General features: G+C 40.2%; 2 protein-coding genes across 2 annotated transcripts; both read left to right on the top strand.

Annotated features, from left to right (window-relative positions):
- Nucleotides 1-13,111: 13,111 nt before the first annotated feature.
- klhdc3 (kelch domain containing 3) lies at nucleotides 13,112-37,443 on the top strand. The gene is made up of 11 exons (XM_058651775.1): nucleotides 13,112-13,231; nucleotides 15,346-15,587; nucleotides 16,429-16,605; nucleotides 16,832-16,947; nucleotides 17,033-17,104; nucleotides 18,480-18,693; nucleotides 19,953-20,039; nucleotides 21,353-21,461; nucleotides 31,678-31,751; nucleotides 32,407-32,485; nucleotides 33,842-37,443. Exons 2-11 carry the CDS (start codon nucleotides 15,434-15,436, stop codon nucleotides 33,906-33,908), a joined length of 1,149 nt encoding a protein of 382 aa, XP_058507758.1. The 5' UTR covers nucleotides 13,112-13,231; nucleotides 15,346-15,433; the 3' UTR covers nucleotides 33,909-37,443.
- Nucleotides 37,444-42,581: 5,138 nt separating this feature from the next.
- npas4l (neuronal PAS domain protein 4 like) lies at nucleotides 42,582-46,670 on the top strand. Its single transcript, XM_058651981.1, has 8 exons — nucleotides 42,582-43,005; nucleotides 43,172-43,317; nucleotides 43,417-43,516; nucleotides 43,714-43,978; nucleotides 44,067-44,176; nucleotides 44,420-44,549; nucleotides 44,642-45,834; nucleotides 45,942-46,670. Exons 1-8 carry the CDS (start codon nucleotides 42,828-42,830, stop codon nucleotides 45,968-45,970), a joined length of 2,151 nt encoding a protein of 716 aa, XP_058507964.1. The 5' UTR covers nucleotides 42,582-42,827; the 3' UTR covers nucleotides 45,971-46,670.
- Nucleotides 46,671-60,414: the final 13,744 nt, after the last annotated feature.

Genomic DNA, 60,414 nt, shown 5'->3' with positions numbered 1-60,414 from the left:
TCTGCCCCTTTAACCTCAGAGAACTGCTGTTATGGCAATTGTGGGAGGGAGGGGGGGGGGGGGACAAGTAACAGTCAGACAGATGATGACCCCATCACTCTTTAATGGTGGCTACAGTTCAGGAGCACATGTTGGGGCTGATGGATTGAAATGGCAGGGGTGGCGTGTGTTTGTGAGGGGGAGTGGGGGATTACGGAAGGGACAGACAGCAGAGCAAATATTTGCCGACAGCCAAGGGGAGAGTTTGCTTCCAGTGGTGAAAGTTTTTCTCAAAAATGCAACTCTCCTTCTTCTCTTTGCCCTCTGACCTGACCTCTGAACCTGGTCCAATGGCTCCCACAACAAAATCCTAAAGGTAATAATGACACTGAGGTTATTAAACAGGCTTATTCGACAGTACAGTATGGATGAGCCAATACAATACTCAGTATTGGTGCTGATAAAATTCAATACGACTGGTAAGAGCATGAAAAGAAATTAAAGCGATATTATTATTATTATTATTATTGTATAGTAATTTTATATATATATATATATTTATTTAATATATACAATATTATTATTGTATATATATACTTTATTTCATAATAAAAAATGAAATAAAAAAACCCAAATATCTATTAAAAGTAAGAGCCTATAAAAAAAACACATACTCAGAAGAATACACATATACATATAGATATATGTATATATACCACAAGCCTGAGCCTTCCTTGTAACACAGTCCTTTTGAAACTGGTGTTTGTAAAGTTTTAACCCCTGCTGTGAAATGACATAACATTTATAAATAGTAACTTAAAGGGTATAATGCCTTAATTCATGTGCTTGTATGTCTCCGTTGTGACTGTTGCTTGAACCAAGAGTGGGACAGCTCAGCAGGACTCCATATGGCAGAGGTATAGTCCCGGAGTCGACACAGTTAATGATGCTTTTAAAAGAGCTCTGGTTTCATGATGAAGTCATCTGAGGAAGAGTTTTAATGTGTTGCAGCTTGAAATCAGAGATACATTTTGCCCAGACTGGGTGGTGTTCACGGAAGGCCAGATGGGTGGAGTTCAAGGGGTTTTGGCTAACTTTAAAATGCCATTTCCTCATATTGCTGGGTGAGTGGCTCTAAAAGCCTGTGATTTATGTGTGACTACGACACCAGCGTGTGCTTAAGGTTGTGTTAAGTTGGAACATGTGGAAATGTGGGAGATTATTTTTAGTAATTTTGGAATGTTTTTTTGTTTGGAAAGAAACGCACAGTGTGGAGAGAAAAATTACTTACCACATCACTTACAAAAACATACACGGCACTTCTGCACTGTTTTGCAATCATGATGAATAGTGAGTATTGTGCTGAGAAATATAACACTTTTTGTACGTATAACCTTTATACATTCATAAACAAATGATTTTCTGACACTATTGTGCATTTAACAGAGACACATATTTCTCAGTGACTTTCAGCAGCATGTACAAAATTTGAATTATTCTTGGCTGTGAAGAATCTCCTCACCCTGACGATCTGTTTGTGTATATCCTGTTTGAGCATGTAAACATTTATAAAGGATGGAGCTATTTGCTCACATAGTCACTGTCAGATTAGATTTGAACCAGGTGTCCCACCTCTGCCAACCAAGTCAGATTAGGCTACTGTAACACCTTCCTCATGTTGTTTACCCTGGAAGTCCTCCCTCCCTCCTCACAGCTCTCATCCACATTGTGTGTGCAATGTTTAGCTGTGTTGACCACATCCCTTTAAAACAATTAAAACCCCGACCTTGATCTATAAATGCTTTATTTGTGCCATCTTTCTTTATTTGCATCTTTAAAGAGAGATGTTAAAGACACGACTCTGGCGTGATCGCTGATATCACTGCCTCCCAAGTTGATAATAAAAACCTGATGCTTTCCCTCTCCACAGGCCGTGGTTGGTGATGTGCCCTTGTTTGATATCTTCTGTTTTATTAGAGTCGGTAAATATGACTTCAAGGGGTGATGTCACTAAGGCTGCCCGCATGAAAAGAGCATGAGTGCTGTGGCAGAGGAGAGAATAAGCATGGAAGTTAGAGGGGGTCTGTACTTTTCCACTCCGAGTATGTCATCACAAAGGCATGATCGGCCTGCTGGTCAAGTTTCACTACAGATAAGATTATGTTTTTGCTCTGGATCATGATCAGAAAAGAAGACAATTTAAATATGGTTGATATGGGAGAAAACTAAAGAGAAATCTAACTTAACACCTGTGTTATGTCAGACGAGCTTGGCCTGGTGTTTTAAGGTCTCATCACAAATATCACAAATATCATTGACGAGCTGAACATATAGCTTTTAAGCTTTTATGTAACGAGAGTCAAGCAATTGATTGTTAGTTTGCTGTATTGGCTTATGTTGGATACCCGGACAGGGTCACCGCCAAAATGTTATAATTTCTATTTTGACCAAAGCGAAAATTAAAAACAATAACGAACCCAATATTTCCGTCTTTACAAGCAGGACAGACAAAGCAAAACAGTCTTTGGCAAAGTTCTAATGCAACAAAGGCTTTTTTTTCCTCTTCTTCCTCACTTTGTACTTCGTTCAAATGGAATGAACAAAAGACTATAAACCTGCGAATGACAATGAAACATATGATCTGGCAGACGTGGTGCCAGTGAAACTGTGAAGTCATACATTTGTACAAATGCTTATCTGTGAATTTATGTGGCTTTTAAATTCCTTTCTTTTGAGCTCACAAGTCTGAACCCACATCTTGACAATGACCTAGCCTCATTCAGATGGGTCGCCTGTGGGCTTTTGTACTTCAGCCACTGAAGCCAACACACTGTTGTAACACTGAACTGATTTGTGGATGAAGGGAACAGTGTGGCAGCTGCAGTTCATGGACAAGGGAAAATATAAACATATTAGAAGAGCCATATTTTCAGCGTTTGATGTCCACATGTGTTTTTCTTTCATCCCAGTGCTGAATCTCTTCAAACTGAGCACCAAATGGGTCACAGCGTAGATCATGACAAATTTCGATCCTCTTAATCCTCTTTTAAAAAGGTGCATTTTAAAATCTGTCTGCCAAATAACAGTAACGCAACTGCGACAGCCGGTTTTGACGTTCACCTGAGGCTGCATGTGCTCCAGCAGCGAGCCTGCATGCTTATCAGCTGACGACACACATTCCTTTACATCACTCTTAGTGGGGAGTGAGGACATTCATAGATGTAATACATTCCTTAGCCCCTTCCTCTAACCTTAACCATCACAACCAAATTGTCTAACCTTGACGCAGTTCTAAACCTTACCCTAAAACCAGGAAAACCCCTTTATTTTATGCCAGAAAAGGTCCTAAAGAGGTAACAGATACAAGCACGCACACACGCACACCTGTGGTTCATGAGAGTCCTGTTTCACAAATTTCTCCTGAACATGTCCACTCTTATCACTACCACGAAGAAGAGCTGAGCGTTGCATGACATCACCTGCAAGGAACTGCCATCTTAGTCAGTCAGCACTCATTGTTTTGGAGTGAGGAGACCGAGAGAAGTGCCAGGTTTTTCCACACAGCAGGAGGCAAGCAGAGACAATGAAACTCAACCGTCTGCCATGACGCATTTATTATTTATAACTTATAACTGCAGCGCGATTGTTCTTATGTAAAACATATTCCCCTTGATTAAATATCATGTCATGTTTAGCTCATTAGCTCAAGTAGCTCATTTAACTGATATTAATAGGGTACGTGATCTCCTCGCTGCATTTCTCCGTGCAAAAAAATGCAACCCATAATATTTGCTCGATTCGGCCTCCGACTTTGGCAGCAAGGTGGTATCGTGAGTAGAAAGTGTCAGAGGCCAATGTTAGTAATTATGTTAAAATAAAAAGGCAGGAGTGGGAGCTGGCTTTGGGACAAGCAAATCTTTGTTTTGACTCAGACCCCCTAAATGGATTTCTTATCCTACCATAACAATTGGCCTTGACGTTAGACAAATACATCAGGCAGTGCAGCCGGGAAACAGCTATAAAAGCTGAAGAGCAAAAGAGGTTTTTAAAAATAGCTGATGATTCAGAGTCAAGATTCAAGTTTGTCCATGAAGTCGATGAACTGGTCGGTATAAGGAAACAAATATCCTCCGCCTCACAGCTAGTTTGTTCCTGATGACAATTAGAATCCATGGGATCATTTGTTCTCGAGTACAAGAATAATTGATGTAATGATCTGCTTTTGCTTGGCTGTATGTTTAGCAAAATGTTTTGAAATTCAAATCCATATTCTTATTTGTAATGTGTTATTTTAGATTTGTGACTGAAATGCTTCATGAGAAGCAGTTCAACCTTTTACATTCTGCTCTCAGCAAACAGGGACTTACTGTGTCATACATACATCGGGTGCAACTCGAAGCCACCCTGAGGTGGCAGTGAGGCTGAATGACGGGATGAGGTCACTCCATCATGTGACATCATAGTTTCACATGGCAACCGTGCTCCGGCAGCAGGAAGCAATTTCCCCATATCAAAGGTTGAATAACAGAAAAGGCCTGTACCTTATTTTTGCCTGCTCCACAAGTATCAATCACCTTGAGAGGTGAGGTTAATGTTTGACCTTTGATGTCATTCCAGCAGCAGCTTGGGCGCCTTCGAGCATTTATTTAGAAGCTCTGTTGACCTGGCGTTGTGATAAATTAATCACATACAGGAGCTTTAATCATATGCTGCTGCCTGGAGTGTGTTGCTTGCTTGTATGTTTAACATGTGAGTCATCCAGCGTTGCCAAGTAAAAAGGCTTGCTGAGTATTTTGAATGCAGAAACAGAAAATCAAGAAGGAGGTGAAACTACATATTAACATTTAAACATTCACACGTCCAGACACTTGATGGATCTGCTCTGTAATCACGACGTACTTCATGGGAGAAACAGCAGAAGAAAATGAAAACGGTTTCATCTGAGTGCTTCAGGCAAATGGAAAAAATGTAGGCAAGCCAAAGTACAACTTGAGTCATTTTTGAACACCACTATTGTGTTGCAGATTAGTTGAATGTTTTGGCTGAGGTCATGCTTCTCTGTCATTTTATAATTTTAGGTAAATAAGAAAACACTGATGAGTACACAGAAAACCTGTAAAACCTTTCACAGATGTTCTTCTAACCTCCGTGAAAAGCAGAGGGGTCAACGCTCCTTTTATCTCACGGCAAACACGTCATTACATCTCACCTCAGAAAGTCTGGTTTTGATACAAGATGGACGAATGTAATTTTTTCTTTTTTGTCCCACTTTGACATACACGGTGGCCTTGTGGGCTTTAAACACGCTGGACCCACCTGAAAGCTCTGCGTTATTGTTTGTCTCACTCATGTCACCTCCTGTTAGTGGAATGAATGAGCTCATCGCTGACACCAGTCTGAGCTATGCATGGCTTGTTCATGCTAGGAGTCGTCTAATGAGCCCTCTGACACATGGGGCTGTTTTTTCTTTTTTTCGTCTGCTAAATTAAAACTGTAGCGTGTAATGTTTGAATATAAACAAATGTCTGTTACAATTAAACTTGTGTTTAAGCCACACAGAGTGGGATTTCAAATGTCATATAATGTTAATAAATTTGATGCTACGTCAACAGTGAGAATGTCTCCTCTGTCGAAGCGTGAGCAGGTCTGATCGCCTGTGTTGGCTTTGTGTAACGTCTGGTTTTGTGTCCATGCCACAAGAAGAACTACAACATTGTACTTTACAGCAAACGTCACAGTGGAAAGATACTCGCCCCGCGGGTGATCTGATCCTGTTACTGTTGGACTAGTAAGTGTAAATGGTTTGCTTGTCACCTAGAGCGTTTGAGCTTGCTGTGTGTGTCAGGTCGTGTTAGTGAAGTCATCTCATTCATAAATCAAGAGATTCAAACAATGTTCATACAATGAGCGATAGGTTATAAGCTGGGTTGAAAATGCAAGATACGCAAACTAAGCACGATCGCTCTTCTAGTCTCTTTTAGTTTCTATATGTTGAAAAATAAAAGAATGTAATCATATTTGTATAAAATGCTATAACATAGAGAACTGTCCAGGATGTACACCGCCTATCGCCATATGTCAGCTGAGATTGGCACAGCACACCCGCAACCCTCCTGTGGAGGATAAAGAAAATGGATGGATGGATGAATGGCTATAAGATAGACTAGAAGTCCTGCTTCAGAGTTCACCGGTATCATTGGCTTGTCAACAAATGTACATGTTACTGCGACAAATATTTTACGAAAATTGTAGCCTTCACCACCTGTGGGGGGACCCCGAGAACAAATCCTACATTCTGTTACTTTAAATGAGTTTACACAAGGCAAATTACACTTATCAGCTCCATGCAACACTTCCCAATGGAAACAAAATCAACACTACCGCACACAGGTTGGAGTATGACTTAAAAAAACAAAAAGACGTGGCCACGAAACGTTTCAGAAGTGAATTCCAGTAAGATACGATTACTCTTCAGTATATTCCTCTTTGGTGCTATCAAAACACAAAGTTCTGAGGCTCAACCAATGACGAAGCAGAATGTGTTCACATTGCTCTGCATCAGACTGTGTAAGAGTAGAAAAAGGCAGACTGCTGTCTCTGTCTCTTTAAACTATTGCATTGAAATGACTTTATAAGATTTACTAATGCTTCTTATATTCCGAGATCAATTTTATTTCCATCGATGCCCAAAAAGGAACACTTCAAATTTGCTCAAGTTGAGCATCTTAAGAGGATGGTAGGAGCAGGTGTCTCCACATAAGGGTGTGGGTTAACAATTGGGCTCAAAACAGGTGCTGTTTGAGACAACTGTCCTGAGTGTGTGGGGTGAGGTTGGGGCAAAAATAGAAAGTGAGCCACATAATTGAAGTGGCTTACATGAAAATGCTTCCCACTGCCAGTTGTCTCTTCTGTTCCAGTCAGTCTGAAACAACCCCTTGGCAGGGTAATCATTTTACCCCAAATGTTGATGACAGGGATGTTTCAGAATCACAATCATGCATACACACACAATAAAACTGTGTCACTAATACAACATCATAAAAATTCAGATACTAAAAACTGTTGTAGGCGAAACAGTCGGGTGACGATGTAGAACACAAATATAAAGCTAAATAAATGTTTAGCCTCAAAGTGAAATTACATCATTTTAAATGATGTAATTTCACTGACGTTTCCCCATAATTTTATTGCAGGTGGTGTGATAGAGCAACAAAAAACAAACAAACATACACACACAGCCTCTATAATGGAAGTCATAGACAAACCACAGAGATGCCGTTTTAATGAACACATCAGTTTCATTTGTCATACTTCACTAAACCCAATCAAATTTTATGTCATGCTCGGAAATCTATGCATTTTTCACAATTTCCATTTAATGAGTAATGCATTTTAAGGTCAAATGTTTATTTACTCAAGCTGTACTTGAGTGTTAGGTCAGAGCATTGACTATTTTAGATCATATTGGGAGGACAGGCCAGTGTTTATGTAAGGGAGGGGCCCTTGATACAAGACAAATGGACAAGGACAGTGTTTAAGTGTTGGAAAAGTTTACATGCTATGTTTACATACATGCTAAGCTGTCAATCTAGAAATGCAAGGGACACCTGTCTGTCTGTCTGTTTGTCTGTCTCTTAATCACATCACTGTCCAATGGTGACTTTTTCAAGGCACCAGTGTGTGTGTGTGTGTGTGTGTGTGTGTGTGTGTGTGTGTGTATATATATATATATATATATACACATATACTATATATATATATATATATATATATATATATATATATATATATATATACACATATAAAAGTGCCACATATACCCCCTCAAAATATAGGCACATATTGAACAGGTGCATGTCCATGTAACAATTGTGATAGTTGCTCAGAGGGGGGCCAGGATTTACAGGTGCACCCCCCCCCCCCAAACTGCCCCTGGTCAGAGGTTAAATATAGCACCTGACCTGCTCTCACTCATATTAACAGCTGTTTTTTGTATGTTTTAATGATCAAAGTACAAACGGTAATACTCTATAAACTCACTCATTTGTAAGGATTTTAAGCTTCATCCAATAACAAGTTGCCTTTACAGCCAAGTGTCTTTGCTCATAAACTACAGCTTGTTGGTTCGTTGTTAATTGAAAACATAGCCAGGCCACTAAAGATCTGTTACTTAGTACTATTTTCACTCATCTTTCAGAGAAATTCAAATGAACCATAAGCGAGAAAGTGACCTACGGCGCATACCAATCGTCTTCTTTAGAAATTCATAGAGAGGAGCTCTGTTCATTTAATAACCCCCAAATTAAAGGAAAATTTATGATTTAATCATCTGGCCCCAGAGTTAGATCATACTCTGTGACATCATTCTGGACTGCCTAATGCTGTTGACCTAATCCAGTTATAGCGGAAGTCGAATCAGAGCGGTAAACATGTATGGAATATTTCTCTGCACATTATGCAACACTTTAGCTGGTAGATGCATGTGTTTGAAACAGGAATGGATAGTTAAGATTTTAAAAAAAGGCAGTTTTACTATTCTGAGTCCAACAGCACCATAACTGTGGTGTGCTGCAAAAATGTGACTTATTTTGGGCCTATGCAATGGAAATATATAGTGGCAACTCCAAAGGAACCTCAATAGGTCTATTAGTGTAAAACATGATCATTACAACATAGGCTATTTATATTTGGTAACATAATATAATAGAGAGCAAGCAGTAACAATCATGCAACATTTTATTTAACTATCATAGCACTTTTTTTTAATGTCAACATCAACAAACTCCATTTTGCTTTTCTGTCATTTAATGGTTTATTTTACATGGAGCTGGTTTTTACAACAGCACACTTAGGACTTTTATGTGCCATGCTAAAGAAGAAGGTTAACCAAATGGGTAGAGGCTGTATTTTTCTCTGCCACAGAGCATTGCAGAGCTCTTCCATCATGCCTTTCTGAGAATACCAAACACCAGTTGGTTTTAGCAGTTGTTGTTGACTTGCAGAGCTATGCTGCAGTTGGGCAACTCCTGTTCAGTCTGTCAAGGCATAACAACAGACAGACACAGCATGTGTTGGCCATAAAGCGTGTAAAACACACCACCGAGCAAATGTGTCAGAGAGTGGCACAGCAGGGCAAATGCGTGATGCAATGTGTGCAAACGCTGACAGGTGGGATAACAGGCTTGACTTTTAAGGTAAACTGGGTGTAGCTGCAAAAGATCACAAAGAATTTGCCTGGGTTGGGCTCTGTGATGAGGGAATCCTTTTTTGAAACTACTACTCACACATTTCACCTATCTAAACAAAAGGCATACATTCTGTAATTTCATAGAATACACGGTAAATGGAATTTAAGGGATAAAAAAAGCCATCTTTACTCTTTGTTGTTGAACAGAAAGTATACTGTAATTGCAATATTTTAGACTGAAAGACTAGTATATCATATAGTAGCTGGAAAGGTGCTTTCATTTCTTTTGTATAATACTAGTGTATTATATTCCATTATGCAACATGAGGTTTTAATGTACTAGCTCAAAACAAAACAATTACCCAAAATAACATCCTGTGTCCCAGACATGTGATCATGTAGATAAATGTATCGAAGACATTTCCAAAAGTTTCTGGGTCCGCGTCCAGAGAATAACATCATTTGACAACAAGTGCATGATTTCACTGGAGTATGAGGAAGAACTGCCGAGTAGACAGCTGTTGGGGTGTACAGTAGTGTTCAGAAGTGATTCTATCTGCATCCAAGAATGGGATTTTAATGGCAGTAACGTTACATCTGAATGTATTTTTACTCAAGCGATTTACTGCAGAAATCTAGACGTGTTGAGTGATAATCATTTTAGAATCTTCACTACACTTTTTGATTGGCTCGTCGTCTGGGTTCTGCAATCACCTATCAGAGCTCCAAGGGACAGCCATGTGCAGCTGTCGTTTTGGCCACAATCTCTCCATTGTGCATGATATACAGCTGGCATGGGGTTGGAATGCCTGCACACAATGAATCAATCAAAGTCCCTCCTAAGTGGACCAGACTCAGTCAGTGATACGAGGAGATCCACAGCAGCTGTAACGTGGCTCCTCCTACATGGATCTACTTTCACTCCAGCCTGAACATTTGGTATCACACTGATTAGACTACAGCCCTCCCTTTGTAATTCAATGCATTTAAGTATAGATAGCAAAATTATATATACAGTATTCCAGTTTTTTTTGCAGTGGGCTTGTATGAGGTATTGACACTTTGTCAACAGTGAGTTCACTGAGAGCCACTGAGTACCACTGTCATCTCCAATAACCAGCTGGGACATGGATGCTCGCTCTAACTTAGCCACTTATTTGCCACAGTATTTCCCCACTCCCAGCCCCAAATCCATGAAGAAAATCAGTTTGTAAATCAGTTTACATCATGGCACACAACTGTTGTGTGCCATGTGTTGGCATGTGTTCTTCAACTGCTGCTTCCATTAGTATCTTTAACTGTTCAGTGTTATTTTATGACTATGGTGTTTGAAATCCTGTACTCAATTCACCTGAGTAACACAAATTTTAAAACATTTTAACCCTTAAAAAAAGACAATAAACCAGCAGCTCCTGTGTCCCCATGAGATAAAAACACATTTCTCAATGGACTAATTTCAGTTTCAAGCTGGAAAAGACAATCGGTATGGAAGAAATGGCATGTTTATTGTTAAAATATTGTAGATGTAAGCAGGTGTAGATTTTGTTATGAAATATGGTTGTTAAATTGCTAAAATGTGTTGTGTCCCTGCTCCTTGTGTCCCTCTCAGGCTCAGGCTTGTTCAGTGAAGTAGTAGCTGAGAAGGTGTCGATACCTCACACCACACTTAAAAACCAGAATTTTCAGTTTCATGTTGTCATACAGTACTGTGAAAAAGACTGTTTATTGAAGTCGACTAATGTTTGGGATGGACTCCTTGCTGTTTGTTTTGGAACTCAGTTACAACAAGATTACAACTGTCTAGGAAACTTTCTTTTATATCAGACTCAATTAAATTCCTAATAATGTCCCAATTTTACATCAGTTTTAATGATACTGGAAGTAACTGTTAACAGTTTTGTTTGGCTTGTACCGGCATACCCATTTTTAGTACAATGATTGTGTACTTTTAAATTCACAGTGGAACACAGAGCTCCTCAGGGATGCTGTTTGATAACTCACCATGTCCTCATGAATTGCTGTTGTGCAAGGAGCCAGCAGCAGAGTATCAGATTAAAGTGCATTGGCCGTGTGACCATTAATCCACTGGTACATGCTCTTTGAAGCGGTTTAGGCAGGAGTCGCATGGGCAATCTAAAACATGTGGAACAGCGCCGTCTACTGTTGAAGTCATGTTACTGCGTGTGACAGAAATAGTCAGATGGTTTTGCTACAGCTGAAAGAAATTGGGATAAGGGCTTTCTTCAGAATATGCCACTATCTTCCTTTACCACCAAAGTCTATTAAAGTAAGACAGCAGGTCAGTCAAAAAGCTAGAAAGAACAACTTATTGGCTCATCATTATGAATCATTATAAATGTGTTTTCACAATGTAATGATGGTAGAATAAATTACATATTAAACCCCCTAAACTTTCTGGAAAAATTACACCTCAGTTCACAGGAAAAAGGAATCAGACATGGCGTTAAAATCAGTCCGGAGAGATCTGATCACAGGTTGCTAATTCTAAATTGTAAACAATTTTAATCTCAATGTGATCTCAGAGTAAAATAAAGGTTAAATCAAAGTCTGGCCATTCACACCTGGATGTGTTTTCTGGTCTACTCTTTTAATGCCATCAAAGAATGGAATAAGCTCCCTGTTGATCTGAAAACCTGCACAGGTGTTTATAATTTGTCTGAAATTAATTGTAGGTAATCAGCAGGGTTGCCAGCATTATATTGTTAAAACTCTAGATACATGTATCTTAATTTATGACATTCTATACTGGACACATGCATAATATTTTGATATCTAACACTGCCCTGCCTCTATTCAGTTTGCTATTGTGTGTGTGCTTGTGCACACATGTTCTGTATTTCCTTGGTTCTGCTCACCTGCCAGGGGACTACAGGTGGAAAATGCAAATTGCTAAATCTGGTACAAAGCATCTTTCTTCTCACTGAGATGAACGTATGATGTACACTGTCCCTGATACAAATAAATGTAATAAACTGAACTTGCTAAACTGATTAGTGTAAAAAACACTTTTCAAAAGGTAAAAGGTTTTTAATGTGTCCTAAGATGGATTGTGTTCACAAAAGCAAAAGAATGTGACCAGGTATTTGTGTCCAAACTGCCTCTGCAAGTGGTTTTAATGATCAGATCTAAAGAGGTGTTTACTCAGTGGGTGCAGTTTGACCCCCACTACGTGTTTGTGACAGTGACCAAACAGGAACCCCTATGTGCATGCAAGTTGTACGTTTCCTCTTAAATGTGCAACACAAAGAGTGTGTGAGGTCGGGGCCACATCCCAAACAGGGCAACAATGGATGCAACAATGGATGAAAACAACCGACAGGAGGTGCTCGTGGACGCTTCTCCGCCGCCGAACACGTCACGAGGGAGTCGGTCAGTCAGGACTCTCGCAAGCGGCACAATGACAGCGGGTCGTCGAGTCTTATTCTAAAGGAAGCGAGTATTTCGAGTTTTCGAGTTTCGAGTGCTACAGCCTGTGGCCCACAGGCATCAACATGACTTGCAGATATCGTCTGTAAATCAACAATGCTATATATATATATGAATGTCCACCTGTATAACTGTTGTAATTGCATGTAAAGTAAATACAAGTGCACTAAGTCCTACATATGTGGCAATAGCACAATTACGAAAATGTGTGCAGATGACATGACATGGGGTCAAACTGAGGAAACACAAACATTAATGCTTTGTTGAACCTAACTTTTTAGTGGCATGTGCCTCAATCCACATGATAAGGTGGCTAAATTATTGTTTGAAATAATATTATACGTTTTTCCTCGTGATATTACGACTTTATTCTCTCAAGCTGAAATGTTTTTTTTCTTCCAATGTATCGTATGTATTTATTAAAATGACTGTAGGCTAAACATTTTGACCGGGGTGGGACTTTGGAGGAGGGGGTATGGCTAATTCCTGAACGGTGTTGAACTCGGCTCGTATCGAACTCGCTGAGTCTAAAAGATTGGTTCGTTCGTTTTGAGTCACCACTAGCTAGCACTGCCCGTCCAAACAGCAGTTCACTACCACCGACTCGACTTCTTGAAGGTAGTGATACCATGTTTCTCTGTCGATATTATTGATATTATCGTGTGTTGTGTAAAGGTGGGGGATAGAGCATTGTGTGTTTGTTGTTTTACTCACCGGGTCGTCTTTATTCTGCTGCTAGTTATCTTGCTTACAGCTAAGCAGTGTAGCTACTCCTTATTAGCTTTAGCATAGCTAGCACAAGCTTCTCAGGAACAGTTTGCTATCGAACAGCTGGACGCTGGAGCACGTTCTACGGATACACGGCTGTTGTTGTTAATGTTTATGTTGACTGTCGACTCTGGGTGTTGGTTTGTTGTACTTACAGGTGTATGTTGTCCCTGACTGAGAGCTAACATGTACTAGCTTGTGTATGAGTCGTCAACTGGACTATAGGAACCGTGTTACAGTTCAATGTCACCGGGTCTAGTTTACGGTTTAAAGGGCCAAATGAGACCCGTGCTGTTGTTCAGTGTATGGTTTTTCCCGTCTGTCAATTCCGACTACAACTCATGATTATTGTCACCATTGCTACATCTGTTGGGTAGTTTCTCGACTTATCAGTTAGTCGTTGCCTCTAAGGCTGGAATGATGCATGGATTTTTCTCCTCTATGACAGTAAACTTAACATCTTTGGTTTGTGGCAGAAAAAAACCCACCGAGGATGTCATCAATTTGAGGTTCAGGAAACACATTTCAAACCAAATTCCATCATGGCATTTTATGGACAGAACATAAAATCACTTGACTGAAACAGTTGACTGATTAATTGATTAGAAAATAAACATTAACTGCAGTCCTAGTTGCAACTTTTGATTGTAATCGGTGACTGTAATTGTTTTTTTCTTACGCCTCAAAGTAACAACACCTTTAACGTCTTGTTTTGCCCACAAATCATCTATATTCAATTGATCTGGTTTAATTGTTTTGGGGTATCAATGAAATCAGAAGCTGAAAATCAGATAATACAAAATACAAAAAAACAACACTCAAACAGATTAATTGATTTTCAAATTTGTTGGCAATTAACTTAGTAATAAAAAAGTTAACAATTTGTTGCAGCCATATTGTCAACCATATTCCATTATGTATATGTTGTCATGGCTAGTCATCTGATGTTAAGTGTGTCAACAGAGTATAGCATTGGCTTTCATAAGGAAGTCCCTGTCCTAAAGGGAGCACACAGTCTGAGGAAAAATACCACAGAGAAATCTACTGGAAACCCACTTGTGTTATTGTTCTATATCTCATGGTTTGCTCTAATACTAGGAAAAAGTGACAAACACAACTATGACTAGAATAAAGTTGAAGGACTCCCATTCCCAGTGACCTCAGTCTTGCTTGTGCTGCTTCTCAGAGATGTGTGGGCTTGAAATAGAAAGTTCTATGTTAATGGTCTTCTGGGAGTTTATTTTTAAGAGCAAACAAAGGTTGGAGGTCAGTGAGAAATTGCAGGGGCAGTTTAGCAAGAGAGGGTAATTTGTTTTTCCTGATTTACAGGCTATTCATCTGAGACAAACGGGTAGACAGTTATTAACCTGTTTCTGATGAGTTGATTTGTGCTTTGTTTTTTTGTAGGAGTTGTTCAATTACAAAGTTGCCTTGCAACCAAGCTGCAGATCTTTCTTTCAGCCTTCCTACTTTTCATTTTTGATTTGCATTACTGTCAGGTTATGCAAAGCCATAACAGCCAAATGGCATTTTCATTTTCGCTTTTTTTATTACATTAAAAGCACCTCATTGTCTTACATGGGGATCTTTATTGTTGGCATAAAAATGAAGCCGTTGCATAATGATGATAAAGCATTTTTTATCGGTATGGTTTTGCCATAATGGGAAGAAACTTTGTAAAATGACTATATTTAAAACTCTCGTACTGCAGTGGGAGGGCACAAAGACAAGAGTGTACTGAAAGAAATAAGAGTGGTAGGTGTAGGTCTAAGCACCGCTTAAAATACTCTCCCAGCATAGATAATACATGGGCTTGTGAGAGCCGGTCAGCAGCAGAGCTGAGTATCGCTAGCCCAAGAGGACAAACAGTTACCCTCAGATTTTTTCTTTTTCTCAATTGCTTTTCCCAGTTTGCCCCTGTCATCTCCTGAGCTAAGTGCTACTTCTTGTTCACATGATCACAGGTTTCCATGGCGTTGGTTTGATGGGGTCCAAGCGGGCGACACAGTGGTGGTCGAAGGACTTGCAGTCTTAGAGGTGCTTGCGCGTGGAATGTTGCGCTGGTCGGTGCACCTAGAAGGAGGGCCGCGGAGAGTCAACCATGCTGCTGTGGCTGTGGGGCACAAAGTGTACTCCTTTGGAGGCTACTGCTCTGGGGAGGACTATGAGACACTCCGTCAGATTGATGTGCATGTCTTCAACACAGGTAGGTGGTGAATATGAATCTATGGCTTCATTTGGTCATAGAGTTTTTTGAGAGAATTTAGGCGTATGAATACTTGTCCCATCTGTTTCTCTTGTTGGTGAGTGCATCTTTTATGAGATGTTGGTTAACCATCCATTTGCAGTATTATTAACATTAGTACAAAAAAATGTTTAGTTCTGAATAGCATTATGACTACTGTAGAACACTCCTGTCATGTCCTGTGTTTTATCAGTGCCAGAGTGGGAGAATATCTGGTTTTCAAATGAGGGGTTAAGGATAAGGGAGCGTTGTACCTTTATCACATAACGGTAACTTAGCACAGCTGACAGTTAAAACCCTAAGCTTTCCATTCTGGTTTGTGAAACTCTCACACATGTTTTTATGTACCCCCCCACACACACACACAACCTATTTTATATATTTTTTTTCTTTATTGTGTCAGCCACCTGCCTCAGGGTTTTCTAACATCCTAAAGCAGCTTGTGCCTAACTGCTATTGCAGTACATTGAAAAAATTTATTGAATTTGAAACGGCACCACCACAGCTGGTTTTGAGTTTTTTAAGTAAACTGGCTAATACACAATTTGTGATTATACTATAACTCAGACAATTACAAGAGCTTGGCCATGATTTTGAGTTTAATATTTAAGTCTCGTGCACCTCTCACTTGAAACTGCCCCACTTTTTTCTTCTTTTAAACAGATTATAATTAAAGTACATTTGTACTCCAGTATGTTACTGTAGTTATATTTATTTTGGCATTCAGGCAAATATTGTCATTGTTTTTGTTGGAAAAAATGTAATAATAAATATTCCTGTACCATGACTGTTTTTACTTTAGTGTCTTTGCGCTGGATGAAGTTACCTCCAGTGAGGACGGGAGGACAGGAGCGAGCCTGGGAAGTGCCGTATATGCGTTACGGCCACACAGCTGTGCTGCTGGATGATACAATCTACCTCTGGGGTGGGCGCAATGACACAGAGGGGGCCTGCAATGTACTCTATGCCTTTGATGTCAGTAAGTAGACCTGCATCTATCACATGTTAATTGACAGTTTCAAGCTGTTTCCTTGAGGATGCACCTGTTTGATATAACGTACGTGACACAAAAAGTAGAGAAACACCTGCTTATATATGTGTGTTAACATTCTATTGCAGATGAATCATCTGCTACATCAAAACTGTAAAATGAGAAGTTGGGTCCCTTGCAGGAGTGCATAGAGTTAACTGTTCCCATTTTGTAGACACCCACAGATGGTTCACACCCAAGATTTCGGGGACTGTTCCAGGGGCAAGGGATGGACACTCAGCCTGTGTCCTGCGGAAGGCAATGTATATATTTGGAGGATATGAACAGCTGGTGAGTTTTGCTTACTTACTCTTCACTTTGTGACTTGCTGTCTGCACATTAAAACACAATTTAATTAATCTGTGCTGTTTTTCAGGCCGACTGTTTTTCCAACGACATCCACAGGCTGGACACCACCTCCATGGTTTGGTCATTAATCAATGCCAGGGTGAGTTGCAACCACCAGTTGTTCAGTCTTAAATAAGTAAAAAGTAAAACAAAAAAGAATGTTGAAGTCCAAATCAATATGAACTCAAAGGCACACAAATAGACAACATACTTAGTTACATTTCAAAGCACTGTAGATCAACAAACTATTTGTTATTACCGTGGTTGCCAGTTCTGCTGCACTGGCGTCCAGCACTCAGATTGGCTGGATAGAAAGGCACGGCAATGTTGTGCAGCTTCCCTGGTCTGTCGCCAAGTACAAACAGTCTCACAAAGGATTATATACGCTCCTGTTGTGGGGAATGCCATTTGTGCTTGTATGCAGTCAACCTGCTCATGTGATAAACTCCAGTAAAATACATCTTAAATATAAACACTGTTCCCTTGGACAGACTAGGAGGAGTTACTCCACCACATACCTTTAGCCCCTAACTGACATCATCAAGGAGATTACAATGTACTACTTACAGATTTAGTTGCACTTGTGACACAATAATACTAGCATAATACTCCTTGTATGCATGCCCTCAAACTTCCTTTTAGAAAACAAAAGTACCAACTGAATGATTTTACTCAGAAGTGGACTTTGTTTTATTTAGTTTGGTAATGCTTTTAGTTCAGTTTCAACAAGCCTGTTAATGTCTTGATTTGATTTGAGATCATTTAGATATTTATTGTTCATTTACAAAAACACCCCCCATCATTCATTTCATTTCATAAAATAGCAGAGTCTGCTTGCCTGCATACATTTGTGGAAAACAATGGTGGCACATTCTGGAAAGGAAAGCATGTAAAAGGCTTTGGCGTGGCTACAGGCCAGCTTAATGCAAAGAGACAAGAAGCATGCCTTTGTTCAGCACAGTTTTATTCATGGGACACGGATCACATTTCACTGTTGTGTTTTTATGTCCTGTTCACTGCACTATAAATCATAGACTGTACTATATGCTGCATTATTATTCTGAACACGCTGTCCACAAAAATATCTTTGCAATGTCCAAATAGCAGAATGTTATTCTTTTAAGGAAGAAATTTACTGCATCCTTTTTTGTTAGTTTGTCCACTAGATGGTGCTATGGGCCTAAATTTGCTGGATAGGAATCCTCTTTACAGATAAAGTTGTGCAGTATATATTGATCAGCTGCAACATTACAAATGGTAACTGGTTTCAATGTTTACGCTGATCGATATTCATTCACGTTTGGAGGTACTGGAAAGTTTTGATCTAAAACTCATTAATGAGGTTCAGTTGAGGTTATTCAGATATGCAGTAAATGTCTGTAGAGCACATTAATCCCATTGCTATGTGTCCTATTCTGTCTTTTCACTGGAATGTATTACAGTCACAGCATCATCTGTTGCGTTTGTTTTCACAGGGCACTCCTGCACGCTGGAGAGACTTCCACTCAGCCACCATCATCGGGACAAAGATGTTTGTATTCGGGGGTCGAGCTGACCGATTTGGTCCTTTCCACTCCAACAATGAGATCTACTGCAACAAGATCAAAGTGTTTGACACGGAGACCAACTGCTGGATGAGCACCCCTTCAACACAGCCTTTGCCAGAGGGACGCAGGAGTCATTCAGCCTGTAAGACACACACCCATAAAATTACTATAATTAACAACTTAGTGATTATCTTTTAGCCAATTTTATTGAAGCATTATCCCCCCGTGTGCATTTGGTCCACCAAAACAAGCTCCAAATTTTATTTTTTTGTGTCCAATGCTACCCAATATGGTTCTGATTATTTAAATGTGTATTAAGCAAATGCAGAGATTATCCTCTTCACACGTTATATACAGTATGTTACAAAATAGTAGCTGAGAACATGTGAAAAAATTAAATCTGTGGAATAAGGAATTATGAGTTAAGACTGAAAGCAGTTTCTCTCAAGTGTTCTGTTCAAAACACGCAAAAGAAAAGTTTTAAATTTAAAATTCCGTAAGTTCATATTCCGTACAAACAGCGACATTTAGTTGCTTTGGTCCCCACTAAAAGTACATGTTTGTTTTGTGTCTTCAGCATGTCAGAGCAAAGAAAGTTACTGCATTTCCGTACTAGACAATTACAAGTTCATTCATTTCAACTCGTCTGTTCTTTTGAATATAGAGAGAGCATCGTTGTTTAAATGGTCATTTAGTCTTGTTGTGCTAGTGAGTGTCTTAAAGTCTGATAATGGTGACTCTTTGAGAGCTTATCAGCCCTGAAAAGGTTTAGTTAGTCCAGTGTAACCTGACAGTTTCCTAAAACTAGTGTAACATGTTGTGTTGCCACAGAGGAAATAAAATTCATGCTGAGGGAAAATTAGTTCTTGTGACGTCTTTGCTGCTGAAAATAAACGAAGAAGATCTGTCTGACAGCCAAGAGTAAATTATGTGACAGATGATGATGGTGATGATGATGAGATTAAGTTTAGGAAAATGTTAAATGTCGGGAAATAATTTTATGAAAATTGAGTGAGGGAGTGAGAGGGTAATCAACTCACTGCAGTATCTCAGTCAGCTGACTAATGGCCAATGGGACATTAAAGTTGCAGTTTAAATTGATACAAAATGTTTTTTTAGCAAAGGCATTTTATGTGTTGCACCGTATAATAACAACAAATGTGAAGTATTCCTCTTGTATAGTATTTATAGCACTGGAAAAGGACTGGTGGTGCACAGTGGAGGGAGATGTTTTCACATCTCCCTCCACTGTGCACCACCAGTCATTTTCCAGCGTGACCCTTTAGGTTATCGATCTTCACCGACTTGTCTGATTTAACAAATCCAATTGGTTTCAGTTGTGGTGCTGCCGATACCATTGATCTCCATCTTAATCCAATGATATGTTTGTTTTTTATTTAGTTTGCTACAATGGAGAGCTTTACATATTTGGAGGCTATAATGCTCGCCTGGACCAGCACTTCAACGACCTCTGGAAATTCAGTCCAGGTGATTCACTGCTTATTTCTATCACTTTGGGTGTGTCTTGGGGGCATTTTTTTTTGAAATGATAGTCTGAGGCCAAGTGGAAGGAAATTGGGTGTGTAACCAAAGGGTTGCCTGTTCAAATTCTGGGACAGGTCAAGGTACCCAACCTCCTTAGTTCACCTTTGACTAATTATGACTTTTACCTTAGCATTAGCAGTCACTGGCCCACTTTTAACAATTTCAGCAATTAATTATTGTATAGAATCAAGCATATGATCCTCTAATATCCCTATGATTTCATTCCATTGTTGTGCTACTGGCTTACTCTCACTCTCAGAAAACAAAAGTAGAGATAATTAAAAATATTTCAGCCAGAAGAAAGCTTGTGTTCCTAACAAATGATTAATGTAGCTGGTGCAACAGGAGTTTATTCATCATTAAAATGCCATGCACATATCATATATTGATTTCCAGTTCTGAAAGCAGCACCCAACACTGGAACCATCTAAAGTTAAATTTTTTATACACAGTCTTACAGAAATTGCCACATACACAATAGGTTGTATAACAGTTACCCGAACTAAAGCACATAATGTGAAAACCTGATTTTCTGCTGTTACCCATTCAAACCCAGTCTTTTCAGTCCAGTAGATGGCAGCACTTCATTCATTTTCCCAATTATCTACTTGAATCTGAATGCCCTGTTGCTATAGAGATGCTATGATGCTGTTGGCTCTGAGAGTTTGAGGCTATACAGTTCATACTTATCTGGAACAACTGAGACAGCTCTGACGCCATCACACAGAGTGCACAGGAGGAAGGATTTGTCTCTCTTTCTGAAATGTAAATTCAGGGTTCAGATGAAGGTTTGCATCTATAAAGGTTTACAGTGGCAAGAAGAGGTTTGTGAATCAAGTGTAGCCATGACATGACCGTTTTAATCTTCAGTGTTGGCGTCATTGTGCAGGGGTCTCAAACTCAAATGACCTAGGGCCCACTAAATGTCTAGTTTGGTCACTAGGGGGTCGGTTAGGTGAAAAAAGTCTTAACTTTTTGAGAAGAAGACATTGAAATAGTAATATTTTTGATGATAGTTCACAAAATTTCAAAACAACAGTGTTCGTTTTGACGTGGAACGATAAATAGTTCACAATATAAACTTATTTATGAAACGTACAGAAATGACTCATTATAATTTTATATTAAGTGATTTGAGACCTCTGGTTTAGGGTCTCATTACTCTGTTGGTTTGCTTAACATTTCTTGATCTTCAGCTGATAGACAGTACCCTAACATTGTCATGTTATTCTTGTTTTTTTATATACACAATATAGAAGCTTTTTGCTGGAAGAAGGTTGAACCGAGCGGGAAAGGCCCGTGTCCCCGGAGACGGCAGTGCTGTTGTATGGTGGGAGATCGGATCATCCTCTTTGGAGGAACGAGGTGAGGCGCCAAATATTACAACTAGAAAAGATATTTGTCTTTAAGGAAAAATTATCCTGGTTGTTAAATTACCATTTTAAGACTTGCTCTAATGACTGTTTTTTTAATGATGTGGTATATTCACTTATAGCTGCTGAACTGCTTATTTGTTATAGAGCATATCTTGCCAGTTTTACCCAAAGAAAAAAGTTGACAAAAACTTTATGTGCATACCTGCAGTATAAACAAAGTATATGTCAGCATACACAAATTTAATGCAAATCCACAGCATACATCTACATGTCCAAGTGTAACTGTGTGTCTTTCAGGTCAATTATAATTGGGATCAGCATTTATAAAGCCCCCAGCTGAATTGTTCCACATAATTATTTTTTATTTCACACTCCTGCATCTATTCTTCACACAGGATATTTATTAAAGTCTAAGCTGACATCATATGATGATAAAACGACCATGTGCCAGCGCAGCCATTGTTTTATTATACGGAGCAGTTCCATGCAGCCAAATGCACAGTGAAATTGACTCCACTCATACGTGTCATTAGCTTTTAGCTTCTAAGTTGTGCAGGCCTTGTCCAGAAAATTTACAAAGCATCGCCACTTCAAAAGTTTCCATGAACTTTAAGATTTGTTATGTAACATAAAACATGTTATTTAGGATTTCACACTGTAAATACATCACATATTTAAACACCTCTGATTTAGAGTTATTTCAGCAGGGTATTATTGATAACGCTTGCTTATTTGTCCAGGTGTTCAGGGAAACATTCAGGGAAACATACAGGTTTAGAGTTGGGCTATAGGTGTTTGAAACTAACATCATAAACAGTAATGAAAAATCAAGGGAATTGTGACTGAGACTAAATTGTTAACCTAACATGAACAGCTAACATTTTTAATCAATTATTGCAGTAAAATGGAGGAATTATCATAAGAACATAATGTAAACGATATAAAGATGTTTGATAAGGTGACTAATGTGATATCTGTTAATGTTTCGATATATCCTATGCAATAAATACTAACAGTACTACTATGGCTACTGGTTTCCCTACAAGTACAACTGCTCCTACCCCCACCTCTTTCTACTGTTGTTTGAACTTAATGAGACTGAAATCTGACACAAAAAGTATTCAGAAATGTATTTGTTCTGTTTTAACTCTTTTGTTTGAATAATATTGAATAATAACAAGTGTACCATTACTGAAACCTCACTTAAATGGAGATGTAAATTTGGCTGGTACTGGCAAACCAAAGGAGGAATTGTGGACCATATTATAGTGATAAATGCCGCTACTGTCAAAATAAAGGTTTGCAGTGAAGAGGAAAAAAAGCCATTTATCTTCAGAGGTAGTGGAAATGTTAACAAGACCTTTCTTAACAAATGCGTTACATTGTACATTGTAATCTTTATGAAGCACATTTGCTCATATGGTGGGTCTGGCTTGTGTAGACAGTAGTCTGTGATGACTCCCTGGTCAGCCGTAAGACGGTAGCGATTGCTGGGGGTTGGTTGCTGGTGAGGTGCAACTGCACCGGTGACGTGTTTGTGATAGGGCCGCAGCCAGTGGAGTAATGAAGTAGCTAATGGCATTAGCATGGTCCAAAGAAGTCCGGGACCTGGGCTCCTGTTATCAGGTGAACCCCACTGGGCTAACCTGATAGTGAAGATGGGGAGACTGTGGATAAGAGTCCTTTCAGCTCCACCACGTCTACACGGCTTCAAGTCCTCAATACCTTTGGCTGCCGTTGAGTTAGTTTTCTATTGCTCCAATTGCTACCACATCATGGGAAGGTACACAACCCAATACACAAGTGTTAATCTTTACTAATCCATCATACAGCCGCAGTATTGCCATTTAAATGATGATTATTTTTCTAACTGTTGGAAAATATATTATGATAATTCCGCAGAGGAGTTTTAGGGATATCTCAGACACTGACAGTAAGGTGCTTTCCTCTCAACGGCACATACTTAAATAAACAATGAATATATTCAGATGACAGTTTTGAGAAACACAATCTGCTGACCATAAAAAGAGGTCCATGGTGTTTAAAGTTAAAGTAGTAAGTATTATTGAGCTGAGAAAATCTGTTTTACTTGTATGGTGCCAAATCCTATAATACAATATCTAAAGGCACTTGACATAGAAGGCTAAGATCTTACAATAGTATAAAGAGAATGAGAAACCCTACAGTTCACACATTGAGCAAGCACTTGGCATCAGTAGAGAGTAAAAGTCCTTAAGATGAAGCTTATTTTTCAAGATTGCTGTGCATTGTTTGGCTTCTCTCCAGGATTAGTCCAGGATGGGTTTTAGGGAGTCATGATTTCCTGTTGGGAGCAGATAGGGCAGGAGAAGGGGAGTTGTCATCAGGGCCACTGAGATGATTGAGGGTTCGGGGTGAACAGAGGAATAAATCAAACACCACAAAGTATCTCCTACATCCTGTTTCAGCATTAGGGCAGATTTTCTATAATTACATTTTTTATAGGAAATTGCGCGCTCGCTGACCTTTTTCTTCATTATGCTGAAGTATAGGGTTTTATTTTACAGCAAATCCTCTGTTCGTCTAACGCTAAGATATTGTTTCCTGTTACTGTACAAATTAGGATGTGATCCTTGCAGGCTCTGAGAAAGTTGGCCACACAGGTACTCTTGAACAGAATTGTATGTTTGTTGTTTATAAGAGCACGGTTAAGCCTCTTACACACAGGAACTCCCATAAGCACAGGCACACACATACTAAAGACACACAAACACTCCAAGAGGCTTTTAATCTCACACGTTTGCTTTCCATTCTTTACTTGGAACATTTTTCTATTAAAGTTCAGTTGATATTTTAACCTGGGTCATGATTTACACTGATTTAAGAATAGACTGAACAAGTGTTATTTTTTCCATTTTACACTAATGTGAATCTTTGATTTGAAACCAGCCATTGCCTTGTCTTCTGTGTTTATTTTTGCGTGACCTAACAACAAGAGGGTATTTAACAGGGGTAAAATTTATTGGTGCCTGTCCCAGTGCAATTGACTAATGCTTGCACAGGCTGTCGTGAATTATTTACTGGACACTTTGCTTGTGTTTTTTTTGTGTGGCTCCTCATTTTGGTGGGTCTGCCAAGGAAATTGTGTTGAAATTTATGGCCCTCATCTCGTTGTCCTGGGTAAGTTGTGCTTTCAAATTGATCCAAAACAGAACCCCTCTGTTGATATTTATTCCCAGTTGATGATATTTATTTTACCTTCAGGAAATTAATTTATCACTTTAGTGAAGGACAATAAAACTATTAAGTCCAAGTGCCCTCTGCTTTCAAAGGGTTACACGCTGAACTGGATCTGACCATTAGGTGTCGCACATTTGTAAAGCAAACATCAACATTGCAATATAGACTTGCGTGAATATATAGCGAGTGGTGTCTGTAAAACATTAATTATAACTTAATTAGTGTAAGATTATGTTTGCACTGAGAATGTTTTTTGTACACACATGCATTTATTTGAGTTTAAATCAGCTGTGTTTGTGTGAATGACAGACTGGACATTAGTGGCAGTCTTATCGAGTGCCACTTGCATCAGTATAAACAGACCTGCTGAGTTGCAGAAAGGCGCGAAATTCTGCTCTGCCACTGATTTATGACCTAAAGGGGCATTCTTTCTCACGGAGTGCAATTTGATATACCCTCAGCACCTCTGCTACACTCATTTACTGAGACTTGCTCACGGCCCCACGAAGGACGACCCGTGCATGACTAATCCCACCTGCACTGACCTTCACCTAGCAGTTACCAGTGCAATTTGCAAACCCCTTTCTCACCTTCGGAGAAACTGAAAACAGCTAAAGTTAAATTGCACATGAAGACAGTGCCACGTAGATGATTTCCTGCTAAGCTTATGTTGTCATTGTTGGCAGTCATCACACTCCGTGTATAATTGCTTATGACAAGATCAGATTTGGCTAAAATGGGATGCATTTCGAGCACGGAGGGGCAGGATGTGAACAAGGACATGACAGATTGGCATGCTGGGAGCAGACACCAAAGAGAAATCTGTTTGTGGCCCTTAGTCTATGTGGACGTGACAATGTGTACTCATTCCATCACACCACAGGTATTCATACCTCTGCAGGCTGAAATTATGATAGATTTAAATAGGAGAAGAAAAATGTTACTTTTTGAATGAAGTGTCTTTCTGCTCGTCTTAGCCCTTGGTGGCTGTCAATGTAGGTTGAATAAAGCCAGGGGATAGAGTTTTGTGCTGTCCCTTTCAAAAGCTGTTGGTTAGGATTTGTTAACCTTTTTTATAACAGTTTAGAGTATCAGCATAATTATAGAAGCTGCTGAGTTTCTATACTGAGCAGAGAGGACAGTGGGACACTCATTTTCTCCTTTTCTGTGTTGTGTGTTTGCATGTGTCTGGATGCATTTGCATGACATGACTCACGGCTTCTATTGTCAAGCTGACGTCAGAGTGGTGCGCACATACACGCACATGCTCACTCTGTTTTGCCAGCTTTCACACGTGTATTCCATTTGGCAGTATGCAGAGTTTCATGGTGCATTTATTTTTTTCACATTTATGCTAATTTCTCTGGTTTAGTACAAATACTGAATTCAAGAGTACGTTGATTGTTGATACCCTTCCATTTATTTATTTTGTATGTAAATTTCAGGAAAGATTAGTCCGTTTTAGTGTTAATGTGAAACTCCCAGCAGTTGTTGGAGTGTGGTTGCTAAGAGAGAGACCACATGGCAGGTAATCAGACTGGTAGTCAAAACATCCCAGCACAGAACCCTTGTTAAATCCACCAGAATCTCACCGTGATATTTAATCTGTGTGGAATTTGACTAGTCATTTCAAAACAGCGAGTTGTTGAGCTTGAGAGCTTTTGCAGAGTCTTGTGATTTTGTTTACCTGATCTAGAAGGTCAAAAGTCCGGTGCCTTGATATCATTAACCAAGCCATTTTGCACCTTATCAATGGCTGAAAGGGTTGCTGGTATGATAGCCCTGCTGGGTTAACATGTGGCTTCTTATCACTGATGAACATGACAGTTCAAATGTTAGACTAAACACAAGATGGAACTAAGGCAGCGCTCATTCAAAAACATTCATTATATTACCTGGTTTGGTACTGTATGGCAACCCATGCTTTATCATTTCATTTGCTCTTATGTTAAATGTAAATATCTACCTTTTCTTATGCACCCTACTGCAGCCTGTGCTATATTAAATCTGCCACTGTGGAAAATTGCTTCATGGAGACATACCTATCAACACTCCATAGATTTTGATGCCACACACATGTTGCCGTTTGGCCTTCAGTGTCAAAGGGTAGGCTGCAGAAGTTTCCTTTATTAATTGTCTGTGAGCGTGTGTGTGTGTTTTGTACGGCTGAGATAAAACCTGTCAAACAGTTGAGATGACCCCAACAGGATACGGGGCATCCCGCACGTGGCGGGACAAGACCTTGGGGCTGCACAGCAATACTGTGATTTACTCTTCAAAGACTAGCTCATTTGTAGTATTATATCTGCATCTTAACCCTCCTTAACCCGCTAACAGGCTGTATACATTGAGGTGTCATAGGGGTGAGTGTTGCACGGCAGCTCAAATAAACAGGCAGCATATGTGATGCAGTTCTCCATGTACATTGACATGCCTTAATCTGAATAGTTTAGCTTCTGATTTACTTGCTGTCATCGCAATGTGGTGGTTTTAAGGCCATTCTGTTGAACAAAGTCTGACAATGTCAACAAGTAAAAATGACCAACAACACAAACCAAGCCAAATGATTTACAGATACACATGGTAAACGACAGGGGGAAGGCAACAACAGATACAATTGTAGCTCTAAACTGTTTTGAAATGGAGGGCACGAACCATATCCATACATGTACTGATCATGTAGCTATGATCTGTAGCTACTGAGCGTGCATCAGTATTTCCTGCTGAGTGTCTCCTGGTGGCCGACCTTGACTCCAAGTTTTTTTAGGCTGCAGATAAAGTTTGGGCAATAGAGGAACTAGATTATTCTCCCAAAGTTAATCTACCAATTATAGAGAAGCATTTGACAGCCATACAAGACCCTCCCTGTATATTAACCACCTGTGGCCATTAGTCAATGTTTAACCATTTAAACATTGCCTTTAACCATTTAAAGGCATGGTATTTTCCTCCTGTGATGAAAGGGAATATATTTGTATTTACTTGAGACTTGTTAAGTTTTTTTCCCCAATTGTCCAACTATGGTTGTTCTCCCCCTCGAGTTGTAATCTGAGATGCATGTTTCACTAGATCCTGGCATCTCCTGCCTAATCTGAAGTCAGGCGTCTCTTTGGGGAGCCAGCTGTGCATGTCTCACCCTCTGCATGGGGCTTAGGTCTGGGCAACTACAGGCTTAATCCAGCCACGGCCCAGGAGGGGGTTACAGATTGCTTCAGGTGAGACGGTAGAGATTAAGTCAACGGAGAAAAAAAAGGACGGGAAACTATCAAACTGTGATAACAAAATGTGTTCGATTTTCTTTTCTCCTTTTTTAAGAAAGTTTACCTCCAACACTGCTTGTTATGAGTAGCAGTGTAACCCTCTAACCAGGTTTTTAACCAGTAAATATAGAGCAAACAAATTTATGTTATAACCAAATAATTGTAGTTATATCAGTAGGTTTTCAATGATGCATGCATGGCTGCACACACATCTAAAACTGAAACAAAGTAATGCTCTCATGTAGGGGTCGACAGCTGTGTTTCTATGGCTTATGCTGATATAGATTTTTAGAAATCAGTGCAGCCTATGGCCGGTAATTGATGCTGATTGTTTTGGCTCATATTTAACTGATTTTCCTCCGTCTGCTAAAATCTAACTATTTAATGATAACGAAACATTGTTTAATTTAAGTAAGCAGGTATTGAACACTAATGGTCTGTCTCTACAATCTACAACATTTTGTGCCTGCAGTGCAGTGCAATTATATACTGCATTTTCATGCAAAATAATGTGTCAACTAAGTATTAAAAACATTAAACAGGTCATCAAAAAAGTTTGGATTATAAATGTTTTTTCATGACTTAGCAACATTTATCCAGTTTCTGAGAACAAGAAATGGCAAATATCAGCATGTTTCATTGGTCCAAGTGAATAATCAGTCTACCTTTGCTCTCAAGAAGGAAGAATGTGTTACACCTTCTGTCAGTCTTGCCACACTGCAGCTGCAATCTATTATTATAAACTATTTTGAAAATGGTTGCGTCCCTATTTGACACCCCTTTAGCCGAGATCTGTTCAGTTATGTACAGTCATTTATAAACGGCTGTCTGTTAGAATCACTACTTGTTCCCAGCAGTTTTCCTGTTGTTTCACTCAAATCCAAAGACTTGCTGAAATAATTGAATGTATGTCTGGCTGTCCTGATAAGGCACTCCGAAGGAAGTTGTTGTGTGTGATGAGTTCCTGTGAGCGAGATGGTTCAGAAAGTTCAATAGGTGGTACAGAAAGGAAAAGGATGCAGATCGTATCACTGAAGAATGAGGATATGGCCAATGAAGCTGCTGAAAACAGACTTGGAGAAGACACTTACAAAGGAAAGGTGTCAATGGTTGTGTTCCCTCCAACTCATGTCTTTTTCTCGTCACTTTCTTTGTATCGTTTCTGAAAGCCATTAGCAGAATTTGTGGGCAGTTAAACCCCTGGATACTTCAGAGAGTCAGGAGGGTTCCCAGGCTCCGTCGTGCTCCCTCATTAGTTTTAGGACAGTAGTTCAGCTCTTTCTTCTGCCACATTGAGACCTTGGTGAGGAAGATAATGAGGTGAAGCAGGCAGTGCATTTCTAGAAAGGACTGGCAATTGGGTGATTAGACACCCTCATTGAGTGTTGTTTGAAATAGCAACCAATGTTGTTTTAGTGGGGGAGCGACTCAGACTGGGGACTGCTGCTGCTGTCGTAGGGGGAGGAGAACTTTCACACATAGTGATACTTTGCTGATCGAGTAACAAAGTGACTCATCAAACAGGAAGACGTAGCATAAAGTCGCGCTCTGTGATTTCCCCCCACTTCCAAATACTGCCACTCCATTAGACACTTCTTACCACCCCTTGTTCCCCCTGAGCTTCTCACTTTTTTTTGCCTAGACCAATAAACATTATCATTCTGTAATGTTCTGCTGAATTTCACACCCAGGCCGTCATTATCCATGAGCATGCGAGAAAGCCTTCTCCCAGAGAAGGCAATCTTCATCTCTCTTGTTGCTTCTGTTAAAGCATCCTCTTATCTGCACCCTTTCACACATTAGCCTCCAAGGCCTATAGCCTTTCTCCACGTGAGCTTGCACAGTAGTTGACAGCTACCTCAGTGTGTGCTTTAGATAAAGCACATAACATAACTTTCTTTATGAACACAGTCTGTTGATGTTAGAGTTTTGCCTTCACAAATAGTACTGTTTACTGGCAATGTATGATTTCTTTTTTTTTTTCCTTTTGATGGTGACGGTGGAAATATTCAAGAAGCTAAATGCGGTTGAATAGGGCCAACTAGAGCCACTTATGACAAGAGCATCACCTAAGCAACAAACTACCAGACATTATCAGCCACAGATGCTTGAAGATGGTGTAGTGGCATCCAGCTGCCGGCTGTTGGCTTATTGTAGTATCGTCTGGACAAGGTTCAGTGCCACCAAGAAAGGCAATGACCAGTGTTCATCGTTTTAACAAGACATCCTTATGGTTGTTTTGAAGAATAACTGTGTTTACTCTAATTTATTCCAATCAATCAATCTCAGCACTATAATTGTGTTCATTATGCCTGTTGATATTGAAACGAGCCAGAATTAGAAACCATTTTATTCATCACAGTAATTTTATAGCCAACAATGGAGGAGGATGATGATGATTATTTTCATCATCAGTTAATATGTTGATTATATTCTGGATTTGTTGTTTGGTCCACAAAATGTCAGAAATGTTGAAAAATGTTGTGTCTTTTACAATCCTCACTGTAATGATGTACTCAATAATTACCTTCTTAAATGGGGCAAAGAAACCAGAAACAATGGAAAAATCAATTGTCAAAATAGGTGATGATTCATTTGGTAATTGATTCATAATTGATTGATGGATTAATCTTTGCAGCCCTAATGATGATGACGATGATGATGGGGGTGGGATCGGGGATTTGGATGATTGAAGGTAGTCTGATAAAGACTCATGCTGTAAGTCTGGGTGGATCACCTCCTGGGGGGGGGAACGTAATGACTTCCCCAGCTGGCCCCCTGGGACGACAGCACTCGTGCTCTGCACCTCTCCTGGCTGCTTTAAGCTACCACACTGTTTGTTTAGGGAAGATTAGCAACGTAAAACCCTTACAACATCCTGAACACGCTGCATAAGGGAGACGCGATAGAGATGACGGCAGGAAAGAGGAGTGGAGATTGATGGGAGGACGAGAATGAGTCGCAGAAAGTGTAAATAGTGTTCAGGCAAGGCGATGGTCCAAGTATGAGAATCGGAAAGTGTTTGAAGGAAAAGGTAAAAAGTACAGCAGTGGTATCTGATGGTGTCTTTGTTGGACGTTTTGTGACCCTGGCCTGAAGTCTCCAAAATCAGGCAGCCATATACCTCAGTAACTCTACACATTAGATATTCATAGACCCTAAAGTGCTGAGGGAAGGCACCTGTTTGGTTGAAACTGTCCTCTGGGCAGTTTAAAACTCTTAATGTCTTTATGCACTGCAAAGACGTGCTTTGAATACATCAACATTAATACAGTATGTTGTGTCTCTCGGTCATTACAGCACTTTTCTCACCAGGTGTGTCACAGGTGTGTGTGTGTGTGTTCTCTGCTGTGGCAGGAAACAGATGTGCAGTGGTATCAAAGGCTGCACAGGTCTGGGGCGATTATCAGCACAGTCCAGCCTGCCGTCTCACCGCAGTCTTCAACTTCCTGTGAGCTTAAATCATGCCAGTCTATGATAAGAGAGAGAAAGCTGAGTGCTATTTGAGCAGTGCTGTTGTTTTTAAGAACAAGCTGTGGCTACCAGATTATGAACCTTTTTGATCAAAGAAAGATACCAAAACAGCCCCAGGAAGTTGTGTGCCTTGTATTTATGAAAACAGACAATATGCTTTTAGGATCTTTCTGCATGAAGTACGAAAAACAGTTTTATTGTATTTGTGTAGGCATCTCGAACCTCAAAATGTTGTTTTGTTTTGTTTTACAGTCCATGTCCAGAGCAAGGAATGGGAGATGAATTTAATCTCATGGATCATTCTGACCTGTATATCTTAGACTTCAGTAAGTATTCCTGTTCCATAAGTCACCCTATATCAGCCCAGTCTTTTCAGGCATCTTGCCTTCATGTATAATTTATATGGTGGTTTCCTTTCTAAATTGTGTAGTCCAAATACACACCCTAATTTATTTCTCACCTGGCCTAGTGAGCGTGGCCTTGGCCATGCTTTGTGTTATCACGTGGGGCACTTCCGTTTCTGAGATTTCTAAATATAGCCATATCCTCCATGCATGTACAGGAGTAGTCTGCCATGCTGTCAGGTCACAGTTAGGTTTTGTGTGGGTGGGTTTACACCGGGACTGTATGGGACTGGCAGTACCCAGTGGCATCCCCTGGGGCACACACCTCCATGTGCCAGTCACAGGTGCCTTCACACTGTTTATCACCAGCCATATGGTGGAACAACTATGACGGTGATAGGAAATGAGAGGAAGTTTGTCATTAGTATTAGAAATATTAGTAGTGTCCTAGTGTCCCTCCCTGACTGGCCATTACATGACATAATGTAATGTAATGTAATGTAATGTTGTGCACATCCTCACATAATATATATTCTGTTGTGTCAGCAGCATCTCAGAAACAAAACATTTGGACAATGTAATGGAGAGCAGATCTGACCTCATGTCAATAATCTGTGACGTTTTCTCTTTTTTTCAGGCCCTAATTTGAAGACATTATGCAAAATAGCTGTTATTCAGTACAGTCTGGAGCAGTCGGGACTCCCACATGATATCAGGTCAGTCAAGCATTAAACACGAGTGCAGTTTTGTCACAGGACTGGCATGTTCATGCGCCCAATGTTGTTGCTGCTTATCCATGTGGTGAAATCATAAAAATGCACTTCAGTGATTTAGCAAAGCTACCACCTTAGAAGATAGGTGTGAACAAACATGTATATTTTTGAAAGAAACTTGGCAGATAATATATTAAAATAATACTACACCATTCCCTTCACTTTAACAAATGTGTTTTATGAATAATTTAATGTTAAAGTTCAACAAAACCACCGTGGCATGTTGGAAAGGTTATGGAATTCAAGCTGACTTTAAAACTAAGAGTGTGTCTATATTGAGGTAAAATGTTTATACTTGTGTTTTTTAATTGAATGTTCACATTCATCTAAAATCACTGAATTGTTTCCACTGTAATTGGTATACTACATGTATAAACCAAATGCTCAAAAAACCTTAATGAATAGACTTTGTCAAGCAAACAGTGGGGTTACACTTAAGTGTTTTTTCCCCCCTCCAGGAACTTGATACTAATTACCCCTTATAGCCTCTCGTTTCTCCCGCACCGCCACTGCCACCTTGCACGCTCCCCACTTTAGTGTTCCTAACCCTTGGAGGGTTTTCAGTGGGGTCACAATACTCCCTCTGCCCCTCACTGGCATCTCCAGCTCCAGTGCCAATCTCTCCTCTTAAACACACACACGCGCACAACAACAAAAATAAAGTGAACAAAGCAATTGAGAGGGAGTGAGTGTGAAACCAGAGCCAGTGATAACAATCTGGAGCTCAACCTCTGACCTGTCATCAGGTCAGCACTAGACCCTGTTGTCAGCCCCTGCTCCCAGTTCTCGTGTTACTGCGGGGCGTCCTCTCAACCTTGTCCACGTCGTACACCTTTACTCAGACGAGGGGGAACACAGGGTGAAAGCAAATGTCGCATGAATAAGTGATTCACAATGCAACACAATTTTATTTTTTTAATAAAGTTTATACAGGGCCACACGGTGGGTGAAGTGGTTAGCACTCTTGCCTTTGCAGCAAGAAGAACTGGGTTCGCGACCCGGTTGGAACAAGGGCCTTTTTCTGCATGGAGTTTGCATGATTCAGTGATATGGGGAGGGATTAGGTTAATTGGACACTCTAAATTGACCATATGTGAGAGTGGGTGGTTGTTTGTCTCTGTCTGTGTCCCTGTGATGTGCGATCCCGCCTATCGCCCTATGTCAGCTGAGAGTGGCACAACTCCCCCTGCAACTCTCATGTGGAAGATAAAGCAGTAGAAGATGGATGGATAAAGTTTATATATATATTCAACTACAATGCAGTTCAAAATGTGTGATTCTTCCGTTTTTGTTTTCCAGGTGGGAATTGGCAGCCATGACCACCAACAGCAACATCAGCAGGCCCATCTTCTCCTCCCATGGCTGATGCTACTGAATGTCAAACAGGACACTGGGCTTTCCCAACTGAGTCTGGGATTGATTTTTTTTTTTTTTTTTTTTTTTAGAGTTGTATTGGATTTATTGTTCAAATGAAAGTCATTACTGACCAAAATATCCCGTCTATGACTTCCGTGGACACCACAAGATTTTTTCATGTCCTGGGATATTTTAACCTTTACAGACAATGATTATGCGAGACAGGAATTACCGACACCTGTTGACCCCTTTCTCTTCTTTCTAGCCTCTCTAGGAATCCAATCAGCCTATGATAATCATAGACTTCAAATCTTAAGCACAGGAAGAGACATGAACTTCAGCCAAAGGTCTTGAACGCTAGCCTCTTTGTTGAGGATGTTGAACTCAGCAGAGTTCCCCGAAGAAACAAATGTGAACCTTCTGCTCCAGGTGTGAAGAGGATGAGATGGTCATGATTTTGCACAACCCACATTCCAAAAAAAACAAAAAACGTTGCGACTTTGTGTAAAACAGAAACAACTGCAGAATTCAATGACTTACTTTTTCGCCCATAAAAAAGTTCAATACAATCAAGATATTTAATGTTCATTTTCAAAAGCGTTATTGTTTTGTGCAAATATGTGCTCTTTCTGATCTTGATGCCTGCAACACGTTAAGAATAACTGAGAATATCATTGCGCTTGATTTACGTCACCTTTTAAAGATGTTTTTAAATGTCGCTCTGCATTTGGCAAAAGAGGAAACTAATTGTTGATGTTTTGAAAGGGAATTATTTCCCTTTCTAGCTTGAAATTTGATTTCAGTGATTCCAAGGTCTCTTACTGTCTTCATAATTTGTGCTTTATAATGCACCAAACATTTACAGGTCTAGATAGCAGTCTTGTTTCCTCTTTCTCTTACAAAACATTTCTCACAGGAATATCCTGTCTTTTAACTTTGCAAAGTAAATCCCAACAACATGCCTGTGATTTCCATAAACAATTGAACAGACCATAGAACAGTCTTCCATGTTTATGCAGTCCAGCTTAGATGGTAGAGTCTTGACATGTATTGCAGTCACAAACCATGTTTATTGACTATTGTGACATGTTCTCAAACCCATGTCCCCTTTGCTTTTAATGATTTATTTTTCGAGGATTCCTCTTGATCATGATTCTATCACTTTACCTTTTTACCCGTGGGAAAATTCCAGTCTGTTGTTTTTTGAGCAACATCCACAATTTTCTCAGTATTTTGTTGCCCTTATTCCAAAATATCGCAGGTGCCAAGTTACTTTCTCAGTAATCTTGATTTGAACATTAAATATCTTGTCATTGTACTGCTTTGAATTGAATTTGGGTCAAAAAAGGATTTTCAGATGACAGCATTTTGTTTTTATTTATGAGTCTCAACTTGTTGGAATTGCGGTTGTTCCTCCTGAAGTTCTCATTTGGTCCTGAAACCACCACCATGTCTGTCTATGATAGGTCTTTATGCAACTATTGTGCACAGTATATGGAAAAGACTACCATTACTACATTGGGGTTATTGCAAAGAGAGAATATTGGGTACCACAGTGTTGTGGTATTACACTTGTGAGAGGTTCTCTTTGATTGGTTTTAATGTTTGGCGCTCTCTTCTTCGACCCGCTGCACTCTCTCCCACTTTGAGAGTCTTTTTTAAAGTGACTTGCAAGACGACGGCTATCAGTCTTGTACAATAATCGAGTCCATCTACCTCCCACAGTAGATAGCATGAGTCATTGAGTCTTTTAAACAACTTCCCACACATGGAACATCTTCAGTACTTTTCCCCCCAGAAAAAAAAGCTTCCTCACAGGGAAGTGTGTATTTGTGCACCATACTTTATTTTTTAGTGCCAAATGTGGAAGGGAATCTCGACCTGCTTCAGTTCGCCTGTTGTGTTCAGGGAGCTCAACACACTAATATGCATAATGTAACTGTTCCTCTTATAGACAATCCTACAGCGAGAGAGAGACTCTCCACATGACTTGCGTCTTCAGAGTACAGACGATTAAAAAAAAAAAAAAAAAAAAACAGTACAGTGTGCTTATGTGTTTACACCTGTACGAATACAAGCAAAGTTTCACCCTGGCAGATGTTGTAAATGCATAAGGGCTGTTTCTACACGACACACGCACCACACTGCTTGAGAATGAATTTGGAGTAGCTCAAATTGGGGAAGTTATTCAAGTTTATTTTTATTGAATGGATACAACTTGTGAATTTTAGAACAAAATCTTTTTAATAAGGAGTGGTGGTGGTGGTGGTCTGTTTTTTATATATATAATGTTATCTCTGCCCACTTTAACTTAAAGGATAAGTTTGATTGTGTTTAATATTTTTTTTAATTCTGTCAACAACAATACTAGGCATGGTAGCTTTTAACAACTGCCACTCAAACAGGAGTAGAGAGGATTAGCGTGGAGCTGTTTTCAGCCGTGACTTCCAGGTACTTGGTGCATTCAGGATCGAGACGATTGAGAAGGTTGATAGTATCGTCAGTCTTATCCTTTAAACCTTACGTATAAGAATATTAAGTAATAATCCCATGAGGATGAAGCAGATTTTGCTGGAGAGGGATATACACACAGGATACATGTTAACATATTAATGCTGCCTTTTTATTTAGGCTTTTTCACCACAGATTTAAGTTGTATCTGGTTGTTGTGAACAGTACAAAGCCCTAACCTATGGAAAACTAACTTGTGAATAGGAGCTGTGTTACCACACACTTGTGAGCCGCGTCGGTGCTTTTCACTCCTGGTCTTTGGGACAGAGTGCGCTGCTGTTTTCTTTCCTGCCAGATGGTTAAATCGAGTCTGTTATCAGTCTGTTCCCTGATTGGCTCGCTAGAATTTTGACTGGGGTCCCAAACGTCAGGACTGAATGACACTGACTTTAATTATAATTGTTTACAAATCTGTGTATTTCATGTGAAGCAGTCTAAAACAATCCTACATGCAGGTTGTAGTTGCCAGGTAACTGCACTTAAGCCAAACGTGGCATGTCGGGCCTTACTGAGGGAAGACATGCCGATGCTGCTTTTTGCCTAAGTAGACTCCGGAGTTTGAGACATTTGCCTGCCCAGACCATGTCTGAACTGTATTTAACAGACCGGTGGTGCCAATGTGACTCGGAGAGTCTTGTGCTTTCTGCACTGCACATACACACGGACATATCACACACTTGAAAAATCCTCAGTACCCTAGTCTCACGGACTATACAACAGGTAATGCAGTAAAACCACAGGGAAGTTTATTGTGTGTTCAGACACACACACGTATATTTTGCGCATTACACACACAAAAAAAAAGAAGAAATCGGCGAACAAATCAAACAGTTTGACACCAAATGGTGAAACTGATATGTGTTTATTTTTGATGTGTGGTGTGAGAGTCATTTTTATTTCAGGATATTGGTCTCTTTGTTGCTTGAAGATACTGGGTGATGGTATTTTAAGTCAATAACTTTTCAGGAATATGATATGAAGTAAATGACAATGTAGACACTTTGGTCAAAAATAAAATACCTGCATTAAACTTCCTCATTGATGGTGACTCACTTACCTCCACTACAGCAATGCTAGCAAACAAGTGCTAGTGATTCTGTCTGAATACGTTGGCATTAACTTTTCTCAGACTTCTTCCACTTTGTCGGAAAGCTTGCCAAGTCGTTGATCAAACTTTTCAGGAGTTCTCTTGCTCTTGCATTTTCCAAAATATCATTAGGTTTTAGTGCTTATTCTTAATAAAGCTATTCCGTATGGGCAGTAATTATTATCCAAGCAGAAATGATGTGACCCATCTGATAACATGCCAAGAAATGTCTGCTATCTTTAGGGCTTATGCTATCTTGTTGAATAATTCATAAGCAACCTTGACCTAATATTTTAAATATTTACTGGTGGCCTCTATCTGTCAAGAACTTCCTGTGCAATAACTGTATCAAAAAAAAGAGACAATTTGAGTTCTTGACATCTGGACGTGTCCTACGTTCAACTTATAACATATTTAACGCTCACTTTTTTGGGGAGGGTTCTTTAGTTCACAAAGTTTTTTTCGCTGTCCAGTTTTCCCTTGTTTGAGTGTTTGCCTGCAGCCATTTCAGAGATGTGGCATCTTGCCAATTACCTTGAGTGTTTTAAAGAGGCATTGATCTGGGCTAATGATGCTTTTTAAAGCTGTGGGGATTTTTTCTTTTTCTTTTTTTTTTCACAAGACTCAAATGGCCAAGCAAATTAGCACTGCTGTCATTTTCACTCAGACGTGCAACCTCAAGAAAAAAAATAAATTGATTCCTTTGAAAGCCAGGCATGTCCAATTTACGTGTCTTTATCTATGGAATGAAGCCTGCACTTGGAGCTACTGTATGTGGCACTTAAACGTTACTAGGCCTTTGAACTCCACAGTTTCCTTGGCTATGCTTCCTGCTGAAAAACAGCCATATCTACCTCAGTGGTCCTGTCTGATAGCCCTCACTGTCTACTTCTGTGGGTACTCTGAAGCCACGGTGCCACCCAACCCCCTTATTGGCCCTCAGACTACCTAATGGGATGTGTGCGGCTGCTTTTGGAATTGGGGGTGGGGGGGTGCATCATTAGAAAAGTGCCTCACCATGAACCCCAGCTCCAATCTTTGCCATTTCTAGCAGTAGCGGCATGGCAGTTTGTTCCTGTCTGTCACCAGCCCTGTGCTATAAAGCCAGTGTTATCTGCAGTGTTAAGTGCAGGCCACAGACGGAGGGTCAGCTTAAAGTGAGGCAGCAGAGACACGCTGTCCCGCCTGGCCCTGCCGCACACAGGAAGCAGGGCAGTGCTGGGTCCCTCTTGTCTGGCGCTGGAGCCTGCCTTGGCCCCGCAACACAGGCGTTAATGCAGGGAGACACTCGTTCAAATTACGCTCTAATTTCCCCCAAGGACTCAGACGATCCCACTGGCCCTTGAGAATCAGACTGAGGATTTGTTCCAAGTGTTTTGTTTTGTCTTGTCCCCCCCGCCATCCCTGTCCAGTTCCTTCACTCAAGGTCTAGTTCTTTGCTCATTTGTAAGACCACCAAATTGGTGATTTTAGAAACGAGGCATTAAAGGAGCACAAGCCCTTAGAGAATACACTCTGATGCTGTATAACTGAAACTCATGCAAGAATGATGGAGAAGTGTTTTCATGAGACCAAAAAACAAAATAAGACTGGTCTGAAAATAAAAAGCAAAAACAACTTCTGGATTCTGTCAATAAAAACTACCCGCTCATATCCAGATTGAGATTAAGTCCCAAAGATTCCATTGTTTTCATCCACTTTCCACTTTAATCCACAAAAAACTAAATCTCGTTTAACATGCCCTATCAAAGATTTCCATGAAAGTATTGGTGAATCATCACAATGACAATGGCTAAAAGAGATTGAACCCCTTCTTCATCTAAATGTGAAGTTTCTAGTTTGGCTGAATCTTGTTTTGTGATGCCCGTAATCTATTCATGTGCTACAGGAGCTAATTCTGTGTGAGTGACTGAGTCACTCGGCTTCAGTGCGTCACGTTAGCAAACCTGGAGCTTCGTTCCCTTCCAGCAGGGGTTTAATTGAGTGACTAATACAGTTACGCTGTTAAAGCCTTTTGAAGACGACGAGCTGCTGTCGCTGACTGCCTCCCCGGCCTCCTGAGAACTGAAGCAATGAAGCATCACGCTGCTGTTCTGCTTACACTTGCGTGACAATGATATTGCAAACTAAACTGCCAAAGATTTTAACTTCCATGTCATTATTATGTGGCATACTTCTCATTTACACACAGCACGGTGGCTTTCTGTTTCCATTTTCTCAACACCTTTAATTACAAGTTCCATTTAGGATAAGAACACAACACAGTGTTAAATAAGTAACCTTCTTCCCTTGAGGGAATATGCAGACACTCAGTGTGTAGTTGTGTCTTTTTTATGTTGTGCTTAAGACTTGTTAATTGTTGAGATTTCCCCTCTGCAGTCTCGTATAAAGTACCTAAAAGTATCTTTCCAGTAAATGACTTTAGCAGAAGTTGAAGGTTTTTTTTATTTTAAGATATAACTTAAGTAAAAGTCTTAAAGTATATGACCTTTACTATACTTAAGTATCAAAAGTCATTTTCTGATATAAACTGTACTTAAGTTTAAGAAGTAAAAGTATTGATAAAGTGAGAAGTTGAAGAAGAGCCATGGTAGCTCAGAGGTAGGACAAGTTGTCTTTCAACTGGAAGGTTGTGGGTTCAATTTCTGGCTCTGTGTCCTAGAGCAAGACACTTAACCCCATGTTGCAGCGTGTGAATGGGTATGAAAGATGTGTGAATGGGTGAATGGTAAAACTTAAGTGTGAAGCAGCTCATCAAGACTAAAAAAAACTACATAAATACTGACCAGTACCAACTCTTCTTCGTCTGATTTTATTTGGTAGTAACGAGTAACAAAGATAGTTAGAGGAAATCTAGTTGAGTCAAAGTTGCTAGAAATATAAATAACAAAGTATTTGTACTTCTGCCTCTCAGTGTTTCATGATTAAATCCCAGCCTGTGTCCATTTTTAAAATAAGTTCATTATTAGTAAGGATGGGAATCAGTATCGGTCCGATACTGGTCAAAATCACTAGATCACGGATATCGGCAACAGCATTTTAGCTGAGTCATGTTTGGGCTGTTTATTTCTTCTTTTTTGGGAGAACAAATATTTGTTACACAGTTGTGTCTTAGTCGTCAGCTCAAACGTGTTCATAGTTCAGAAATAGTCTAAAATGACTGTATCCGACTAATATCAATATGTGACAAAGGTATCGGCGACAAACAAGTGTTATTATCCCTGATCATTAACAATCTATCTGTAATCATTTATTTTGAACTGTCAGTAATGTTTTGTGACAAAGTCAAAAACACACTGATCAACCACATCTTTGAAACCACTTTGATGATTGTGTAATTCGGTGTTTAATACATAAAGTGAGGAAAGTTTTCAAAATCCACTTAAACAGTGCTGATTTAATCAACAAACAACTCTAAATGTTTATTTTATTTCACAAATGTCTCTAATTCCTTCTCCACCAAACACATAAACAGCATCTCATCACTGGGTTATTTTTGGGTCTCACTTCACTAAATATAAACCTCCTCCGTCGTTTGTCATCGCTGCTGCACAACATGTAACATTATCCCGTTCTGCGTGTTTCTGTTTTCCTTTTTTTTCTTTTCCCCCGCTCCGTGTTTCTTGCCACCGGCTGAGTTGGAGAAGAGGTGTCGGATTTTAGGCTATAAAAGGCAGGACGCACACGAGGGGCTGACACTCAGCCACAGACTGGCGTCTGCACAGGTACAACATGAACACTGACTTTCTTTGACTTTTGCTCAAACAGTGATTGTGAGGGGAAAGTGTGGCTTTGAACTTTTTTTTTAACGATGTGTTGTTCCTCCGCTGAAACAGATATGGAACTATGCCTTTGCATCCTTGTCTGTTTATTCTTTTATTTCATTTTTGAAATGTATGTATTATACACCTCAGGTGGCTCCTCCAGCGTCGAGATGACTCAATGGTGCAACTCCTGCAGATGTCATGTCAGGTCTCCGTGCGTCTTTCATCACCTGCCTCAGGAGCAGGAGCAGGAGCAGGAGCACCGCGCTCTGTGCAGAAGGATGAGGTCAGTGAAACTCTTCTTTTCCTCACGTCCTCTAGTGGCCGCAGCTCACACGCATCATAAAAAAACCATCATTTTAATAATACTTGTGGACATTTACTTAGAATTAAGTGTGTCTATGAATTCAATCTTGATCTGACATTTGTAAAACATCCTAAAAAAGATCAGTTTTTAACATACTTGGATTCAGCCTCACATTAAAACAGAGTTTCAGAGTATAGTATATATTCTTATTTGTAAAATAAACTTGAATTAACTGATGTGCTCATGTTACAACTTGCACACTGTATGCTCATGTTGTAACATGTATTGATATTGATATGATGTACAGTCCATACATGTACATTCCCTGTATTATTGCGACCTTATGCAGCCTCTAAAAAGGTTCTTAAACTTAAGTGCAAAAAATATACACTCAGTTATTAATACCAGTTTAAAAAAATGCCAGTTTTTCAACCCTTTCCATATAATATATGATGATAAGATTTACTTTGTTGGGATAAAACAGCCAGGGATATGCCACTGATTGATTTTAATGTAGTATTATTATTATTTGGGTAGGATTATTTACTCCCTCTCAGCGCCTTAGGTGCCAAAAATATCCTGTCTTTATGGAACCCATGATTTTATGTTCTAATGACAGGGTGATGGATAAAATGTGTTTCAGCGGTGAAGAACATCATTTTACACAGTGTATTTTAAATGTGCACACACATTAACACAGACACAATTAGAAAGAGATGAAAAGCTGTTAAAATGATTCTAAGGTTGCATGACGGTTAACACAGATTCCTGGTTTTAATGTCATGGCCGATTGGTGTAATTCTCCTTTTGTGACACACTGTGTGTCCTTGTGTTGAGGGCCACCCTCAGCACTCTGAGGACACCCACTGTAAAAAAGGCAATGAAAGGAGCAGCAGAGGCCCAGCCTCCATTCTGAGTGCGACGCCCACACTGAAGTCCTGGCAGCTATAAAAACCCCCAGGCTGTGCATGGGCCCTAACAGATAACTGATCACACACACCGCTGAGGGGGGACCTTATTTCCACTGCAGACACAGCAAATTCTCACATCAGTGGTTTCCCTAGGAACCCTCCGATATTCAAAGTCTGCTTCAGCTGAGTTGTGAAAAAGGGAGTAGATCAGCTCAAGCAAACTATTCTTCTTGACACTTTCCTCGTGGAGGAGACAGACTGAAGGCAGATTGACATGAAAGCGAGGCAGCAGTGACAACTCTCACGTTTAGTTCACTCGGTTTCCTTACAAACTTGAAACTCAGTGGTCATGGTCTCTCACAGATCCACCAAGGGAGCATCCAAAGCCCGACGGGACCACATCAACCATGAAATCAGGAATATGCGAGCTCTGTTGCCCATCACTGAGTCGGACCGAGAGCGTCTCTCCTACCTGCACTCCATGGCAGCCATCTGCACCTACATCAGGAAGTCTATTCTTCTGCAGGGTAAGTGTGAAAATGTAAGTTACACTTGGCTTTCAGCGTTCAGTGTGCATCAAACAAAGTGGGACTAGGTTAGCTGGAGGGGAATGTACTAAAGATAAAAGATGAAACAACCTGCAGAGATGCTTACAGTGCAAGCAAAGCTTTAACTTGCTCTGTCTTCTGTTAGGAATTTCAGCTGGGGAGAGACCACACTGTTCTCTGCCATACCAGGCCTTTCTTCAAGCTCTGCATGGTTTCATCTTGGTCACCACTACCCAGGGGAGGCTGGTCTATGTGTCTGAAAATGTAGCTGAATATCTTGGTCTGTCCATGGTGAGTTTTTTTTGATTTTTTTGATTCAATACTGGGAGCAGCTTTAGTGCTGAATTATTACAGTTTGGGCTTTGGAGCTAAAACGTATCACTTTAACAGATCGATGTTCTTCAAGGAGATTCTTTCTATGATGTGGTGGAACACTCTGACATCGATACTGTGAAATCAAACCTGGCCATCGAAAACAACTCATCCTCAGGTAATCCAACGCTTACCAAAGACTTAAACGGTTGCATGTGTCACATTTTAAATAGTTTGTAAACCTGTGTATCATTACCATCACCTTTTCTTGTGTAACTCAATTCCACTTCCACCACATGCTGAAATAAAATATAATGATGAAATTGGTAAAAAAACATATATAGTAACCAAAAATATCTATTTTTCCTCCTTCAGAGAGGAGCTTTATATGTTGTATGCAAACCTCCAAGGCCTTCAAGCTGCAACACGGCAGCTGTTGCTCGATGCTGGTGAGAGGCAGAGTCCAGTTCTTCCCTGAGCCTTGTCCGTCCTCCCCAGCAGCGTCTCTCACCCCACAGCCACTCTTTGTGGCGCTGTGCACCCCCACAGTGAACCGCCTCAGGAGCTGTGACTCCCACTTCTGCCACAGCTTCACCAGCATCCACAGACTTGATATGACCTTCACTCAGCTGTCAGACAGGTACAGTACACCGGTCGCTTCCTTCTTTAAACAGATCCAGCTGCTCTCAGAACTGCTCCCTTCAACCATCTGTGTCTTTGTTTTTCAGCGTTTCGTACTATCTGGGGTATTCGGCGTCTGAAATGACGGGTCGATCGTGGTACGGCCTCATTCACCCTGATGACCTTTCATCGAGTGCAGATTCTCACAGAAGTTTAAGTAAGTGTTCAGTCCACTGAAGGAACACACGCTGTTTCACCTGAATACAAAACAGTGCACGACCTTGATAAACATTTCCTGGAAGTTTAACTTTCAGATTTTGATGCCTATTAATCACTGAAGTTGTGGGAACTCTTGTAATTTCCTTAATGTTTTAACTGTCGGCCCAACTGCTCCATATGGCCAGAAAAAAAATGTGCCTTTATAATAACCATAATTATATCTCCTTTGCGTCTGCTCCAGTGGACACAGATGAAGATTTCCAGGTACAGATGGTGCTGAGACTCCAGTGTGAGGATCTGTCATGGACTTGGCTTTACATCCAAGCTAACAAGGACCTGCAGGGCATTAGCTGCATGAACTACATCATCAGGTAAGACAAACTCACTGCAGACAAAGGTTTAAAAAAAGCTTTTTTAAGCTTAAAAACACTGACTTTTAACACATTTCCTTTCTGTTCTGAAGTGAAACAGAGGCCAGATTTCTGCAGAAGCAAGTTGGCAGTGACGCCTTCAGGCCATCGTCCCTGGCAGACACCTGTAATGCTGCAGGTCAACAGGACCCCCAAACTCAGACCTACAATAACAACAAATGTTTTAAAAGGCAAAGGACGCCAGAGAGCCCGAGCGAGGAGCCAGGTCCCAGAAGGAGGAGGGAGTCAGAGTATGAATCGTGTATCTACTCCCAAGACGAGCACTCACCTGTTCCTTCAGGTGAAAGCCCTGCTCTCTTCACTCTTCCTTACAGCCCGGACTCCTCCAGCTCCCCTCTGCAGCAGGAGGAGCTCAGCCATGACCTCCTGAGGGATATGCATGAATTCAAAGATCAGCTGCTCTCCTCCCCTGAGGCCTCACCTTCCTACTACTCCTACACAGACGCCGTGTTTACCTATCCCCAAACAAACCCCATCTCCCCCTCTGCAGCTCCTGAGCACACGTTTGACCAGGGATCCTTTAATGCTCACAGTTCCCACTCTCCATTCGCCTCAACGTCCCCTACCTATGGTTTCCAGCCTTGCACATCTGATACTCAATTAGTTCCAGACTGCCTGTCTGCATCCAGCATGTGTGAGACCGCGGTGGACCGTGCACTGCATCAAGATGATTTCAGCCTCCTAGAGCAGCCAGAGGGGGGCAGCCTCGGCCAAGAGCATCACGTGCCCCAACATCTGCCGCCTCTACTTTCCGGTCTTCTTACCCCCAACCAGTCTCCGCCATCCACAGAGTCTAATCACTACAATGAGATGGAGCAGGCAGAGATCAGTATTCTGGCAGCACAGATCTCCTCCCTGACGAGGAGCTTTGACATGTATCACAACCAGAACGACTGGCCTCATCAGTCTCCTCTGAATGCTGACCCGTCTCCTCAGTGTGAGCTGGTCCTTGATGACTGTGTGTTTGACAGCATCCTAAAAGACCTGGACATGGTGGCGAGGAAAAGCGCGGTGGTGTCGTGCAGCTTGTGTCAGCAGACTTCAGCGTGTAGATGTGGGCTCCACCATTTGGAGCAGGAGCTCCTTCACGCGGCCAACGCAGAGCACGCGCTGTCCACAGAGCAGCTCGCTGACATGGATCCCTTCAGTTTGCAGATGGGACACCGTGACCAAAACACTGGGTTGCATCAACTCAACCACTACATGCAGAGCAACCTTCAGCTAGGTAATGTCTCCCAAACAACGGCCACATTCAGAATATCCCCTCCATTTATCTGTAAAGGTTATGAATATTTTCAAATTTGAATAATATTATTTTCTGTCTCCTTGCAGATGGACTTGCTAAAGAAAACCTGTGCTGAAATAAGTCTGTGACTTACTGTTCAACCAGATGTATGACATATTGTCAGAACGATGTTCCTTCGCCGGACTCAAAGAAGAACATTTCAAAAGACGTCTTTGTTTCCCCCAAAGTACTTGTTTTTGAATGCAGGAAAGAAAACAAGTAGATTGTGTTCTCTAGAAGGCTTTAGCTTTGCCTTTGTTCCTCTACACTGCTGTCAACGATGCTTAATGTCTTACTGAAAAGGGTACTTTTTCTGACATGCTTAAATGAAGGTGTATATTCTTTTCTAATACGAAAACCACAGAAACCACAGTTTACCATTGAGCACTTTATCATGATTTGCCACTAGAACTCTATAAACGAGACGTGCTGTTTGAAGCAATATTGCATAGATTTCAAAGCGAGTGGATGAGCTCCAACACTTGGAAGAGTTCTTATAACAAAGTACTTGTTAAAGGTGCCTTAAAAACAAATGTTCCTTTTTGTAAATCAGCTCATGTTTTTCTAGGTGATCTCAGTCCTTAAGAGCTGTTATGAATAATAATAATAAAAGAAAATAACACCAGCCAGCCAGCGAGCTATGAGATAATATTGAGTGTGTGTTCAACTACCTCCTCCACTACAGTGGTACAATGAAGTACATTCCATATCTGGATTTCAGGAATTAATTGTATTCATTGAAATAAAATGAAACTTACTTCTTTCCTGATATTAGATTTCCATGGTACTGATGTGTAAATTTCTGAATGTTGTTGTTATGTTTTTGTGATATTTGCTGTAAATGTTTGAAACTTAAATAAATAAATGAATCAATCAATAACCCATTCGGCTCATCTCTTCCACAATCTAATTGCATAAATATAATATAAAGCACTTTAACCTTTGACATTTTGTCATGAAGTGTCAAGTCTGTTAGTGTTTTTGTTTTGCTTAGTTTAGTTATTGTGTTAGTTTAGGTTTAAAGTCACGTTAAGTTCATGTCACTTTTGGTGTGGGTTTGATTTTCACTTCCTCTTTTATTTTGGAAAATGTCATGTCTTCCTGTCGCGTGGTTTCCTCAGTTGTTTTGACACACCTCTCCTAATTCCCTCATGCACTTCACCTGGTGATCCTTTAGTGATCACTCGCACCTGCCCTTGATTCCCTCTCTCCTATATAGTGTCCCCAGTTCCCTTGTCACTTGCCAGTGTGTCGTTTATGTTTGCAGACATCATGTCAGAGTCCCTTTGCTAGTAAGCTCCAGTGCCAAGTCTTGTCTTGTTTTTTCTCCTTCTGTTAAGAAGTGATTTTGATATTGTCAAGTATAGTCTAGTTAAGTTTCTCCTTCTACAAAGAAGTAATTTTGGTTTTGCCTGTATTCTCAAGGGGAAAATAAAGACTCTTGAAGCATTCATCGTGCCTCCTGTTTCGTGCATTTGGGTCCAAGCAGTGTTTTTCACCGTTCCTAACACATTTACGTTGAATTATTACCTTTAAACACAGTCGAGTAGCACATTATTATTCCATTAGTGCCATGCTTGAGGAGAAACCATCCTGACACTAAGCAGAGAGGATCATTTGATTCAGATCACATTTTCTATAAATACTAAACGTAATTGATTTATTTTTGTGGTCAACACAACATCCACTCTTCTGATTTCAGTTTTTATGCTTTGCTCACCTCAAACATCTGACTTTTTAAGCTGATAAATGTCGGCAGCTATTTGGTGCTGGTGCATATAACTGGTTCATCAATGCGGACTAAAACACTGAGCCTGAGACAGAGCTGAAGGAATATCATGTCAAAAATGGTTGTTTATTGTAACGATAACAGAACAAATAACATGTTAATATTGGTACCCAGAGGTGGGAAGTATCCTAAAAAAATACTTAATTACTGTATTTAAGTTGATATTTCAGGTATCTGTGATGATGACAGTGTAAAAGAAAGAAAAGAACTACAGAGAGAAAACCAAAGTGAATACAGGAACACTGAGCAACAGCAGAACAGACAGTCATTAATAAACAAAGTAAATTACTATTAGTAAAGTATACTATTTTTGTCTCTAGAGCTTTTTCCATTTTTTTAGTAAAAAGGTTGAATCAGTTGAAGTATCTGTACTTCTATGTGAGTATCTTCCACTATATCACTGTTTTGGCCACTGCTAACATGTTTTTCTTTCGGGTGTGTTTACTTTTACGACACAACACAGACACTAAGGGAAAAGTATCTGTGTCCTGGCGTCTCCGTTGCCTCCTCAATAACTGGGGAGTCACTGTTGATATAAATATCATTTATTAATGTACCTTTAAAATACACCATTTATCAGATACATGCCATTTATGGGTCTATTGTGTATATTTTAATGTGATGGTGGCTTGATTAATGGCCCAAGCACAGCATCTACTGGACCCCTCAGTGCTCCATTGATTTTTACATATTGTGGCAGGTCAGAGCATATAAACTGTACACAGAGGAATCAATTACGTGTTTGCACAGAAGTGCACTCATGAGGCATAAATGAGTAGTTAGACAAAGGAGGGAATTGATTGAGTGCTGCGGTGATTGATGGATAACGGTGGTTAAACAGAGATGTAGCTCCAGTTAGCTCCAGCCCATGTGCAGGAATGTGGAACAGAAAGCTCTCAAGGGGGAAATGCACCCGTGCTGCTGCTGCAGTGAGGATTGCAAAGGACATGTTTTCCACATGCAAGATAACATGGCCACTAGATGGAGTGATAACTCCAACAGCCCCTTACCAACACAAAGAGAGTGTGTGCGTGCCTATGCCTTCAACAAGCTTGAAATAAAGTGGGGGGGGTGATTGTGTGTAATTGTGTGCGTGCGAGTAAGAACACACACCAAAGGACATCATTCAGTGTGTTCATGAACAAACCGTCCAGATGCCGAGTGTCATCCACAGAGACCCAATTAAGAGCAATATCTGTCGAAGCATACAGTGGCAAATAAAGTTCTTAACAAGTCCCCACATCTGCTCTGCTCCTGTCGTCCTCGATCACTTAGTGTTACCTAGTAATGATTTCCCTGAGGCAGGGTGACATGTCCCTGACATCCACACGTTTGTATGAAATATTATATTATCCATCCATCCATTTTCTGCCGCTTTATCCTCCACATGAGGGTCGCGCGACACATATAGAGACAAACAACCTTTCACTCTCACATTCACACCTACAGTCATTCACACCTACAGTGACCATATTGCATGTTATTGGACTGTGGGAGGAAGCTGGAAAACCCGGAGAAAACGCACGCTCACATGGGGAGAACATGCATATTATATTATATTATATTATTACCAGTATACAATCCAAACACACTAACTTCATCTCTATAACTTGAGTTACTGTATCACTTAATTACACAGGCAGCTCCTCCTGTCTCCCCGCTATTAAATAAAAATGATGTGCAATTGAATCAGTGGTGAACTTCTGTAGAAAGTGTGCCAGCAGTGGGAAAGCAAATGATGAAACAGCCTACATTCAGATGAGATGACGCTCTGATTCATAGCTGGCTTCTGAGCAATAGCACTGTGTCTGAAAATGATAGCGTACAGCAGAGCTGACAAAAGAGGAAACACAGGCAAAAACTGTCATCTGCACGACTTCAGTCGCTGCTCAAGTGCTTTCTCAGGTGGATGGCTGGAGGGCGGATGCTGAGGGGAGAGTGTGTCGCTACCATTAAACAAGGCAACTCATGGGCGAGCATCTTTTCAAACTTGTGCCTCCCGCAAGCAGCTCGATCTCTGTAGGCTGCCTCGTGAATGCTTATTTATTTGGAGAGAAAAATGCTCCAGAATGAACATTTCTCCGTTGTCACAGGAACTCGGTTTAAGGGCTTTGAGTAAAAGCTTATCTTGGGCAAATATAGTCTGACAGTCCAGCTAAGAATGTGATTTGTGTGTTTTGCTCCAGGATTGTTTGGTAGACAGAAGCTGTGACACAGACAATAGCTGGCAAAGTGGGAGAAAGGTGTCGCACCCTTGTCATGAGCTGTCATTCCATATTAACCTAAATCTGCCTTCTGAATTTCCCCATTAGGGAACTAATAAGGTTTATCGTATCTCATATCCCTGTCTTATCTTCTCCACTCTTCATGAGGAGAAGTATTAAACAACAACACACCGTTCTTGGCTGCATCATATTGCTGTTGTCCCACTTTTCAAAGGAGACACGTCACCTGAGTGGAGATGGTTCAGTCAGCACACACCAACACTGTAATTGGGTTAAACAAAAGGACCCAAAATAGAGCGCCGCATGTTCCGTCAGGACACCTTCTGTTCTTTCTGTTGCCATTTGTGAAAAACATCCTTGTGATTCAATGCAGAATCCAGCCCCGTTGATATTCGTGAGGGGAAAAGGCCAGACAGACAGCCAGGGAGAGAAATACAAACAGTGGCTCAACATTTGAGCAAAGTTACATGGTTTTCTATCTCCGGGATGAGTTTACTGTTTAAGACTAAACAAGAGACAATGGAATTTGATAGATGCTATCTTTTGTACAACAAAAAGAAGGGGAATTTAGAAGAAGCACCTTTGTGTAATATTGTACTTTACGGGAATCCCAACCAGATTTTCAAGGATTTATGTCCAAACAACACTATCGGTTTTCAGGGAGAAAGTACGATACACAAATAACTGTGTATTTACTCTCCATAAGCTTCACACATGCTGATATTCCAGAACACAGCAGCACATAGTGTTTGCTGCTGTTACTCCTCAGTGCTATACTAAGTGCTGCTGTTGTCTGTACAGACATCGTGTTTAAATTAACTGAGTGGAAAGGGCGGTGATTGCTCATGATTACCTAGAGTATATGTGACTGTGCAGTCAGGAATAAAAAAAATAATAAGAGGGATATAACATCAACATGTTTTTCTCTCCACATCTGTAGAATCCCCCGGGTAAACACAAATAAGCATCTTATACTGTATAAGGGTATATAGAAATGAAGGCTGAAATGTAATTAGGGCTTTTAACAGTGAATGAATAAATTAATATACAGAATCAAATACAAAACATTAAAAAAATGGCAAAATAAATAAATAAATAAATTATGCCAACTGAAGCTTAATTAGAAATTTGTATTATAACCTAATTAAGTTGTGGAATTTGTAAATCAATTTAATGACCCAGTTTTAATGAGCCTGTTAGCAGGTCATGATAATGATCCGAGCAGATAAACACGCTATTTAATCCACTCCTTATGGTTATGCTCATTCAGCTTTGGGAAAAACTAAAACAAAAAACGGTTCAAACTCTTCAAACTCACCCAAACTCACTGGTTTCTCTTTGGTATTTATATGACATTTAGCTGTTTTGATAAGGCTCATTTTTGCTCATTCACATGCAGTTGCACATAAATCATATGTGGAGCTTTTCTGTATGATCTAATGGAAGCTGATGCTGCTCTGTCTCTGTCTGCCACGTGAACAATAACTACATTTGCGACATCGCTTTGACCACTTTGGGTCACAGTGCTTCATTTGACGAGTCGATGTTGTGACATTTCATATCACAGATTTATCTCTGCCATCGGTGTCTATGTTCTCACAACATACTTAGCATTTGGCTGGTACTCGAATGCCAGGAGTGTCAAATTGAATGAGTCATTCTTGTTTCTTTGTGTGTGTGTGTCCTTGTATTTGTGGCTCTGTGAGGACCACAAGTCCACAATAAACCATACAGAGTAAAGACATTTTGGCTGATCTTCACATGTTTGAAGTGCCTTTTCATGGTTAAGACCTGGTTTTAGGGTTAGGGTTTGAATTAGGTTTAGGGTAAAGGTTAAGGTTAGAGTAAGTCTCCAGGAAATGAATGTAAGTCAATGCAATGTGTGTGTGTTTGTGTGTGTGTTGATTTCAAAATCCTCCTTCGCAGTTATCTTGGGTTTCGCCCTCAATAATCCTATATATGGCATATGGCCTCAGCTCATGCATAACAGGGACAATGTTCAAGTCAAATATTTCACCCCATTCCCTTTTAAAAGGAATTCCAAAGCATCATTTACGACCGCTCTCAACACTGCAACCTGCAACTTTGGATCAATACAGATTTTCTCTGTTGTTGTTAAATTATTGTTTTTCATGTCAATCAATGGCTGGCTTTTGTTATTCCCAAAGTCACGGCATAGCACATTTCTCTGTAGGCAACTTGGAGGTTTTTGTGATTAAAATATATCTGTAGTGTTCGCATTAAAACTTCTGAATAGTGTCATACTGTGCTGACAAAGCGGAATGACAGTTGACACAGCAGGAGCGGAATCTTCCTCCTTCCTGAGGCATTTTAAACCAACCAAGAGAAGAAGTTAGGACGAGATGAAACTCTTGTAGTTCCACATGCAGAGCATGTTCTCAGCCTGGTGGGGGTCAATGTGTGGGTGATCTGAGACACTGTTTGAAGGATGAAGAAAAAGAATGAACAAAACAGTGAGAGAGAGATGCTTCTTATATTCCCTTCACCTATACCTATCACCAGAAGAGCATGTAAAATTCATTTGTTATCTCGAGGAATTTTATTATCTTGTTTTGTTTGTTTTTATGAAATATTCATAATGTGTGAAAGACTCCAAGAGTCTGTGTAAATGTGCACAAAGTGTTCCAGATAAAAAAAAGGGATCACTGCGCAGCGGGCTGTATTCACGATGAGACATTTCATCTTCATATCGTAGCCACAAGAGTTTCTGCGATCAAGCATAAAGAAAATGGAAGAATATTACCATGGAAACGATACAGTGCCCACACTGTAATGGTAAACGGAGTGAACCTCAGCAACCTGGATGATATTATAGTTTTATAAACAGCATTTTATTCGATTGTTTCAAAGGTTTCCATAAAAAAATACAGGTGAGCATGTGGGTGCAGTCTTTAGTCTGCATAGTAAAGAATATGCCAAACTAGCTTGTCAACACTGAAAGAAGCTAAATAAATGAATACACAATGGTTCCTATATCTGTTAAATGAAGGTCACCTTGTGTCTTTTCAATTGCACGAGATTGTATGAAGGAAAAAAAAAAAGGTTTTGCTTATGGATATTTACTCCTCTGTGAACCCCATTCGTTTTTGTTAACACATCTTCCCCTTTATGGCACAGATGAATTCTGTTACATGTAAAAATCCGCTTCACGACCTATCCGTTTTGCTGATCCGTATTTATCTCGTTTCTTTGCTAATGACTGTAATTGAAGACAGTGCAGCCAAGGTGACAGTTTGGCATTACCTAGTCATTAATCTCTTAATTTTACACTCAGATTAATGTGCTGGCGGTGAACCTAATTACCTCTGTTCTGGAGGGACCTCAGTCACACGCTGAGGTCACGCACAACTCCTCCTACAAACCCTGCACCGCAATAATCTCTGCTACAGGGAAGGAAAAAGGTATAATAGTTAATGTAGCTTGGGCAGAATGCCAAAAACAAAGATGTAGATAGATAGTAAAATGAACACAGATTTTGTTCCTGAGCAAATATGCACATGCTACATTAGAGCCCTCGCAGCCACAAATACAGTATCCTCACACACACATGGTTTTGTGCTCCGACATATAAAAATCAATAACGATTTCCCACAGACAGTCAAACATGATTGCTTTGGATTTTGAACAGGAAAGCAGATGATCTGAATAAACCTTACTCAGCATTAAAGCAGCCACTTTTCAGCAAAGGTTTTATTGCACCTCAAAGTAGAATGTTGGGGAGGTAATGGGATATATAACATAGTTACAAATTTAGAATATGAGCAACTCTAAGGGAATCGCAATAAGTTAATTTTTCAAGATTGCGTTACTCTTTAAAAATTTAACAGTAGATTACTAGTTTAGTTCGTCAATTAAATTGCAAAATTGCTCGATGTATATCAACCTGTTCATACTCTATTTCCCCAAAGCAGGTTCATCTAAAATATCTCATGTGAACTATAATTTTAGCCACTTATTTCTATCCAATTGACTTTACACATACTTATATCATGTCTGGTAACTTTAAAAGACATTTGAAAAACTTTACATTCCTCTTTTTTCAGTCATTTTGTCACAGTTCATTCAGCAGTTTTCCACTCACCTGACTCCACCCCACTCTACCTGCCAAGACACGCCTCCTCATCAAGACAACACTGCTCACCTGTGATCACAGCTGCTCCTCATCTTCTGCAATCAGCCCTCCCTATATACTCCAGCTCCTCACTCGTTTGCCGGCTTGTTCTTAGCCCTCATGCAAGACTCTCCAGCGTTTATTTCCGGACTGACTTTGGATTGCCGACCCTGCCTGGCTGGCTGCCTGCCTGCCTGCCTGGCTGCCTGCCTGCCTCCGCCTGAGCCCTGGAATTTACCTCAGCCTTGTGTCCCTGACCACGTTGCTGCCTCAGCGTCTCTGGTTTCTGTCGGCCTGTTCCCTGGACTGTCTGGTGAGCTTTTCGTTTGTTTCAACTCTCCGCATCTACCTACCTGCTTGCTGTTCCCCCTCAAAGAAACTACGTGCATCTCTGTCTCTCTGTCAACGAGTGCCTTCACATACCTGCTGATTCCCCGTCTCCTGTCTGTTTGTCATTTCCTCTGCTGTGGTTTTAATGAAGACTGTTATAAACTGTCTGTCCTGCGCTGTGTTGGGCTGCATTTGGGTCCGTACTATACCTGTTGAAGTATACTGAAGTAGGTATTGAGGCAACAAATACGGTTGAGGTAGTTTTTAAACTACAGGGACGAGTTTAAAAATAAGATTAATAATAAACATTTAGTTAATGATAATGTGACCTATACTACGACCATCACATGCGTAGTCTGTGTTGTGTGTGTGTGTGTGTGTGTGTGTTTTACCAATTCAGTTCAAGAATGTTTTGACATTGGGAAGGTAATATTTTAGCTTTTCTTTAACTCTTTTGGTGTTTAGTCGCTCTATAATGGCACCCTGAGTGTTTTTTATAGACAGTATCCACAACAACGGCATGTATTCATCGTGTTGACTTCTCTGTGTGTTCCCACATGATGCTCTCCTGTGTTGTTTTTTCCTAATCTGAGGTTTATGAATCTAACTGCATGGGTTCAGGTGTGCAATGGGAGTCGAAGACTGTGAATGCTGAGGCATTGACACAAGTTTGATTTATGGCACTGGGGTGTGCGCTGCCTGTGCCACCTGAGGAGACGCCTTCCATCACATCGCATTTGCATTCTCTTGATTTCTGCGATGACGATGACTCACACCACTAATGAGGCACCCACAGGACAACTGAACGCTGGCAGTTACACGATTGTCTTCTTCTTCACTGCAAACATGCGCGCATCTCCTCCACAGCAAAGCTGTTTGATCTGTCACGTTACACGATCACTGTTGAGGATCTGTCTCTTCTGACAGAGTCACATGGGTGTGTGTGTGAACTGATTGCACTCAGGAAGAAAGAGAGACCTAATTGTTCAGAGATAATACAAATATGATCATTTGCCAACAAATGTCATGTTTTCATGTCACGTTCACTGTGATGTTCACGTCACAACTGTAACCATGTTCCCTTTGTGTAGGTGGATTCATGTGTAGTGTTGATGAATGACATAGACTGTATATGAAAGTGGATGTAGTCCTTTGTTTTGAGAACTGAAGCCGAGGAAGTAGGAAGGTATGTAGCAGTTAGCCACCAGGGGGCAACTGCTCTTGTTGCAAAAAGAACTTTGTTTGAATAGAAGTCTATGGGAAAATTAGTCTACTTGAAACTTGAGTTATAATGTCAGTAAACGTTGACCTGAGGAGTTAATAGTTTCAGGACTTCTTGGATAGCACACAATGTGAATTTTGGAAATTCTGTTCCCATTTAGAGGAAAACAGGGGATAATGTGAATGGACACCAGTCTGAGTGACAACCAACGTTATAGTTTTGGATTTACTTAGTTTTGACTTTCTGTTTTTAAAATGTTTTAGTTTTTAGAGCAAGATTCAAAAAGGTCACAAGTATTGTCATAAAAACCCAGCAAAATATGCCATTTTAAAGGTTTATTAGGAGAAAATCAACAACCATCCCAGAGTCAAACATAACAGTCTACAAGAAAATGTGCATCATAGTGCTGAGGTTGGATGTGGTTAGTGTGAAAGTTGGAACACACAGCCAACAGACTAAAGATACACAAACATAACAACATAAATAACGATAAATATCCCTCAAGACACTTCACATTGCTTGTGAGCCGGGAGTCTCAGGAGCTCAATCTGAGGAAAAACATGAGAAAAATTAAAAAACAAAACCATAAACCCATTAAAAACACTAGAGGTTTGACTCACTTGGATGAACCAAATCAACTCAATTAATTACATAACACATTCGATTAACATGCATAGCCTCATGTCCCACATTGTAAACTAAAATTAAAAACATATTATGAAAATTCTGTCTTAAATACAACCTTTCAAAATTTCCGGCAGAAAAAAAAAATACACTTCATATGAACCCAAAAGGATTATGTATGAAATTAATTTACAAAGACGAAAGCTAAGCACATTTTCGCTACAATTTTAGTTAGTTTTATAAACACACAGTTCAGTTGAGTTATTTTTTTTTTTTTAAGTTAATACATTGGTGACAACTGGTATCATCTAATAGGTGCCTGGTCACAGGTGACGTCTACGTGTGACTTGCTTCTCGTGTATGGTGATTAAAAATGCAGAATTAAATGTCAGTTTAGTTGCACTATAATCCTAAATTAGACATTACATACTGTATCTAAACTGGGCTGTGCTCTCCCACGGCGTGTGGCCTTTTCGTCACAGCAGAGAGAGCAGGTTGTGATTGACAGCTTTAGTGGGTGGTAAGAAAGTGTGTGCTCCCCAAAGCAAGACGTGCACTGGTCCTCAACTACTCCGTCTTTTCCTATTGATTGGAGGTAGTTAAACCATGTCTGTCCTTAAGAAAGGTCATAGGTTTTTTTGTGTCTCCAGTGTCATTATGAACAGTGGCCACTTGCGTACATAAAAGCTGGTCTGGAGACATTTAATGCTCGGGATGTTCAACAATAGCACGTTACAGCTCGGCTCTTAGGCTGGAAAAATAAATATCAGTAATGCAGATATGTGTATGCATAAAACAAGAGAGGGAGGTGAATGAATGTGGAAAGAAGGCTTCTTAAACCCGTGTCGTGGTCCAGGTGTGGCTCATCACCTTAATGACGTGCCCGCCTCCCCAAGCCTGAAAAAGAAAAGGCCAGCAGGCACTCCCACTGACAAGGGGTCTTCACAATACCTCCACCTTAGGGACTGGAGAATGGACTTAAAGATATAATATATAACATTTTTGAATTAAAAATATATATATTATATATCTTTGAGTAGCAAAACTGGTCACATTTTAATGAAGTCATTCACTTTACCCATCTTTGCTATTGTGAAATGACCATGGAGTCTTGACCAAACTTAATTTAATGAGCGCCAGAACAGGCAACAACATGTACAGCATACATGACTTTCCTATGACTGTCCTGTGTCGACCATAAAGCACATAGCTATAGAGCAACCACATGTTTATACTACCATAAATGACAGCCACAACTTCAAACCTCCTATGAAACATCAGAAAAGAGGAGGAAATGTGCAGTGCTACTACTGCCGAACTATTGTCAGACTCGGTTACTGTTGGGATTGAGAGACCTAAAGAGGAAGAAGTTACATACTGTGCTTTTAAATCCCCGCACACACATCCTCACCAACAGTGACTTACTAAATAAGGATGACTCCATCTAAATTACTCTTTCCCCCGACGCTTGGCAGCAAGAGTTGAATATTAATTAGTTAATCAAACTTACTTGGATCACAACGGACTTTAGAAGTGGTCAAAAATTGGATGGGCACACTCGAGGCATGTAAAAGTCCTAAGCAGCCTTTTGCTGAGTTTGAAATTTGAAGTATTAGCAAGTTATTAACTTCCCCTAATAGGAAAATCCCACTCTTAGAATGCAAACGAGGTGAGGGAGCCGTTAGGTGACAATGAGAGCATCGCTCAACTGCTCATGGGATACTAATGATGTGTTCATTCATGCACAGGGTGAAATGGCGACTGTCTTTAAATGCTGGTCTAACACTTAGCCGTGTCAAAAGTGCATGCTGCAATTTCTCTGTGTCCAGTGGTTAAGAGCTCTTACTTATTTCCCGACTGTGGCTGTAACATGAGCGTCATCTTCATTTATTGATTGACATCTTCATTGATTTTGCAGAGATGATTTTGTAATTGTGAAAACATGCAGTGTCGGGTGTTTTAATCACTTTCCTCTCCAAAAGAATAAAAACAGCACATTGACCATTATTACGGAGCCCCAGACATGACATGGGGGAATAAAACTTTAAATTGTGGCCACAAAGAGCAAAAGTGACGTCATTCTGACTAGTCAAAACTGAATTGCAGATATACGTAACTGTAGTTTTGACTAGTCAGAATGACGTTACAGATGTGGGTAGCATTGCAAGGAATCATGATTACCTAATCATTATTACACAAATGAATATTTCATGTGCACGTTATACCTATTTCATGGCATGGGTTTTTCTCCACCATGTCATGTCATGGGCACTATTTGAAAAATCCAGTTGTGTTCACCTTTTCAATATTTTATACAACATGTGAACAATAATTTATACCAAGAATATTTGTATTGGTCTGCATGCTGCGGGGCAGAACAAGAACCTACATCTCAGGTGATTTTTCTTTTTATTGTATTGTTTACACAGTGGCATTAAATTTTCATACAGCACGTTCAGTTGATCACAATTTTAGTTTGGTCCCTGGCCATATCTCACAAAACTACAGATATTACCGTCAGCTTAAGCTGCACTTTGTGTTTGCTGTAATAACACAAATAGGTGGTATGTCAGAAGCTGGTAATCACAATAAATTTGCTAATGTTAAGCAGGTATACGGTTTATTGTGCTGACCACTGGCAGAGCTGGACCTCAAAACATTTAGTGTGGATTTATTTGGCTGCATAAACTTAGTTTATTAGTGTGGCTCCATGATGAAGTCTCCTAAAATAAACTCTGATGTGTATTTTAGCCTGCTCAGCTGTGTCCATGATGGCAAGTAATATGTGAACTGCATGTGTGCAAATAAAGTCATAAAACAGTTGATTGATTACAGTGTGCTATCCAAAACTGTGACCTTGTTAAATTTAAACCAATCATAGAATCCAAGTCACTAAACTCAATCAATTAAGCAATTAAACTGCAGGCAAGTGCAGAGTTTGTTTGGCCACAGAGCAGAGAAAAGCAGAGGTGGTAATTAACACATTGTTCAAACCTGATGATGTGTCAATAAATGTCTCTTTTACATTCGGTGTCAAATGTAGGGGAATGAAGTGTTTGACAAGAACAAAGTGTGTGAGGCACAGAGCAAATATAGACACACACACACACAGTACAGATGGAAAGGGGGTTGGCATTAATGAGCAAACGCGTTCCACTCTGTGTGTGTGTGTGTGTGTTGCCATGTTGTTGTTTTTTTCCTTTGCCATGCATCAGTTATCCCCCCCACCACACAACCTCTCAGAAATGTCATTAAAATCAGTGACCTTTCAAGAAATAAGCAGCATGCTCATATATAATAGTTAAAATGCTGGAAACTCAATTCACAAATATGTCAGATGTGTTTAATGCACGTTTTTTTTCACCTTTTTCCTGCTGCAGTGGAGAAACTTTTCTCCCCCCACAGAGTTTGGCTTTGACAGTCAAGGTTGCAGGAAAAAAAACTGTCACGTTTTCTCTTGATCCCAAACAAAGACGAAAATCTTCACTGATTCTGATGTCAAGGGACTGTTAAGAGCTCCAGCAGAGGGAATTTAGCACAGTCTCAGCAATTAATTTCCTTGGGATAGGTTGATGATCTGTCTGTTTGTGCTTGCCCCGCATGCATAGCAAGGGTTTCTCTCCTAATCTATAAATATTAAGATCAAAAACAGCACTGATTGGTAATTATGCTGCAGAGGTTTGCCTCAGGAACCTGTACATGGAAAATGGCTTAAATGTACCTGTATTCGACATTAGGGAAAACAATTCTCACGGAGTCATGTCTCATATGCAGTAGTAGTACTGTTTGTTGGCAGCCAATGGCCAAGAGGAAAAGGAATTGGACTTGTAACCAGACGGCTGCCTGTTCAAATCCCGGGACGGGTTAAGGGCTGGGGTGCCATTTTCAGGGACAAGCCCTTGACCCGTCCCTGTGTGTGGTAACGACTGATGTGTAAAAAGGACGAGTTAAATGCAGAGATCAAATTCACTATCACTAATTGGTGTGAGTGCATAAATAAATAGTTCTTATAACTAGTGCAATTAAATGATAACCCAGTGCAGTGTTATATCTTTGGGCTGAGGAAGAACCACTGGGAATAGCTAAGAAGATGGGCTTTGTTTTAATATGGACATTAAGTATGAGTTAGAACCTCAATTAAATTACAGGTCTTTATAAACTGAAAAAACTAAATTCATATAAAAATGGCACATTTAAT

Source organism: Solea solea, chromosome 15, assembly GCF_958295425.1.
Source record: "Solea solea chromosome 15, fSolSol10.1, whole genome shotgun sequence".
Classification (NCBI taxonomy): domain Eukaryota; kingdom Metazoa; phylum Chordata; class Actinopteri; order Pleuronectiformes; family Soleidae; genus Solea; species Solea solea.
The sequence above is the reverse complement of the archived record's forward strand: the minus strand, read 5'-3'. Positions and strand labels throughout refer to the sequence as shown.

What these genes read in the sequence shown, in the direction of transcription:
- klhdc3 (XM_058651775.1), top strand. Translation starts at nt 15,434, where the DNA reads ATGTTGCGCTGGTCGGTGCACCTAGAAGGAGGGCCGCGGAGAGTCAAC. An exon ending in GGTCATTAATCAATGCCAGG is followed by an intron (nt 17,105 to 18,479) that starts GTGAGTTGCAAC and finishes TTGTTTTCACAG; the next exon opens with GGCACTCCTGCACGCTGGAG. An exon ending in CCTCTGGAAATTCAGTCCAG is followed by an intron (nt 20,040 to 21,352) that starts GTGATTCACTGC and finishes TACACAATATAG; the next exon opens with AAGCTTTTTGCTGGAAGAAG.
- npas4l (XM_058651981.1), top strand. Translation starts at nt 42,828, where the DNA reads ATGGTCTCTCACAGATCCACCAAGGGAGCATCCAAAGCCCGACGGGAC. An exon ending in TTCACTCAGCTGTCAGACAG is followed by an intron (nt 43,979 to 44,066) that starts GTACAGTACACC and finishes TTTGTTTTTCAG; the next exon opens with CGTTTCGTACTATCTGGGGT. An exon ending in GCAGAGCAACCTTCAGCTAG is followed by an intron (nt 45,835 to 45,941) that starts GTAATGTCTCCC and finishes GTCTCCTTGCAG; the next exon opens with ATGGACTTGCTAAAGAAAAC.